This window comes from Aegilops tauschii, chromosome 4 (assembly GCF_002575655.3).
Source record: "Aegilops tauschii subsp. strangulata cultivar AL8/78 chromosome 4, Aet v6.0, whole genome shotgun sequence".
Classification (NCBI taxonomy): domain Eukaryota; kingdom Viridiplantae; phylum Streptophyta; class Magnoliopsida; order Poales; family Poaceae; genus Aegilops; species Aegilops tauschii.
In genome coordinates this window covers 6,197,692-6,269,780 of record NC_053038.3, presented here as the reverse complement: position 1 = coordinate 6,269,780, position 72,089 = coordinate 6,197,692, and the positions used below count along the sequence as shown (strand labels likewise).

The following is a 72,089-nucleotide window of genomic DNA, read 5'->3' as shown; positions in this document are numbered from 1 at the left end:
AACCGAGTGTGGCTACGCCCGGTCCTTGAGAAGGTTAAAACATCACTAACTTGACGAACTATCATTGTGGTTTTGTTGCGTAGGTAAGAACGGTTCTTGCTAAAGGCCCGTAGCAGCCACGTAAAACTTGCAACAACAAAGTAGAGGACGTCTAACTTATTTTTGCAGGGCATGTTGTGATGTGATATGGTCAAGACGTGATGAGATATAAGTTGTTGTATGAGATGATCATGTTTTGTTGAAGTTATCGGCAACTGGCAGAAGCCTTATGGTTGTCTCTTTATTGCATAAGATGCAAGCGCCAAATAATTGCTTTATTTATCGCTATGCGATAGCAATAGTTGCAAGAGCAATAGTTGGCGAGACGACCATGTAACGACACATTGATATAGATCAAGATGATGGAGATCATGGTATCATGCCGGTGATGATGGAGATCATGACGATGCTTTGGAGATGGAGATCAAAGGCACAAGATGATGATGGCCATATCATGTCACATATTATGATTGCATGTGATGTTTATCTTTTATACATCTTATTTTGCTTAGTTCGGCGGTAGCTTTATAAGATGATCTCTCACTAAATTTCAAGGTATAAGTGTTCTCCCTGAGTATGCACCGTTGCGAAAGTTCTTCGTGCTGAGACACCACGTGATGATCGGGTGTGATAAGCTCTACGTTCAAATACAACGGGTGCAAAACAGTTGCACACGCGGAATACTCAGGTTAACTTGACGAGCGTAGCATATGCAGATATGGCCTCGAAACACTGGAGACCGAAAGGTCAAGCGTGAATCATATAGTAGATATGATCAACATAGTGATGTTCACCATTGAAAACTACTCCATCTCACTTGATGATCGGACATGGTTTAGTTGATATGGATCACGTGATCACTTAGATGATTAGAGGGATGTCTATCTAAGTGGGAGTTCTTAAGTAATATGATTGATTGAACTTTAATTTATCATGAACTTAGTCCTGATAGTATTTGCATTACTATGTTGTAGATCAATAGCTCGCGATGTTGCTCCCCGTTTATTTTATATATGTTCCTAGAGAAAACTAAGTTGAAAGATGATAGTAGCAATGATGCGGACTGGGTCCATGATCTGAGATTTATCCTAATTGCTGCACAGAAGAATTATGTCCTTGATGCACCGCTAGGTGACAGACCTATTGCAGGAGCAGATGCAGACGTTATCAACGTTTGGCTAGCTCAATATGATGACTACTTGATAGTTTAGTGCACCATGCTTAACGGCTTAGAATCGGGACTTCAAAGACGTTTTGAACGTCATGGACCATATGAGATGTTCCAGGAGTTGAAGTTAATATTTCAAGCAAATACCCGAGTTGAGAGATATGAAGTCTCCAACAAGTTCTATAGCTAAAAGATGGAGGAGAATAGCTCAAGCAGTGAGCATGTGCTCAGATTGTCTGGGTACTACAATCCCTTGAATCAAGTGGGAGTTAATCTTCCAGATAAGATAGTGATTGACAGAATTCTCTAGTCACCATCACCAAGTTAGTAGAACTTCGTGATGAACTATAGTATGCAAGGGATGACGAAAACGATTCCTGAGTTTTTCATGATGATGAAATCGATGAAGGTAGAAATCAAGAAAGAGCATCAAGTGTTGATGATTAACAAGACCACTAGTTTCAAGAAAAGGGCAAAGGGAAAGAAGGGGAACTTCAAGAAGAACGGCAAGCAAGTTGCTGCTCAAGTGAAAAGCCCAAGTCTGGACCTAAGCCTGAAACTGAGTGCTTCTACTACAAAGGGACTGGTCACTGGAAGCGGAACTGCCCCAAGTATTTGGTGGATAAGAAGGATGGCAAAGTGAACAAAGCTATATTTGATATACATGTTATTGATGTGTACTTTACTAGCGTTTATAGCAACCCCTCAGTATTTGATACTGGTTAAGTTGCTAAGAGTAGTAACTCGAAACGGGAGTTGCAGAATGAACAGAGACTAGTTAAGGGTGAAGTGACGATGTGTATTAGAAGTGGTTCCAAGATTGATATGATCATCATCGCACACTCCCTATACTTTCGGGATTAGTGTTGAACCTAAAATAAATGCTATTTAGTGTTTGCGTTGAGTATGAATATGATTGGATCATGTTTATTGCAATACGGTTATTCATCTAAGCTAGAGAATAATTGTTGTTCTGTTTGCATGAATAAAACCTTCTATGATCATACACCCAATGAAAATGGTTTGTTGGATCTTGATCGTGGTGATACACATTTTCATAATATTGAATCCAAAAGATGCAAAGTTAATAATGATCGTGCAACTTATTTGTGGCACTGCCGTTTAGGTCATATTGGTGTAAAACGCATGAAGAAACTCCATGCTAATGAACTTTTGGAATCACTTGATTATGAATCACTTGATGCTTGCGAACCATGCCTCATGGGCAAGATGACTAAGACTCCGTTCTCCGGAACAATGGAGCGAGCAACAGATTTGTTGGAAATCATACATACTGATGTATGTGGTCCGATGAATATTAAGGCTCGCGGCGGGTATAATAAGGTCATAGATGATTTGAGCAGATATGGGTATATCTACTTGATGAAACACAAGTCTGAAACATTTGAAAAGTTTAAAGAATTTCAGAGTGAAGTGGAGAATCATCGTAACAAAAATATAAGTTTCTACGATATGATCGCAGAGGTAAAATATTTGAGTTACGAGTTTGGCCTTCAGTTAAAACAATGTGAAATAGTTTCACTACTCACGCCACCTGGAACACCACAGTGTAATGGTGTGTCCGAACGTCATAACCGTACTTTATTAGATATGGTGCGATCTATGATGTCTCTTACCGATCTACCACAATCGTTTTGGGTTATGCATTAGAGACAGCTACATACATGTTAAATAAGGCACCATCTAAATACGTTGAGACGACACCATATGAACTATGGTTTGGCAAAAAACCTAAGCTGTAGTTTCTTAAAGTTTGAGGTTGCAATGCTTATGTGAAAGAAAATTCAACCTGATAAGCTCGAACCCAAATCGGATAAGTGCGTCTTCATAGGATACCCAAAAGAAAATGTTGGGTACACCTTCTATCACAGATCCGAAGGCAAGATATTCGTTGCTGAGAATGGATCCTTTCTAGAGAAGGAGTTTCTCTCGAAAGAAGTGAGTGGGAGGAAAGTAGAACTTGATGAGGTAACTGTACCTGCTCCCTTATTGAAAAGTAGTTCATCACAGAAATTGGTTCCTGTGACACCTACACCAATTAGTGAGGAAGCTAATGATGATGATCATGAAACTTCAGATCAAGTTACTACCGAACCTCGTAGGTCAACCAGAGTAAGATCCGCACCAGAGTGGTACGGTAATCCTGTTCTGGAGGTCATGTTACTTGACCATGACGAACCTACGAACTATGAGGAAGCGATGATGAGCCCAGATTCCGCAAAATGGCTTGAGGCCATGAAATCTGAGATGGGATCCATGTATGAAAACAAAGTATGGACTTTGATTGACTTGCCCAATGATCGGCGAATCATTGAGATTAAATGGATCTTCAAGAGGAAGACGGACGCTGATAGTAGTGTTACTATCTACAAAGCTAGAATTGTCACAAAAAATTTCGACAAGTTCAAGGTTTTGACTACGATGAGAGTTTCTCACTCGTATCTATGCTTAAGTCTGACTGAATCATGTTAGCAATTGCCACATTTTATGAAATCTGGCAAATGGATAAACAAAACTGCATTCGTTAATGGATTTATTAAAGAAGTGATGCAACCAGTAGGTTTTGTCAATCCTAAAGGTGTTAACAAAATATGCAAGCTCCAGCAATCCATCTATGGACTGGTGCAAGCATCTCGGAGTTGGAATATACGATTTGATAAGTTGATCAAAGCATATAGTTTTATAAAGACTTGCGGTGAAGCCTGTATTTACAAGAAAGTGAGTGGAATCACTACAGAATTTCTGATAAGTATATGTGAATGACATATTGTTGATCGGAAATAATGTAGAATTATTCTGCAAAGCATAAAGGAGTGTTTGAAAGGAGTTTTTCAAAGAATGACCTCGGTAAAGCTGCTTACATATTGAGCATCAAGATCTATAGAGATAGATCAAGACGCTTGATAAGTTTTTTCAATGAGTACATACCTTGACAAGATTTTGAAGTAGTTCAAAATGGAACAGTCAAAGAAAGAGTTCTTGCCTGTGTTACAAGGTGTGAAATTGAGTAAGACTTAAAGCCCGACCACGGCAGAAGATAGAAAGAGAATGAAAGTCATTCCCTATGCCTCAACCATAGGTTCTATAAAATATGCCATGCTGTGTACCAGATTTATTGTATACCTTACACTGATTTTGGTAAGGGAGTACAATAGTGATCTAGGAGTAGATCACTGGACAGCGGTCAAAATTATCCTTAGTGGAATAAGGATATGTTTCTCGATTATGGAGGTGACAAAAAAAGGTTCGTCATAAAGGGTTACGTCGATGCAAGTTTTGACACTGATCCAGATGACTCTAAGTCCCAATCTGGAGACATATTGAAAGAGGGAACAATTAGCTAGAGTAGCTCCGTGCAGAGCATTGTTGACATAGAAATTTGCAAAATACACGGATCTGAATGTGGCAGACCCGTTGACTAAACTTCTCTCACAAGCAAAACATGATCACACCTTAGTACTCTTTGGGTGTTAATCACATAGCGATGTGAACTGGATTATTGACTCTAGTAAACCCTTCGGGTGTTGGTCACATGATGATGTGAACTATGGGTGTTAATCACATGGTGATGTGAACTATTGGTGTTAAATCACATGGTGATGTGAACTAGATTATTGACTCTAGTGCAAGTGGGAGACTGAAGGAAATATGCCCTAGAGACAATAATAAAGTTATTATTTATTTCCTTATATCATGATAAATATTTATTATTCATGCTAGCATTGTATTAACCGGAAACTTAGTACATGTGTGAAAACATAGACAAACAGAGTGTCACTATTATGCCTCTACTTGACTAGCTCGTTGAATCAAAGGTGGTTAAGTTTCCTAGCCATAGACATGAGTTGTCATTTGATTAACGGGATCACATCATTAGAGAATGATGTGATTGACTTGACCCATTCCGTTAGCTTAGCACTTGATCGTTTAGTATGTTGCTATTGCTTTGTTCATGACTTATACATGTTCCTATGACTATGAGATTATGCAACTCCCGTTTACCGAAGCAACACTTTGTGTGCCACCAAACGTCACAACGTAACTGGGTGATTATAAAGGTGCTCTACAGGTGTCTCCAAAGGTACTTGTTGGGTTGGCGTATTTCGAGATTAGGATTTGTCACTCCGATTGTCGGAGAGGTATCTCTGGGCCCACTCGGTAATACACATCACTATAAGCCTTGCAAGCATTGTAACTAATGAGTTAGTTGCGGAATGACGTATTACGGAACGAGTAAAGAGACTTGCCGGTAACGAGATTGAACTAGGTATTAAGATACCGACGATCGAATCTCGGGCAAGTAACATACCGATGACAAAAGGAACAACATATGTTGTTATGCGGTTTGACCAATAAAGATCTTCGTAGAATATGTGGGAGCCAATATGAGCATGCAGGTTCCGCTATTGGTTATTGACCGGAGACGTGTCCCGGTCATGTCTACATAGTTCTCGAACCCGTAGGGTCCGCACGCTTAAAGTTCGGTGATGATCTATATTATGAGTTTATGTGATTTTATGTACCGAAGGTAGTTCGTTGTCCCGGATCAGATCGGGGACATGACGAGGAGTCTCGAAATGGTCGAGACGTAAAGATTGATATATTGGACGACTATATTCGGACATCGGAAAGGTTCCGAGTGATTCGGGTATTTTTCGGGGGTACCGGGGAGTTACGGGAATACGAGGAAGAAGTAATGGGCCTCATGGGCCAAGTGGTGGAAGAAAGGAGGCAAGGCGCGCGGCCCCCCTAGCCCAAACCGAATTGGACTAGGGGGCCGGCCCCCCTTTCCTCTTTTTCCTCCCTCTCCTTCCTTCTCCTTCTCCTCCTTCCTTTCCTCCTCCTAGTAGGAGTAGGAAAGGGGAGTCCTACTCGGGAGTCCTACTCCTACTAGGAGGAGGACTCCTCCTCCTGGCCCGCCCTAAAGGGGCCGGCCAGCCTCCCCCCTTGATCCTGTATATACGGGGGCAGGGGGGCACCCTAGAACGCACAAGTTGATCTGTTGATCTATTCCAGCTGTGTGCGGTGCCCCCCTCCATCATATCCCACCTCGGTCATATCGTAGCGGTGCTTAGGCGAAGCCCTGCGTCGGTAGCAACATCATCACCGTCACCACGCGGTCGTGCTGAAGGAACTCTCCCGTGAAGGTCTGCTGGATCGGAGTTCGCGGGACGTCATCGAGCTGAACGTGTGCTGAACTCGGAGGTGCCGTACGTTCGGTACTTGCATCGGTCGGATCGTGAAGACGTACGACTACATCAACCGCGTTGTGCTAACGCTTCCGCTTTCGGTCTACGAGGGTACGTGGATAACACTCTCCCCTCTTGTTGTTATGCATCACCATGATCCTGTGTGTGCGTAGGAACTTTTTTGAAATTACTACGTTCCCCAACAGTGGCATCCGAGCCAGGTTTTATGCGTAGATGATATATGCACGATTAGAACACAAGTGACTTGTGGGCGATACAAGTCATACTGCTTACCAGCATGGCATACTTTGGTTCGACGGGATTGTTGGATGAAGCGGCCCGGACCGACATTACGCGTACGCTTACGCGAGACTTGTTCTACCGACGTGTTTTGCACACAGGTGGGTGGCGGGTGTCAGTTTCTCCAACTTTAGTTGAACCGAGTGTGGCTACGCCCGGTCCTTGAGAAGGTTAAAACATCACTAACTTGACGAACTATCATTGTGGTTTTGTTGCGTAGGTAAGAACGGTTCTTGCTAAAGGCCCGTAGCAGCCACGTAAAACTTGCAACAACAAAGTAGAGGACGTCTAACTTATTTTTGCAGGGCATGTTGTGATGTGATATGGTCAAGACGTGATGAGATATAAGTTGTTGTATGAGATGATCATGTTTTGTTGAAGTTATCGGCAACTGGCAGAAGCCTTATGGTTGTCTCTTTATTGCATAAGATGCAAGCGCCAAATAATTGCTTTACTTTATCGCTATGCGATAGCAATAGTTGAAAGAGCAATAGTTGGCAAGACGACCATGTAACGACACATTGATATAGATCAAGATGATGGAGATCATGGTGTCATGCCGGTGACGATGGAGATCATGACGATGCTTTGGAGATGGAGATCAAAGGCACAAGATGATGATGGCCATATCATGTCACATATTATGATTGTATGTGATGTTTATCTTTTATATATCTTATTTTGCTTAGTTCGGCGGTAGCTTTATAAGATGATCTCTCACTAAATTTCAAGGTATAAGTGTTCTCCCTGAGCATGCACCGTTGCGAAATTTCTTCGTGCTGAGACACCACGTGATGATCGGGTGTGATAAGCTCTACGTTCAAATACAACGGGTGCAAAACAGTTGCACACGCGGAATACTCAGGTTAAACTTGACGAGCCTAGCATATGCAGATATGGCCTCGGAACACTGGAGACCGAAAGGTCGAGCGTGAATCATATAGTAGATATGATCAACATAGTGATGTTCACCATTGAAAACTACTCCATCTCACGTGATGATCGGACATGGTTTAGTTGATATGGATCACGTGATCACTTAGATGATTAGAGGGACAACACTCTCCCCTCTCGTTGCTATGCATCACCATGATCCTGTGTGTGCGTAGGAATTTTTTTGAAATTACTACGTTCCCCAACAAGGTCACGCCAAAGAATTGGCATCGATCCAAACGGTGCCCATGTACCCGGTCAACGCCAATATTTTGGCTTGGCAGCGCGGGGCGTCCATCCAAACAGCCTCTAAATGAGCAGTGTCGAGACAGGCCCTCGGAAATTAACCCACACAAAATATCTAATTTTGCCACTCAACTTTAGCAAAGTCTTAGCAAGTACAATAAGGTGACATAAACATGCTATAAGGACTAAAATATTATATTATTGCTTAGTTGAAAAAGAGAGAAAAAACGGGTTGTGGAATAAGAGCCGGCTATAACACGAGGCCCAAGACACTTTGTGAGAATGTATAATGGACCAGCTATTGATAAAATACTACATATTTAAATCTTTCTATTGTACAAGTCGGCTATTAAGTTGACTATAGATGACATGGCAATTTCTTATAGCCAACTGTTGGCTATATTATTAACTATGCTCTTGTAAGAGGTTGTTTGGATGCCCTCTACACCAATGCTATCAAGATTATCAGTGTGCCGTGCCATAAACCCTCGGTAGAGTAGGAGTAGTAGTACAACACAAAGCCTGATCGTACTTCTGCTGCATTTATACTCGTTGATCAGTAGGAGTACTAACCTTAGTTCATGGTACAACGTAAATGCAGATTTTGCGCTGGTATATACCTGCTTCCATCGAGCGAAGTAAATAATCAATGTTGATGCAGGCCCTCAGAAATTAACCCACACAAAATATCTAATTTTGCCACTCAACTTTAGCAAAGTCTAATGAGGGGTTGTTTGGATGCCCCCTACACCAAGGCTATCAAAACCCTATCCTCCTCCCTCCTCCCTCGCTTCACTCTGTATCCACCAGAGGATGTTAGCGGGCCTGGTTTTCTCCCGCCTATTGACTGGCACGGCTTGCGCAGGAATGCGGTGAATGATGGAGAGGCGGCCAACTATATGTATCGATCGAGTGCTGACGCTCCTCACTGATTGCGGTGGGAGAGCATGGTGGTCTGGCTGATAGTTCCAGGGCTGGCGATATCGGTAGTCGGACTCTTGATCCGATGGTTGACTTGTGCATTTGGGCATTGACACGGAGACGACTCAGCGGCGGTGGGGAGTGGGCAGTGACCTTCCCCAGTGGAGCTCTATTAGGATGTTGGGTTAGGGTTGCCCGAAGACGAGATGTCTTTATCAACGACCATCTCTCAGGTGTTGCACGGATTCTGGATTTCTGATCTGGTCGTAAACCTTCGCTCACCACCCCTCGCCCTCTCAGGTGTAGGAATTGAAAGTGGTGTGGCAGTGGCATGAGGCTACACGGCGAGGTCAACCTGAAGTAGCACCATGAGGCTACACATGCAATCCTTGTGCCCTGTCAATTTCGTGGCTACCAACACCGCGACATTCGGTATAGAGGTTGCTGACGGTTTCTGCAGAAACCCCATGATCTCACATCTTCGTCTAGGTCAGGCAATATTGGCGTGTGGTTGCGTGTTGTGGCCCTTGTTAAAGTTGTTGGCTCAAAACTTGGCTTCAGGAATGAAAATATCAAGTTCGGCCTTTGGTTGGACCCGTACACACTGGCGCGCGTGCGGCGATCATTTTTGAACGCATTGTTTACAAGTAGTCACAAATGGATGTTGACATGATTTCCAAAATTAATTGCCACTTTTTGTTGTAGTAATATATTTATTTAATCTTAGACTACAGTTGTGGTTTAGAGGTATCTAGCATATAAATAACTTGAAATCCATACTGAAATTTTGAAACTTTGACACCTTAGCTTGAAGGCTTCCAGTTCGCAGGAATTCAAAGTTCCTACCGCAGATTCCAAGGTTGCGCCGGCTCCTGGTGGGAGTGGAAGCGGCGGCCCGCCCTCAGCTCGCGGCGGTGTGCATGTGTGATCGGCTCCCCAGGAACCCGAATGTAATTTCCAGCTTCATTGGGGTGTGTTGCACGACTGTGTATCCTTAATAGATGAGATGTCTATTAGGGAAAAAAACGTCAGAGGTTACATTATATCATTTTAGGTTTTTTTGTGGTACATTTAGATGTGCCCTAATTATTACACATTTAAGTGACACAAATCAAGCATAAAAAAGAAAATCAAAGAAAAAAATATAGATATAAATCGTCACGTAAGATCAATGACATATGACTTAGATGTGCAATAGTTATGACACATCTAGATGCGCTGTACCAAAACTGTATCATTTTTATCTCTCAAAAATGAATTTTGAGCTGAGTTAGCGTGTGCAACGCAAGCGCTCGTCACCTGCACAGGTATAATACTAGTACTGATCAATGATTACGCCATGGGGAGGCATTAAAAGGGGAAGGCTACCGAACCAAACCAGTTCGGGGCATTCAATCTAGTGGAGTGTCTTTAAAGGATGCGAAATGAATGAGCGGATTGAATTCGTACCATCATGGTCACAGCAAAATTAATGGGCTACAACCTCGAGGGCCGGTTAACTAGACTAGAGCGACAGCAGATCGTCCCGCCCATTAATTTTGGACGACTGCGGCACCCCGTCGATCACCGTTAGTGCACCTTTTTATCAGAAAAATCCCCTAAAAATCCCAAAAAAAACGACCGAGCACATTCTAGTTTTCACTGCAGCACGGGTAATAACAGATCATCACATATATCCTAAAAAAATAGATCGTCACCTATTCATTCATATGTGGCATTAAAAAAAATCTATCAGAGCAACTCCAATGAGCCGACCCATTTCGTCCGCCGCCGTCCGTTTGGGTCAGCGCGGATAGAAAAGTCGGCCCAACGCGCCGACCCAAACGTACGCGCGTCCGCTTTCGTCCGCCTGCCTACCCATTCCCGGCCCATTTTTGAGCCGGATTTGCGTCGGCGCGGACACAAGACGGACGCTCGCGCGCTCGCCCTCTCTCCTCCTCGGGCCCACTGGTCGGTGGCACATTGGCCTCTCCACATCAAACAGCACACCCTCACTCGCCTGCTTCGTCGCCGACACCGCCGGCCATTTTTTTACGATAAAAAAGGATATGTAGATAGTTCTAGCGTACACAGATAAAAGAAAAGACCAACTACTCGTCGCTTTCCGATTCCGACTCGGTAATGTCCTCCTCCGACGTCTGAATGTAGGCGTCAGCATGCTGCTCGTCTTCGAAGTCCCACCCCGACGTTTCTCGCCGCTTCAGTTTCAATTGAGCGGCCTGCTTCCGCGCATGCTTGTCCTCCCGATAGGCGGCTCGCTCCGTCCTTCTCGCGTCCCTCTCCGTCCTCCTTTGCTTGTAGAACTGGCGCTCGTCGACGATGTCCTGCAGGAAGCGTTCGCGCCACACCACCATGGCTTCCACGTCCATCTCGGCGATGGCGAGGCGACGCTGCCGCCTCCGGTGGACACGATGATCCTCGTTGGTGAAAAGCCGCGGGAGAGGTGCGAGATCCTGCGCCCGCTGGCTCGACACGTCGGGAAAATTCATATTCGTGCGCGCGGGCCGCCTCCGTTGCGGTGTCGAAAGTGCCGAGGATGATGCGTTTCTCGCCAAACCAGATCTCGGAGGAGATGGCGCCGGAGCGGCGCTCGCGGACTCCGCAAAAATCCGAAGCGCCCAGGCGGCGCATCGACATGGTGGAGCAGAGGCAGCGAGGCTAGTGAGAGGAGGCGAGGCGAGTGGGCGGCGGACAGAGTGTGGAGGGAGCGCCTTCTTATAACGAGCGCCGGCCGCGGCGCGCGCGCAAACCTTTCCCGCGCATTGGAGCGCCAAAATCAGCGCGCGCTAGGCCGCTTTTCCCCGTGCGCGCGAACCTTTCCCGCGTGCTGGAGCGCCAAAACCAGGGCGACGGCATGGCCGCTGGCATGATCTAAAGCGCGCGCGGTCATGAAATGCTCGGCCCGTTGGGCGCACTGCCGACCCAAATCTAAAAAAGGGCGGACGGTGGGGGCCGGCCCGAACGGACAAAAGCGCCGTCCGTTTGGGTCGGTCCGTTGGAGTTGCTCCAAATATGTGGATAATCTATAAATATGTTTCCAATTATTTTCACTCCGCTGTCAGCAGCAGCTGAGCTTTGGTACCCTATCCTCTGGCTCCGGCCGGCCTCCTTTGGTGGGCTTGTTCGTCTTCTCGGTGAGGTCCAAAAGCATTGAAGGCTCGTCAAGATCTCTGACCAGTCAGCAGAGCACCGCTACAGCACTCCTGCAACCACCAAACACTGGTACGTAACGCAACGGCCGTAGTCACGTCGAAACCAACGAGTTAAGGCCTCCCGTAGTCTAATCAAAGCCATTAACGATGGTTGAGAATCCTCCGGCGAACGTCACCACGGGCCCACGTCACCAGTAATTTGAAAAGTCACACGCCCCGGCGGCTTAAATGGCGCATAGTGCCATGGAGTGACTTTGGGGAAGTGTAACAACGATGTGCAACGGCCGTGCCGTGCCATGCCCATGCGGATGTCCATGCGTACAAGAGAAGAGAAGAGAAGATGAGAGAAGGAGATGGCATTGGTGGGGGTACCATGGGATTGAGCGCCACCGTTCGTTCGTTGGTCCGTCCTGGACAACGGCCTACAGCCGACCGGGGAGGAAATGCCGTTTGGAGGCACGCACATCAATGGCGGAGATCACAAGTCAGGGGCGGCTCCGTACCGCCGCTGCGGCACAACATAACGTGAGAACAAAGCCCTTTCACTTCACTTCACTCAGTAATTAATTGCCGCTACCGCAGTACTACTACTAGTAGTTTCGTCGAATTAAGCACCGCTACGGCTTGCCTAGTTATGGGGTACTACGTACGCGCGTAGTTTTTACCCTTGTGAAAAACGGAAGCTGCAACTTCGCTCGTACTCCCTCCGTTCCACAATATAGTGCTTTTTCTATCTCCGTGCTTCAATTTTGACCGTAAATTTAACTACCAAGACCGATTGCGGCAGGAGCAAAAATTATATCAGTGAATTCGTATTCGAAAGAAGTTTTTAATTATGTAATTTTTTCACCCACCGCAGTCGGTCTCGTTCGATAAATTTATGGTCAAAGTTTGACCTCGGGAAACGCGGGTGCACTATATTTTGGAATGGAGGGAGTACTATGCGTGCTTGTCAAAACACGACCGAAGTATACTACTAGTAACAGTGTCCTTGCGATAAGAACTTATGGATTTACCCTGCTAGTATAAAAAAGAAAAGGAAAAAAACCGATGGATGACTGGTCCCGTGGTCGCCGGTGGAGGATGGGCACACGTCCCCCGTGCGCCGGTCGGTCGCACTCGCGCACATTGCTTCCCGGAGACGCGTGCGTCCCCCGGCCCGGCGGGCGCATTGAAAAGTCGGGAGCTGCATGCATGCATGCCCAGCGCTGCACCGAGACGACGACGACGACCGCAGCGGCGTCGGTCAGGGCATCAATATTTTTCCGTTTCCCCCGTGCCTCCGTCCGCCGGCTTCGGGAAGGCGGGCGAGGTCGACCGACCCGTGACCATCCGGCCACCTGCGCCACGCACGGAGCCACATACGATCTCATCAATTACTTACGTAAGTACGTACGTACGTGCTGCTACGTGTGTGAGTATGTGCGCTCGTCGCGTCAAGGTCTGGCCGTATTAATGCCGCCGTGCGGTGCGGTGCGTACTCCGCCGCGCCCATTCATTAAGACCTCGTCGCTGCGCCCAATCAATAAATTACCGCGGTCGGTGCGTGCGCAGGCGATCCACGCATTCAAGTGCTAGCTAGCTATACATACTCTGATAGGTGAACTGCTGAAGCGATGGTTGCCTTTCAGAATTGATTGGTTTGGTTCGGTTCCTACTCCTTCTTCACTCCCTCGCGAATCTATTCATTGGTTCTCGCTGTGCGCAGTGAAATGGTTAACCTGGTTCCACAGTCCTTTTTTACGACTGAGGGGACTGGTTCGACAGTCCAAATCGGTTGGACGTGGGCACCAGCTAGGCTGTTACGCTCCCGCTAAGCAAATCACTCACACACACACCGATTCGCTCGCTAGCTAGGGTTTTTGAGAGAGACAGGGGAAGGGGATCGGGGTAGGTAGCCGCCGCCAGATTACTCAATCGCTACCTCTCGCAGGAGGGCTTGGCTTGCTTTTAACTCCGCCCGTGGTATCCCACACATGGGCCGGGAAGCGACTATTGGGCCTGGGCTGTCGGCGCGGTCGTTCCAGCCCAACAGGAGCTGGCGTGGCCTTGGTCGATGGAGCCACCTTGTTAGAGGGCGTAACATCCCCCCCCCCCCTCCATGAGACACAGCTTGTCCCCAAGCTGGCGCCGCCGGAAAGTGATGCTGGAGCTCGGTGCGGTCTTCCCATGTGGCCAGCTCAGGTGGTTGATCAGTCCAGCGAACCAGGACCTGCGACACCTGACCGCCACCACGTCGCACTTGCCGGTCTTGCAAGATCTCCTCTGGCACGGGACTTGAAGCAGCCGCTGCTGGTAGTTGAACTTGCGCCTGTTCCGTGGGAGGGAGTGCTTGCCGCAGTTGGGAGACGTGGAAGACTAGGTGAACGGTGCTGGGTTCCGGAAGACGGAGCTTGTACGCGACGGCGCCAATGCGCTGGATCACTTGATAGGGGCCAAAGTAGCGGAACGCCAGCTTTTGGTTGGCGCGGGTGGCCACCGAACGCTGGACGTAGGGCTGCAGTTTGAGGAAGACCCAGTCGTCGACGGCGAAGACGCGGTCGGAGCGGCACTTGTCGGCTGAGTCCTTCATTTGCTGCCGCGCACGCAACAGGTGCTGGTGGATGAGCGTCGTCATCTGCGCCCTGTCCTGAAGCCAATCAACAGGAGCAGGTCGGTCAGCGGGCGACTGGTGATTGCAAAACCTCGGACGAACTTGCGGTAATAACCAGCCAAGCCGAGGAATCCGCGGACCTCCTTGACATTTGTAGGCATGGGCCATTGCTGCACTGCAATGATGTTCTTGTTGTCGGTGCGAATGCCATCGCCACTGATCTCATGCCCCAGATATCTGAGTTGTCGACGGGCAAAGAAACACTTGCTGCGTTTCACCTTCAAGCCATGTTCTTGCAGACACTGGAAAACTTGCCGAAGAAGCTGTATGTGAGTGTCCATATCGCGGCTGTGCACTAGTATATCGTCGATGAAGACCAGCACTCCATGGCGAACCAGTGGGTGTAACACTATGTGCATGCCTCCCTGGAAGGTTGCCGGCCCCCCCGTGACGCCGTACGGCATGACCTTGAACTCGAAGTGCCCATGGTGGGTTTTGAACGGTATTTTATGCTCATCCTCTGGCCGCATACGAATCTGATGATATCCTGCCCGCAGATCCAAACTGGTAAAGAGCTGCGATCCGGCCAGCTCATCGAGAAGCTCTTCTATCACTGGCAACGGGTAGCGATTCTTGATCGTAACTGCATTGAGATGCCGATAGTCCACACAAAAACGCCAGGTGAGATCCTTCTTTTGGACTAGCAGAACTGGCGACACGAAGGGGCTGGAGCTGGGTTGGATAATCCCTTGAGCGAGCATCTCAGCGACCTGACGTTCCACTTCGTCCTTCTGAGCTGGGCTGTGCCTGTACGGTCTGAGGTTGACTGGCCACGCTCCGGGAACCAGCGGAATAGTGTGGTCGAACGAGCGTTGAGGCGGCAGTCCACTGGGTTCTTCAAAAGTACCGCATACTGCTCCAAAAGTCCAGCCACTTCTGCCAGAATGGGCGGTGTTTCCATATCGTCAGCCAAGGTGCAGAGCTACACCACTCTGGTCACAGCCTTTTGATCCAGCAGCTCTCGCAGTTCATGACCTGCAATCTGCTGACAGTGGGTGACATCAGCCCGCGCTCCACTGAGGTGAACTTGCTTGCCTCCATATTCGAAGTCCATAGTCTTCTGCAGCCAATGCACCTTCATGGGGCTATGACAAGCGAGCCAGTCGATGCCTAGAATCACGTCATAGCACCCCAACGGCAACACCTTGAGATCTGTGGAAAACTGAACACCTTGTGATTGCCAGGAACAGGCCGGTATTTCCTGCTCACAGCGAAGCACTCCTCCATTGGCGACTCGGACTGACAGAGGCTGACGGGCTGGCCGAACACCTTGCAACTGTGACGCCAAGTCAGAACTGACAAAACTGTGCGATGATCTCGAGTCGACGAGCATGAGAACTTCTCGTTGCTGAACCCAGTCATGGAGCCGCATGGTTGTGGCAGATTCTGCACCTTCCACGGCTTCTTTGGACAGCACACAACAGTCAGCATCGACGGCTGCAGACTCCTCCGGTGTAGTTTCTGCAGATTGGCCTTGAAACATCTCCAGGAGCTCCTCAACCACATGAAGTTGTACTGTGGGTGCACAACGATGATCGCGCCCCCACCTTTCGCCACACGTGAAGCAGAGGCCCTTAGCACGCCGATAGGCACGCAGGGCAGCCAGCTTGTCGTCGCTAGTAGCTGGCCTATTGTTGTCGGTGACGCGGCGATCCTCTTGGCGCGCCTCTGGCGGAGGCGCACTTGGGCGTGACGGGGGCGGTGGCAAGGGAAGAGCCGTGCGGGGCACCATGCGACCACTCCCCGGCAGCGCGGGTGGGAAGGAATGCCGCATGTCCTCCCGCATGAATGTCTCCACCACCTCCTCCTGCAAACATGCGAGATCCACAGCAGTATCCAGCGTTTTGGGGCGATGTAAAACGACGGCTGCGCAAATGTCGCGCTGTAGCCCATTGATAAACTAAGTAACAAAGAAAGCAGGATCCCAAGATGTGTGGTGAGCCAAAAGTTGGTGCATAATTTGCGTGAATTGCTCAGCATATTCAGCCACCGTTCCGGTTTGCTTAAGCCTATTGAAGTGCCGAAGAAGATTTTGAAATTCTTCCCGGCCAAATTGGGTGCAAATTGCCGTGGCGAAATCGCCCCAGTCTGGGTAGTGCAGGTGTGCTTGCGATGATTGGAGCCAAGTAAGCGCCCCTTCTGTGAAATACATGGCCGCACAGCTGACCCATGCATCTGGACTAATCGTGCACACCCGAAAGTAGGCCTCGCATTTGAGACCCAAGCCTTCGGGCTAGTCCCATCGAACAGAGGAAAATCAAAACGCGGTGGTGGTGGTAGGCGATGATATCCCCGGTCCCATGAGAACGAGTGCTCCCGTGATGGTAGGAGTCGTACGTACCAGTGGCCGGAGGCAATCGCGGGGTATGAGTTTCCCCCGACGATTTACCCCGAAGATCTGTTGCGACGCCGTGGCTCTGTGGCCCGTGATCTGGAACGGCTCCGCGTTGTGGCAGCGGCGCGTCCACCAGGAGAGGAAGCAGGGGCGGCAGATCCGAGAGGCGGATCTGGGGCGGCGCCTCCTCCGTGTCCTTGTCCCACATGGGCGCCTTGGCGGCGAGCTGGGTACGGAGGCTGCCGACCTCCTGTCGCAGCTCCTCCATGGATCGCTCGACGACAGGCTTCCAGCCTTGCAGCTCGAGCACCACCGGCTGGAGGGCGTCGATCTTGGTCGTGAGCGCGGTGATGGCCATGGTGAGGTCCGCCAACGACTTGGTGTGGTCCTCCATGGCGGTCGCCTTCCCCCGGCGAGTCTGGATGATAGAGGGAAAACACCCTGCCAGATTTGGGAACGGAGAAAAAATTTGAGCGGATCGGAATGGCTTTGATGCCAATTGTTACGCTCCTGCTAAGCAAATCACTCACAAACACGATCCGATACACCGATTCGCTCGCTAGCTAGGGTTCTTGAGAGAGACAGGGGAAGGGGATTGGGGTAGGTAGCCACCGCCAGATTACAGTACTCAATCGCTGCCTCTTGCAGGAGGGCTTGGCTTGCTTTTAACTCCGCCCGTGGTATCCCACACATGGGCCGGGAAGCGACTGTTGGGCCTGGGCTGTCGGCGCGGTCGTTCCAGCCCAACAGGAGCCGGTGTGGCCTTGGTCGATGGAGCCACCTTGTTAGAGGGCGTAACATAGGCTCGATCCGGTCCGGGCAGTCGCATCTCGTACACGTGTCTTCAACTGTCAAGATAATCACGAACTGAGCCTAGCTTCGCTGGTTAGGTTTCTTACGGTTCAATTACCCCATCTGGTTTCAAGTTTTAGACTTGCTCGCATTTTCTGGAATTTATTCCAGGCTTTCCACGATGTTTGTTCAAAGAAAGAAGACGTGCTCGTCAACTAAGAGACGCCTGCGGTGACGTCGTCAATATCAAGATGTGATGCCGACTCGGTATCTTTAAGGTAACACACTCCGGCGACACTACAAGCATCATCGGGAGATGGAGAGAATCTCATTCCACTCTCAAGGAGACGCCGCCTCCTCGTCTTTCTGAGCACGGCAGGATCCCTACCAACACTAAAAGAAACACCTAAAAACAGAGACCTCCCGCTCGCCGCCGTCTTTCTAAGCAAGACAAAAGCCCTACAAGCACTAAAAGAAGCACAAAAAACACAGAGTCCTCCCCATCGCAACACTAAAAAACAACTAAAAATAGAGTCCACTCCCCTCGCTCGCCCCCTTGTCTTTCTGAGCAGGACACAAGCCCTACCAAAACTAAAAGAAACACAAAAAACAAACCCCTTCAGAGTGCCGCTTCGTCTTTTTGAGCAGGACACAAGCCCTGCCAACACTAAAAGAAACACCTATAAACAGAGCCCTCCCACTCGCCACCTCATCTTTCTCAGTAGGACACAAGCCCTACCAAAATTAAAAGAAACATCTAAAAACAGAGCCCTCCCGCTCGCCGCCTCGTCTTTCTGAGTAGAACACGAACCCTAACAAAAGTAAAAGAAATACCTAAAAATTTAGGACCCCCCCTCGCCGCCTTGTCTTTCTGAGCAAGACAAAAGCCCTACAAGCACTAAAAGAAGCACACAAAAACAGAGCCCTCCCCCTCGCCGCCTCGACTTTCTGAGTAGGACACAAGCAACCCTAAAAACAACTAAAAATTGAGTCCCCCTCCCCCCGCTCGCCCCCTCGTCTTTCTAAGCAGGACACAAGCCCTACCAAAACTAAAAGAAACACCAAAAACAAAGCCATCCCGATTGCCGTTGTTGGAAATATGCCCTAGAGGCAATAATAAATAGGTTATTATTATATTTCCTTGTTCATGATAATCGTTTATTATCCATGCTAGAATTGTATTGATAGGAAACTCAGATACATGTGTGGATACATAGACAACACCATGTCCCTAGTAAGCCTCTAGGAGACTAGCTCGTTGATCAATAGATGGTTACGGTTTCCTGACCATGGACATTGGATGTCGTTGATAACGGGATCACATCATTAGGAGAATGATGTGATGGACAAGACCCAATCCTAAGCCTAGCACAAGATCGTGTAGTTCGTTTGCTCAGAGCTTTTCTAATGTCAAGTATCACTTCCTTAGACCATGAGATTGTGCAACTCCCGGATACCGTAGGAATGCTTTGGGTGTGCCAAACGTCACAACGTAACTGGGTGGCTATAAAGGTGCACTACGGGTATCTCCGAAAGTGTCTGTTGGGTTGGCACGAATCGAGACTGGGATTTGTCACTCCGTGTAAACGGAGAGGTATCTCTGGGCCCACTCGGTAGGACATCATCATTATGTGCACAATGTGACCAAGGAGTTGATCACGGGATGATGTGAGTTACGGAACGAGTAAAGAGACTTGCCGGTAACGAGATTGAACAAGGTATAGGGATACCGACGATCGAATCTCGGGCAAGTAACATACCGATAGACAAAGGGAATTGAATACGGGATTGATTGAATCCCCGACATCGTGGTTCATCCGATGAGATCATCGTGGAACATGTGGGAGCCAACATGGGTATCCAGATCCCGCTGTTGGTTATTGACCGGAGAACGTCTCGGTCATGTCTGCATGGTTCCCGAACCCGTAGGGTCTACACGCTTAAGGTTCGATGACGCTAGGGTTATAGGGAAAGCATGTACGTGGTTACCGAATGTTGTTCGGAGTCCCGGATGAGATCCCGGACGTCACGAGGAGTTCCGGAATGGTCCGGAGGTAAAGATTTATATATGGGAAGTCCTGTTTTGGTCACCGGAAAAGTTTCGGGTGAAATCGGTAATGTACCGGGACCACCGGGAGGGTCCCGGGGGTCCACCAAGTGGGGCCACCAGCCCCAGAAGGCTGCGTGGGCCAAGTGTGGGAGGGGACCAGCCCCAGGTGGGCTGGTGCGCCCCCCCACCAAGGCCCAAGGCGCATGGGAGAGTGGGAGGGGGCAAACCCTAGGTCCAGATGGGCCTTAGGGCCCATCTAGTGGGGCGCCTCCCCCTCTCCTCCCCTTGGCCGCCCCCCTTGATGGGATCTAGGGCTGGCCGCCTCCTCTTGGGGGTGGAAACCCTAAGGGGGGCGCAGCCCCCTTCCCCCCTATATATACTTGAGGTTTGGGCTGCCATACACACACGAGAAAGTCTCCTTTTGGTGATGCCCTACCCCTCTCCCTCCTCCTCCTCTCCCGCGGTGCTTGGCGAAGCCCTGCGGGATTGCCACGCTCCTCCACCACCACCATGCCGTCGTGTTGCTGCTGGATGGAGTCTTCCCCAACCTCTCCCTCTCTCCTTGCTGGATCAAGGCGTGGGAGACGTCACCGGGCTGCACGTGTGTTGAATGCGGAGGCACCGTACTTTCGGTGCTTAGATCGGAATCAACCGCGATCTGAATCGCTACGAGTACGACTCCCTCATCCGCGTTCTTGCAACGCTTCCGCATCGCGATCTACAAGGGTATGTAGATTCACTCCCCTTCCCCTCGTTGCTAGATTACTCCATAGATTGATCTTGGTGATGCATAGAAAATTTTGAATTTCTGCTACGTTACCCAACAGTGGCATCATGAGCTAGGTCTATGCGTAGTTTCTATGCACGAGTAGAACACAAAGTAGTTGTGGGCGTCGATGTTGTCAATTCTTCTTGCTGCTACTAGTCTTATCTTGTTTCGGCGGCATTGTGGGATGAAGCGGCCCGGACCGACCTTACACGTACGCTTACGTGAGACAGGTTCCACCGACTGACATGCACTAGTTGCATAAGGTGGCTAGCGGGTGTCTGTCTCTCCCACTTTAGTCGGAACGGATTCGATGAAAAGGGTCCTTATGAAGGGTAAATGGAAATTGGCAAATCACGTTGTGGTCATACGTAGGTAAGAAACGTTCTTGCTAGAAACCTACAAACCACGTAAAAACTTGCAACAACAATTAGAGGACGTCTAACTTGTTTTTGCAGCATGTGCCTTGTGATGTGATATGGCCAGAAGATGTGATGAATGATATATGTGATGTATGAGATTGATCATATTCTTGTAATAAGAATCACGACTTGCATGTCGATGAGAATGACAACCGGCAGGAGCCATAGGAGTTGTCTTTATTATTTTGTATGACCTGCGTGTCATTGAATAACGCCATGTAAGTTACTTTACTTTATTGCTAAGCGCGTTAGCCATAGAAGTAGAAGTAACCATTGGCATGACAACTTCAAGAAGACACAATGATGGAGATCATGATGATGGAGATCATGGTGTCATGCCGGTGACAAAGATGATCATGGTGCCCCGAAGATGGAGATCAAAGGAGCATAATGATATTGGCCATATCATGTCACTATTTGATTGCATGTGATGTTTATCATGTTTTTGCATCTTATTTGCTTAGAACGACGGTAGCAAGTAGGATGATCCCTTATAATAATTTCAAGAAAGTGTTCACCCTAACTGTGCACCGTTGCGAAGGTTCGTCGTTTCGAAGCACCACGTGATGATCGGGTGTGATAGATTCTTACGTTCGAATACAACGGGTGTTGACGAGCCTAGCATGTACAGACATGGCCTCGGCACACACGCAATACACTTAGGTTGACTTGACGAGCCTAGCATGTACAGACATGGCCTCGGAACACGGAGGACCGAAAGGTCGAGCATGAGTCGTATAGAAGATACGATCAACATGGAGATGTTCACCGATCTTGACTAGTCCGTCTCACGTGATGATCGGACACGGCCTAGTTGAACTCGGATCATGTTTCACTTAGATGACTAGAGGGATGTCTATCTGAGTGGGAGTTCATAATCAGATGAACTTCATTATCATGAACATAGTCAAAAAGGTATTTGCAAATTATGTCATAGCTTGCGCTTTAAGTTCTACTGGTTTAGATATGTTCCTAGAGAAAAATTTAGTTGAAAGTTGGTAGTAGCAATTATGCGGACTGGGTCCGTAAACTGAGGATTGTCCTCATTGCTGCACAGAAGGCTTATGTCCTTAATGCACCGCTCGGTGTGCTGAACCTCAGCGTCGTCTGTAGATGTTGCGGAACATCTGACATACACGTTTTGATAACTACGTGATAGTTCAGTGCGTAATGCTAACGGTTTAGAATTGTGGCACCAAAGACGTTTTGAAACGTCGCAGAACATATGAGATGTTCCGAAGACTGAAATTGGGATTTCAGACTAGTGCCCACGTCAAGAGGTATGAGACCTCTGACAAGTTTCTTAAGCCTGAAGACTAAGGGAGAAAAGCTCAATCGTTGAGCATGTGCTCAGATTGTCTGAGTGCCACAATCGCTTGAATCGAGTGGGAGTTTATCTTCCAGATGAGATAGTGATGGTTCTCCATAGTCACTGCCACCAAGCTATTAGAGCTTCGTGATGAACTATAACATATCAAGGATAGATGATGATCCTTGAGCAACTCGCGATGTTTGACACCGCGAAAGTAGAAATCAAGAAGGAGCATCAATTGTTGATGGTTAATAAAACCACTAGTTTAAGAAGGGCAAGGGAAAAAGGGATACTTCATGAAACAACAAGTCGTTTGCTGCTCTAGTGAAGAATCCCAAGGTTGAACCCAAACCCGAGACTAAGTGCTTCTGTAATAAGAGGAACGGTCACTGAAGCAGTACTACCCTAGATACTTGGTAGATGAGAAGGCAGGCAAGGTCGACAGAAGTATATTGGATATACGTTAGATGAATGTGTACTTTACTAGTACTCCTAGTAGCACCAGGGTATTAGATACTGGTTCGGTTGCTAAGTGTTAGTAACTCGAAATAAAAGCTGTGGAATAAATGGAGACTAGCTAAAGGTGAGATGACGATATGTGTTGGAAATGTTTCCAAGGTTGATGTGATCAAGCATCGCATGCTCCCTCTACCATCGAGATTTGGTGTTTGCGTTGAGCATGATTGGATTATGTTTATCGCAATACGGTTATTCATTTAAGGAGAATAATGGTTACTCTGCTTATTTGAATAATACTTTCAATGGTCTTGCACCTAAAATGAATCTCGATTGTAGTGATACACATGTTCGTGCCAAAAGATGTAAAATAGTAATGATAGTTCCAGATACTTATGGCACTGCAATTTGAGTCATATTGGTATAGAACGCATGAAGAAGCTCCATGTAGATGGATCTTTGGACTCAATCATTTTTGAAAAGATTGAGACATGCGAACCATGTCTATTGGTATATATGCATGAAGAAACTCCATGCAGATGGATCGCTTGGACTCACTTGATTTCGAATCACTTGAGACATGCAAATCATACCACATGGGCGAGATGACTGAAAGTCCTCGTTTTCAGTAAGATGGAACAAGAGAGCAACTTATTGGAAGTAATACATTTTGATGTATGGAGTCCAATGAGTTCTGAGGCATGCAGTGGATATCATTATGTTCTTACTTCACAGATGATTTGAGTAGATGCTGAGAATATTTACTTGATGAAACACAAGTCTGAATTATTGAAAGGTTCAAGTAATTTCAGAGTGATGTCGAAGATTGTCGTGACAAGAGGATAAAATGTCTATGATATGATCATAGAGATATCTGAGTTACGAGTTTGGCACACAATTAAGACATTGTGGAAAGTGTTTCACAATTAATACCGCCTGGAACACCATAGTGTGATGGTGTGTCCGAACATCATAACTGCACCCTATTGGATATGGTGCATACCATGATGTTTCTTATCAAATTACCACTATCGTTTATGGGTTAGGCATTAGAGACAACCGCATTCACTTTAAAAGGGGCACCACGCAATTCCGTTGAGACGACACCGTTTAGAGAAACCTAAGTTGTCGTTTCTTAAAAGTTTGGGGCTGCGCAGCTTATGTGAAAAAGTTTCAAGCTGATAAGCTCGAACCCAAAGCGGATAAATACATCTTCATAGAAAACCCAAAACAGTTGGGTGTACCTCCTATTTCAGATCTGGAAGCAAAAGTAATTGTTTCTAGAAATGAGTCCTTTCTCGAGGAAAAGTTTCTCTCAAAAGAATTGAGTGGGAGGATGGTGGAGACTTGATAAGGTTATTGAACCGTCACTTCAACTAGTGTGTAGCAGGGCACAGGAAGTTGTTCCTGTGGCACCTACACCAATTGAAGTGGAAGCTTATGATGGTGATCATGAAACTTCGGATCAAGTCACTACCAAACCTCGTAGGACGACGAGGATGCGTAATACTTCAGAGTAGTACGTGATCCTGTCTTGGAAGTCATGTTGTTGGACAACGATGAACCTATGAGCTATGGAGAAGCGATGGTGGGCCCATATTCCGACAAATGGTTAGAAGCCATGAAATCCGAGATAAATGGAACTTTGAGAAGAAGACGGACGTGGACGGTAATGTTACCGTCTATGAAGCTCGACTTGTGGCAAAGAGTATTTCCACAAGTTCAAGGAGTTGACTACGATGAGATTTGCTCATCCGCAGCGATGCTTAGGTCCGTCGGAATCATGTAGGCATTAGCTGCATTTATGAAATCTGGCAGATGGATGTCAAAACAAGTTTCCTTACCAGTTTTCGTAAGGAAAGGTTGTATGTGATACAATCAGAAAGGTTTTGTCGATCCTAAGGATGCTAAAAGGTATGCTAGCTCCAGCGATCCTTCTAAGGACTGGAGTAAGCATCTCGGAGTTGGAATGTACGCTTTGATGAGATGATCAAAGATTTTGGATTTATACAAAGTTTATGAGAAATTTGTATTTCCAATAAAGTGAGTGGGAGCGCTACAACATTTCTGATAAGTATATGTGAATGACATATTGTTGATCCGAAATGATGTAAAATTTCTGGAAAGCATAAAGGGTTGTTTGAAAGGAGTTTTTCAAAGGAAGACCTGGATAAAAGCTACTTACATATTGGGCATCAAGATCTATAGAGATAGATCAAGACGCCCGATGATACTTTCAAAGAACGCACACCTTGACATGATTTTAAAAGAGTTCAAAATAGATCAGCAAAGAAGGAGTTCTTGGCTGTGTTACAAGGTGTGAGTATTGAGTAAGACTCAAGATCTGACCACAGCAGAAGAGAGAGAAAGGACGAAGGTCGTCCCCTATGCTTTAGACGTAGGCTCTACAGTATGCTATGCTGTGTACCACACATGAAGTGTGCCTTGCCATGACTTGGTCAAGGGGTACAATAGTGATCCGGGAATGGATCACATGACAGCGGTCGAACATATCCTTAGTACCTAGTGGACTAAGGAATTTTCTCGATTATGGAGGTGGAAAGGAGTTCGTCGTAAAGGGTTACGTCGATGCGAACTTTGACACTAATCCGGATGACTCTGAGTAGTAAACCGGATTCATATAGTAGAGCAATTATTTGAAATGGCTCCAAATAGCGCGTGGTAGCATCCACAAAGATGACATAGATATTCGTAAAGCACACACGGATCTGAAAGGTTCAGACCCGTTGACTAAATAACCTCTCTCACAAGCATAACATGATCAAACCAGAACTCATTGAGTGTTAATCACATAGAGATGTGAACTAGATTGTTGACTCTAGTAAACTCTTGGGTGTTGGTCACATGGTGATGTGACCTGTCAGTGTTAATCACATGGTGATGTGAACTAGATTATTGACTCTAGTGCAAGTGGGAGACTGTTGGAAATATGCCCTAGAGGCAATAATAAATAGGTTATTATTATATTTCCTTGTTCATGATAATCGTTTATTATCCATGCTAGAATTGTATTGATAGGAAACTCAGATACATGTGTGGATACATAGACAACACCATGTCCCTAGTAAGCCTCTAGGAGACTAGCTCGTTGATCAATAGATGGTTACGGTTTCCTGACCATGGACATTGGATGTCGTTGATAACGGGATCACATCATTAGGAGAATGATGTGATGGACAAGACCCAATCCTAAGCCTAGCACAAGATCGTGTAGTTCGTTTGCTCAGAGCTTTTCTAATGTCAAGTATCACTTCCTTAGACCATGAGATTGTGCAACTCCCGGATACCGTAGGAATGCTTTGGGTGTGCCAAACGTCACAACGTAACTGGGTGGCTATAAAGGTGCACTACGGGTATCTCCGAAAGTGTCTGTTGGGTTGGCACGAATCGAGACTGGGATTTGTCACTCCGTGTAAACGGAGAGGTATCTCTGGGCCCACTCGGTAGGACATCATCATTATGTGCACAATGTGACCAAGGAGTTGATCACGGGATGATGTGAGTTACGGAACGAGTAAAGAGACTTGCCGGTAACGAGATTGAACAAGGTATAGGGATACCGACGATCGAATCTCGGGCAAGTAACATACCGATAGACAAAGGGAATTGAATACGGGATTGATTGAATCCCCGACATCGTGGTTCATCCGATGAGATCATCGTGGAACATGTGGGAGCCAACATGGGTATCCAGATCCCGCTGTTGGTTATTGACCGGAGAACGTCTCGGTCATGTCTGCATGGTTCCCGAACCCGTAGGGTCTACACGCTTAAGGTTCGATGACGCTAGGGTTATAGGGAAAGCATGTACGTGGTTACCGAATGTTGTTCAGAGTCCCGGATGAGATCCCGGACGTCACGAGGAGTTCCGGAATGGTCCGGAGGTAAAGATTTATATATGGGAAGTCCTGTTTTGGTCACCGGAAAAGTTTCGGGTGAAATCGGTAATGTACCGGGACCACCGGGAGGGTCCCGGGGGTCCACCAAGTGGGGCCACCAGACCCAGAAGGCTGCGTGGGCCAAGTGTGGGAGGGGACCAGCCCCAGGTGGGCTGGTGCGCCCCCCACCAAGGCCCAAGCGCATGGGAGAGTGGGAGGGGGCAAACCCTAGGTCCAGATGGGCCTTGAGGCCCACCCTAGTGGCGCCCCCCCTCTCCTCCCCTTGGCCGCCCCCCTTGGATGGGATCTAGGGCTGGCCGCCTCCTCTTGGGGTGGGAACCCTAGAGGGGGGCGCAGCCCCCTCCCCCCTATATATAGTTGAGGTTTGGGCTGCCCAAGACACATGATAACGTCTCTCTTTCGGCGCAGCCATACCCCTTGCCCTCCTCCTCTTCTCCCGCGGTGCTTGGCGAAGCCCTGCGGGATTGCCACGCTCCTCCATCACCACCATGCCGTCGTGCTGCTGCTGGATGGAGTCTTCCCCAACCTCTCCCTCTCTCCTTGCTGGATCAAGGCGTGGGAGACGTCACCGGGCTGCACGTGTGTTGAACGCGGAGGCACCGTACTTTCGGTGCTTAGATCGGAATCAACCGCGATCTGAATCGCTACGAGTACGACTCCCTCATCCGCGTTCTTGCAACGCTTCCGCATCGCGATCTACAAGGGTATGTAGATTCACTCCCCTTCCCCTCGTTGCTAGATTACTCCATAGATTGATCTTGGTGATGCGTAGAAAATTTTGAATTTCTGCTACGTTACCCAACAGCCGCTTCGTCTTTTTGAGCAGGACACAAGCCCTACCAACACTAAAAGAAACACGTATAAACAGAGCCTTCACGCTCGCCACCTTGTTTATTTGAGTAGGACACTGATACGTCTCCAACATATATATAATTTTTGATTGTTCCATGCTATTATATTATCTGTTTTGGATGTCTTATATGCATTAATATGTTATTTTACATTATTTTTTAGACTACCCTACTAACCTAGAGCCCAGTGCCACTTTCTTTTTTTCCCTTATTTTTGAGTTTTACAGAAAAGGAATATCAAAAGGAGTCCAAACGAAATAAAACTTTCGCGATGATTTTTCTTGGACCAGAAGACATCTAGAGGACTTGGAGAGGGAACCAGAAGGTTTCCGAGGAGGCCACAAGCCTGCCAGGCGCGCCCTAGGGGGGCGCCCTGAGGGCTTGTGGGCCCCTCAGAGGTCTTCCAACCCTAATCTTTGCACTATGAATTTTCAAATATTCCCAAACCATTAGAAGCATCCACGAAAATACTTTTCTGCCGTTGCAAGCCTGTGTTCCTGTGAGATCCCATTTTGGAGCCTTTTCTGACGATATGTCTGTTGGGAATCGTAGCATAATTTAAAAAAAAATTCCTACGCTCACCAAGATGCATCTATGGAGTATACTAGCAACGAGGGGAAGGGAGTGCATCTACATACCCTTGTAGATCGCGAGCGGAAGCGTTCCAATGAACGTGGATGACGGAGTCGTACTCGCCGTGATCCAAATCACCGATGACCGAGTGCCGAACGGACGGCACCTCCGCGTTCAACACACGTACGGTGCAGCGACGTCTCCTCCTTCTTGATCCGGCAAGGGGGAAGGAGAGGTTGATGGAGATCCAGCAGCACGACGGCGTGGTGGTGGATGTAGCGGGTCTCCGGCAGGGCTTCGCCGAGCTTCTGCGAGAGAGAGAGAGGTGTTGCAGGGGAGGAGGGAGGCGCCCAAGGCTGTAGGTTGCTGCCCTCCCTCCCCCCCTTTATATAGGCCCCCTGGGGGGCGCCGGCGCAGGGAGATGGGATCTCCAAGGGGGGGCGCCGGCCAAAGGGGGGAAAGGGGTGCCTTGCCCCCCAAGGCAAGGGGGAAGCTCCCCCCCTTAGGGTTCCCAACCCTAGGCGCATGGGGGGAGGCCCAAGGGGGGCGCCCCAGCCCACTAAGGGCTGGTTCCCTTCCACTTTCAGCCCACGGGGCCCTCCGGGATAGGTGGCCCCACCCGGTGGACCCCCGGGACCCTTCCGGTGGTCCCGGTACAATACCGGTAACCCCCGAAACTTTCCCGGTGGCCGAAACTGGACTTCCTATATATAATTCTTCACCTCCGGACCATTCCGGAACCTCTCGTGACGTCCGGGATCTCATCCGGGACTCCGAACAACTTTCGGGTTTCCGCATATATATATCTCTACAACCCTAGCGTCACCGAACCTTAAGTGTGTAGACCCTACGGGTTCGGGAGACATGCAGACATGACCGAGACGCCTCTCCGGTCAATAACCAACAGCGGGATCTGGATACCCATGTTGGCTCCCACATGTTCCACGATGATCTCATCGGATGAACCACGGTGTCGAGGATTCAATCAATCCCGTATGCAATTCCCTTTGTCAATCGGTATGTTACTTGCCCGAGATTCGATCGTCGGTATCCCAATACCTTGTTCAATCTCGTTACCGGCAAGTCTCTTTACTCGTACCGCAATGCATGATCCCGTGACTAACGCCTTAATGACATTGAGCTCATTATGATGATGCATTACCGAGTGGGCCCAGAGATACCTCTCCGTCACACGGAGTGACAAATCCCAGTCTCGATCCGTGCCAACCCAACAGACACTTTCGGAGATACCCGTAGTGCACCTTTATAGTCACCCAGTTACGTTGTGACGTTTGGCACACCCAAAGCACTCCTACGGTATCCAGGAGTTGCACGATCTCATGGTCTAAGGAAAAGATACTTGACATTGGAAAAGCTCTAGCAAACGAAACTACACGATCTTTTATGCTATGCTTAGGATTGGGTCTTGTCCATCACATCATTCTCCTAATGATGTGATCCCGTTATCAATGACATCCAATGTCCATAGTCAGGAAACCATGACTATCTGTTGATCAACGAGCTAGTCAACTAGAGGCTTACTAGGGACACGTTGTGGTCTATGTATTCACACATGTATTACGATTTCCGGACAATACAATTATAGCATGAACAATAGACAATTACCATGAACAAAGAAATATAATAATAACCGTTTATTATTGCCTCTAGGGCATATTTCCAACAGTCTCCCACTTGCACTAGAGTCAATAATCTAGTTACATTGTGATGAATCGAACACCCATTGCGTCTTGGTGTTGATCATGTTTTGCCCTAGGGAGAGGTTTAGTCAACGGATCTGCTACATTCAGGTCCGTATGTACTTTACAAATATCTATGTCTCCATTTTGAACACTTTCACGAATGGAGTTGAAGCGACGCTTGATATGGCTGGTCTTCCTGTGAAACCTGGGCTCCTTCGCAAGGGCAATAGCTCCAGTGTTGTCACAGAAGAGAGTCATCGGGCCCGACGCATTGGGAATCACCCCTAGGTTGGTAATGAACTCCTTCATCCAGACTGCTTCCTGTGCTGCCTCCGAGGCTGCCATGTACTCCGCTTCACATGTAGATCCCGCCACGACGCTTTTCTTGCAACTGCACCAGCTTACTGCTCCTCCATTCAAAATATACACGTATCCGGTTTGTGACTTCGAGTCATCCAGATCTGTGTCGAAGCTAGCGTCGACGTAACCCTTTACGACGAGCTCTTCGTCACCTCCATAAACGAGAAACATATCCTTAGTCCACTTGAGGTACTTCAGGATATTCTTGACCGTTGTCCAGTGTTCCTTGCCGGGATTACTTTGGTACCTTCCTACCAAACTTACGGCAAGGTTTACATCAGGTCTGGTACACAGCATGGCATACATAATAGACCCTATGGCCGAGGCATAGGGGATGACACTCATCTCTTCTATATCTTCTGCCGTGGTGGGGCATTGAGCCGTGCTCAATTGCACACCTTGCAATACAGGCAAGAACCCCTTCTTGGACTGATCCATACTGAACTTCTTCAATATCTTGTCAAGGTATGTACTCTGTGAAAGACCAATGAGGCGTCTTGATCTATCTCTATAGATCTTGATGCCTAATATATAAGCAGCTTCTCCAAGGTCCTTCATTGAAAAACACTTATTCAAATAGGCCTTAATACTTTCCAAGAATTCTATATCATTTCCCATCAATAGTATGTCATCCACATATAATATGAGAAATGCTACAGAGCTCCCACTCACTTTCTTGTAAACACAGGCTTCTCCATAAGTCTGTGTAAACCCAAACGCTTTGATCATCTCATCAAAGCGAATGTTCCAACTCCGAGATGCTTGCACCAGCCCATAGATTGAGCGCTGGAGCTTGCATACTTTGTTAGCATTCTTAGGATCGACAAAACCTTCCGGCTGCATCATATACAACTCTTCCTTAAGGAAGCCGTTAAGGAATGCCGTTTTGACGTCCATCTGCCATATCTCATAATCATAGTATGCGGCAATTGCTAACATGATTCGGACGGACTTCAGCTTCGCTACGGGTGAGAAAGTCTCATCGTAGTCAACCCCTTGAACTTGTCGATAACCCTTAGCGACAAGTCGAGCTTTGTAGATGGTCACATTACCATCCGCGTCCGTCTTCTTCTTAAAGATCCATTTGTTTTCTATGGCTCGCCGCTCATCAAGCAAGTCAGTCAAAGTCCATACTTTGTTTTCATATATGGATTCTATCTCGGATTTCATGGCTTCTAGCCATTTGTCGGAATCCGGGCCCGCCATCGCTTCTTCATAGTTCGAAGGTTCACCGTTGTCTAACAACATGATTTCCAGGACAGGGTTGCCATACCACTCTGGTGCGGAACGTTTCCTTGTGGACCTACAAAGTTCAGTAACTTGATCTGAAGCTTCATGATCATCATCATTAACTTCCTCCCCAGTCGGTGTAGGCACCACAGGAACATTTTCCCGCGCTGCGCTACTTTCCGGTTCGGAAGGGGTGACTATCACCTCATCAAGTTCCACTTTCCTCCCACTCAATTCTTTCGAGAGAAACTCCTTCTCCAGAAAGGACCCGTTCTTGGCAACGAAGATCTTGCCTTCGGATCTGAGGTAGAAGGTATACCCAATGGTTTCCTTAGGGTATCCTATGAAGACGCATTTTTCCGATTTGGGTTCGAGCTTTTCAGGTTGAAGTTTCTTGACATAAGCATCGCATCCCCAAACTTTTAGAAACGATAGCTTAGGTTTCTTCCCAAACCATAATTCATACGGTGTCGTCTCAACGGATTTAGACGGAGCCCTATTTAAAGTGAATGCGGAAGTCTCTAAAGCATAACCCCAAAATGAGAGCGGTAAATCGGTAAGAGACATCATAGATCGCACCATATCCAATAGAGTGCGATTACGACGTTCGGACACACCATTTCTCTGAGGTGTTCCAGGCGGCGTGAGTTGTGAAACTATTCCACATTTCCTTAAGTGTGCACCAAACTCGTGACTTAAATATTCTCCACCACGATCTGATCGTAAGAATTTTATTTTCCTGTCACGTTGATTCTCAACTTCACTCTGAAATTCCTTGAACTTTTCAAAGGTTTCAGACTTGTGTTTCATTAGGTAGACATACCCATATCTACTTAAATCATCAGTGAGAGTGAGAACATAACGATATCCTCGGCGAGCCTCAACACTCATTGGACCGCACACATCGGTATGTATGATTTCCAATAAGTTGGTTGCTCGCTCCATTGTTCCGGAGAACGGAGTCTTGGTCATCTTACCCATGAGGCATGGTTCGCACGTGTCAAATGATTCGTAATCAAGAGACTCCAAAAGTCCATCTGCATGGAGCTTCTTCATGCGCTTGACACCAATGTGACCAAGGCGGCAGTGCCACAAGTATGTGGGACTATCGTTATCAACTTTACATCTTTTGGTATTCACACTATGAACATGTGTAACATCACGTTCGAGATTCATCAAAAATAAACCATTGACCAGCGGGGCATGACCATAAAACATATCTCTCAAATAAATAGAACAACCATTATTCTCGGATTTAAATGAGTAGCCATCTCGAATTAAACGAGATCCAGATACAATGTTCATGCTCAAAGCTGGCACTAAATAACAATTATTGAGGTTTAAAACTAATCCCGTGGGTAGATGCAGAGGTAGCGTGCCGACGGCGATCACATCGACCTTGGAACCATTCCCGACGCGCATCGTCACCTCATCCTTCGCCAGTCTCCGTTTATTCCGTAGTTCCTGTTTTGAGTTACAAATATGAGCAACCGCACCGGTATCAAATACCCAGGAGCTACTACGAGTACTGGTAAGGTACACATCAATTACATGTATATCACATATACCTTTGGTGTTGCCGGCCTTCTTCTTGTCCGCTAAGTATTTGGGGCAGTTCCGCTTCCAGTGACCACCTCCCTTGCAATAAAAGCACTCAGTCTCGGGCTTGGGTCCATTCTTTGACTTCTTCCCAGTAACTGGTTTACCGGGCGCGGCAACTCCCTTGCCGTCCTTCTTGAAGTTCTTCTTACCCTTGCCCTTCTTGAACTTAGTGGTTTTATTCACCATCAACACTTGATGTTCTTTTCTGATCTCCCCTTCCGCTGATTTCAGCATTGAATATACCTCGGGAATGGTCTTTTCCATCCCCTGCATATTGTAGTTCATCACAAAGCTCTTGTAGCTTGGTGGAAGCGACTGGAGGATTCTGTCAATGACCGCGTCATCCGGGAGATTAACTCCCAGCTGAGACAAGCGGTTGTGCAACCCAGACATTCTGAGTATGTGCTCACTAACAGAACTGTTCTCCTCCATTTTACAGCTGAAAAACTTGTCGGATACATCATATCTCTGGACCCGGGCATGAGCTTGAAAAACCAGTTTCAGCTCCTCGAACATCTCATATGCTCCATGTTTCTCAAAACGCTTTTGGAGACCCGGTTCTAAGCTGTAAAGCATGCCGCACTGAACGAGGGAGTAATCATCAGCACGTGATTGCCAAGCGTTCATAACGTCTTGGTTCTGTGGGATTGGTGCATCACCTAGCGGTGCTTCTAAGACATAATCTTTCTTGGCTACTATGAGGATGAGCCTCAGGTTCCGGACCCAGTCCGTATAGTTGCTGCCATCATCTTTCAGCTTGGTTTTCTCTAGGAATGCGTTGAAATTGAGGACAACGTTGGCCATTTGATCTACAATACATAGTGTAAAGATTTTAGACTAAGTTCATGATAATTCAGTTCATCTAATCAAATTATATAATGAACTCCCACTCAGATAGACATCCCTCTAGTCATCTAAGTGAAACATGATCCGAGTTTAACTAGGCCGTGTCCGATCATCACGTGAGACGGACTAGTCAAGATCGGTGAACATCTCCATGTTGATCGTATCTTCTATACGACTCATGCTCGACCTTTCGGTCCTCCGTGTTCCGAGGCCATGTCTATACATGCTAGGCTCGTCAAGTCAACCTAAGTGTATTGCGTGTGTTCCGAGGCCATGTCTGTACATGCTAGGCTCGTCAACACCCGTTGTATTCGAACGTTAGAATCTATCACACCCGATCATCACGTGGTGCTTCGAAACAACGAACCTTCGCAACGGTGCACAGTTAGGGTGAACACTTTCTTGAAATTATTATAAGGGATCATCCTACTTGCTACCGTCGTTCTAAGCAAATAAGATGCAAAAACATGATAAACATCACATGCAATCAAATAGTGACATGATATGGCCAATATCATTATGCTCCTTTGATCTCCATCTTCGGGGCACCATGATCATCTTCGTCACCGGCATGACACCATGATCTCCATCATTGTGTCTTCATGAAGTCGTCACGCCAACGATTACTTCTACTTCTATGGCTAACGCGTTAAGCAACAAAGTAAAGTAATTTACATGGCGTTATTCAATGACACGCAGGTCATGCAAAATAATAAAGACAACTCTTATGGCTCCTGCCGGTTGTCATACTCATCGACATGCAAGTCGTGATTCCTATTACAAGAATATGATCAATCTCATACATCACATATATCATTCATCACATCTTCTGGCCATATCACATCACATAGCATTTGCTGCAAAAACAAGTTAGACGTCCTCTAATTGTTGTTGCAAGTTTTTACGTGGTTTGTAGGTTTCTAGCAAGAACGTTTTCTTACCAACGTATGACCACAACGTGATTTGCCAATTTCTATTTACCCTTCATAAGGACCCTTTTCATCGAATCCGTTCCGACTAAAGTAGGAGAGACAGACACCCGCTAGCCACCTTATGCAACTAGTGCATGTCAATCGGTGGAACCTGTCTCACGTAAGTGTACGTGTAAGGTCGGTCCGGGCCGCTTCATCCTACAATGCCGCCGAAACAAGAAAAGACTAGTAGCGGCAAGAAGAATTGGCAAACTCAACGCCCACAACTGCTTTGTGTTCTACTCGTGCATAGTAACTACGCATAGGCCTGGCTCATGATGCCACTGTTGGGAATCGTAGCATAATTTAAAAAAAAAAATCCTACGCTCACCAAGATGCATCTATGGAGTATACTAGCAACGAGGGGAAGGGAGTGCATCTACATACCCTTGTAGATCGCGAGCGGAAGCGTTCCAATGAACGTGGATGACGGAGTCGTACTCGCCGTGATCCAAATCACCGATGACCGAGTGCCGAACGGACGGCACCTCCGCGTTAAACACACGTACGGTGCAGCGACGTCTCCTCCTTCTTGATCGAGCAAGGGGGAAGGAGAGGTTGATGGAGATCCAGCAGCACGACGGCGTGGTGGTGGATGTAGCGGGTCTCCGGCAGGGCTTCGCCGAGCTTCTGCGAGAGAGAGAGAGGTGTTGCAGGGGAGGAGGGAGGCGCCCAAGGCTGTAGGTTGCTGCCCTCCCTCCCCCCTTTATATAGGCCCCCTGGGGGGGCGCCGGCCCAGGGAGATGGGATCTCCAAGGGGGGGCGCCGGCCAAAGGGGGGAAAGGGGTGCCTTGCCCCCCAAGGCAAGGGGGAAGCTCCCCCCTTAGGGTTCCCAACCCTAGGCGCATGGGGGGAGGCCCAAGGGGGGCGCCCCAGCCCACTAAGGGCTGGTTCCCTTCCACTTTCAGCCCACGGGGCCCTCCGGGATAGGTGGCCCCACCCGGTGGACCCCCGGGACCCTTCCGGTGGTCCCGGTACAATACCGGTAACCCCCGAAACTTTCCCGGTGGCCGAAACTGGACTTCCTATATATAATTCTTCACCTCCGGACCATTCCGGAACCTCTCGTGACGTCCGGGATCTCATCCGGGACTCCGAACAACTTTCGGGTTTCCGCATACATATATCTCTACAACCCTAGCGTCACCGAACCTTAAGTGTGTAGACCCTACGGGTTCGGGAGACATGCAGACATGACCGAGACGCCTCTCCGGTCAATAACCAACAGCGGGATCTGGATACCCATGTTGGCTCCCACATGTTCCACGATGATCTCATCGGATGAACCACGGTGTCGAGGATTCAATCAATCCCGTATGCAATTCCCTTTGTCAATCGGTATGTTACTTGCCCGAGATTCGATCGTCGGTATCCCAATACCTTGTTCAATCTCGTTACCGGCAAGTCTCTTTACTCGTACCGCAATGCATGATCCCGTGAATAACGCCTTAGTGACATTGAGCTCATTATGATGATGCATTACCGAGTGGGCCCAGAGATACCTCTCCGTCACACGGAGTGACAAATCCCAGTCTCGATCCGTGCCAACCCAACAGACACTTTCGGAGATACCCGTAGTGCACCTTTATAGTCACCCAGTTACGTTGTGACGTTTGGCACACCCAAAGCAGTCCTACGGTATCCGGGAGTTGCACGATCTCATGGTCTAAGGAATAGATACTTGACATTGGAAAAGCTCTAGCAAACGAAACTACACGATCTTTTATGCTATGCTTAGGATTGGGTCTTGTCCATCACATCATTCTCCTAATGATGTGATCCCGTTATCAATGACATCCAATGTCCATAGTCAGGAAACCATGACTATCTGTTGATCAACGAGCTAGTCAACTAGAGGCTTACTAGGGACACGTTGTGGTCTATGTATTCACACATGTATTACGATTTTCGGACAATACAATTATAGCATGAACAATAGACAATTACCATGAACAAAGAAATATAATAATAACCATTTATTATTGCCTCTAGGGCATATTTCCAACAATGTCGGAGGGGGATTCTATCACGGATGTCCTCTACATCAACCTTGCTGCCCTTCTGATGATGCGTGAGTAGTTTACCACGGACCTACGGGTCCATAGCTAGTAGCTAGATGGCTTCTTCTCTCTCTTTGATCTTCAATACAATGTTCTCCTCGATGTTCTTGGAGATCTATTCGATGTAATACTTTTTTGCGATGCGTTTGTTGAGATCCGATGAATTGTGGATTTATGATCAGATTATCTATGAATATTATTTGAGTCTTCTATAAACTCTTTTATGCATGATTAAGATATCTTTATATTTATCTTTGAACTATCGGTTTGGTTTGGCCAACTAGATTGGTTTTTCTTGCAATGGGAGAGGTGCTTAGTTTTGGGTGCGATCTTGCGGTGTCCTCACCCAGTGACATAGTAGGGGTAGCGAGGCACGTATTGTATTGTTGCCAGCAAGGATAAAAAGATGGGGTTTATATCATATTGCTTGAGTTTTTTTTTGGGAATATTGCTTGAGTTTATCCCTCTACATCATGTCATATTACTTAAGGCGTTACTCTGTTCTTATGAACTTAATACTCTAGATGCATGCTGGATAGCGGTCGATGTGTGGAGTAATAGTAGTAGACGCAGAATCGTTTCGGTTAACTTGACACAGACGCGATGGCTATATTCATGATCATTGCCTTAGATATCGTCATAACTTTGGGCTTTTCTATCAATTGCTCAACAGTAATTTGTTCACACACTGTATGCTATCTTCAAAAGAGAAGTCTCTAATGAAAGCTATGGCTCCCGGGTCTATTTTTCATCATATATTTTCAGATCTATAAACCAAAAAACCCAAAAATACCTTGCCGCACTTTATTTATATTTACTTTAGTTTTCCGTTTTATTTATCTTTTATATCTATCTCTATTAAATCTCACTCTTATTCGAGACCATGAAGGATTGACAACCTCTTTTTCACGTCCAGTGCAAGTGTTTATTAGTTTGTGCAGGTGCACAGATTTGAGACTTGCTTATGCCTCCTACTGGATTGATACCTTGGTTCTTAACCGAGGGAAATACTTATCTCTACTTTGCTGCATCACCCTTTCCTCTTCAAGGGAAAAATCAACGCAAGTTCAAGAAGTAGCAGACACAAGTCCTACCAAAATTAAAAGAAATATCTAAAAACAGAGCCCTCCTGCTCGCCACCTCGTCTTTCTGAGTAGAACACAAACCCTACCAAAAATAAAAGAAATACGTAAAAATTTAGGATCCCCCGCTCGCCGCCTCGTCTGTCTGAGTAGAACACAAACCGTTCCAAAATGTAAAAGAAATACCTAAAAATTGAGCCCCTGCTTGCCGCCTCGCCTTTCTGAGTAGAACACAAGCTCTACCAAAACTAAAAGAAACACCTAAAAACATAGACCTCCCGCTGGCAAGGATCGGGATCCACCTCGCCTCCAATGCGATAAGGCCACATGAGACGAGGTAGCCCGACAAGTGCGTGACTATAGGCAGTGGAAAACTTAGGTTGGGTGGAACTAAGGTGTACGAGTCTCCGTGCGCGTTGGGAGCGAAGGGGAACTAAGGTGTACACAAGCCCTACCTACACTAAAAGAAACACCTTAAAACAGAGACCTCCTGCTCACCGCCTCGTCTTTTTTGAGCAGGATGCATGCCCTATCAAAACTAAAAGAAACACCTAAAAATAAAGCGCTCCCGCTCGCTGCCTTGTCTTTCTGAGTAGGACACGAACCTACCAAAAGTAAAAGAAATACCTAGGAACCGAACCCTCCCGTTCGCCACCTAGTCTTTCTAAGCAGGGCACAAGTCCTACAAAAACTAAAAGAAGCACCTTAAAGCAAAGCCCTCCCGCTAGCAAGGATCGGAATCCACCACGCCTCCATTGTCCTAAGGCCACATAAGACAAGGTAACCCGACAGTTGCGCGGCAGGAGGCAGCGGAAAATTTAGGTTTTGTGGAACGAAGGTGTAAGAGTCTCCCTGTGCGTTAGGAGCGAAGGGGTACAATTCATGCACGTGTCTCTTACTTAATTTGCATCCCATTTCTCCTTTTTTATTTTTGCATCCCATTTTGCGATCACGGTGCATTTCAATTTATAGTCAGTGGGAGATGGTACCATTAAAATCTTTGTTCACTAGCAAATGAGGTCTAGGATCTTCAACAAGCGATAAAAAGCAACAAGAAAAAGCAATCGATTTTAAACTTAAACCTTAAAAAAGCCATTCGTCCTTCAATTTTAGAAAATTCTTGGTCAATCTAGCATTAACATTTGCCGTCCCCCCCCCCCCCCCCCCCCCCCCTTAGACATAAGTATTCTATAGTCGGCAGTTTCACAAGAAAAAAAAAAGGTTGTGCTACGCGCGGGAGACCAATCTGATGCTGTAGATAAAATGGAAAACCCTGACCATATCAAATACCACAAGTCTTTATCTTGAGCGGGCACAAGGATTGACACCAGACGGCAGTGGTCCGCGATTGTTGCCTTTCATCACAAACAAAAGAAGTCTAAATTAGTCTAGACATCATCATAATCCTAATAAATGGTACCATTAAGCTACCAGGCAACTAGTGTTAAATAGTAGGGGTACTATGTAGCACTGTAGTGGTATAAATAGTAGGAGTAGGAGTATTTTCTTTGGACTGTTGTAGCTGAGCAAATTTCGCAAACCCTGTTTTTTTTTAGCGGCTTATAGTCGTAGGGATTGTGTCACGGCCGTGTGGCTCGATCAAAGACCCTCATGTATCAAATCTCTTTCGCTTCTTGCTTCTTGATCGTAACACTGTAATTTTAAAATACAACCCGCTTCTCTCTGAAAAAGAAAGATGGCAAACAAACAATGGATCCTCCTTAAAAAAACAATGGATCCATCGATGAGTAGTAGTTTAATGGAGGATTTTTGAGGGTTCATCACGGGGTCTCCACTTGTTAAGCAATCCCGAGGTTGATACCTTGGAGCACGGGCCCACCGAATCCCCACACGAGCCCGTGCTTCTACTCCACCTCCACTTGATCTTCTATTTATGTTTACGCCACCACGCGGGGTACATAAATACATACTCTTAATATAATCCTCACACCCACTCTTGAAGGGAGATGAGAGAAATAATTAGAGAGAAGCTTGATGAGTGAGTTAGAGAGGCCATGAATCAATGGTGAGCAGTGGCGTAGGCTGGTCCATCCCCATCGGCCCGGTCCGTCCGTCTCACTCAGACTCAGACTCGCTCATCACACACGCACCGGGAGGGAGCGGGAGGCCATCAATGCACGCATTGAATGCACATCTTGTCCTCATGCCTTCCCTTTCCAACACCCCAATTAATGGTGCCCATACGTGCCTCCAAAACTCCCCCTGTTTCCCTTCCCCTTCCCCCTCCATTTATCTACCTCCTCCCAACCCCGCGTCTCCCTCCCTCCCTCACAACCTCCATTGCTGCGTGCTCCCTTCCTCCTCTCTAACCAAGCACCTCCTCTTGCGCTGCGGGTGCTGGCTACCTAGAGGTGGCGTGCTGGATGGTCGCTGAGGCGGTCGGGTTCATGATGTCCCGCGCGGCGGACGGCGGCACCATGGCGCCGGAGCTCGTCACCCGGGACTTCCTCGGCGGCTGCCAGGCGCCCGCCCCCGGCGATGACCCCAGGCACGACGCGGCCGCCCGGCACGACTCCGTCATGGTACGCACCGCTCCCCCACCCACGCTCTGCTCTGCTTTCCGTCTAGCGCGTGTTCGCTTTCGCTTCTTCTTCTTTCTCTCCCGTGCTCAATTGGGTTGGACCGTACGTGCTCTAGTGGTTAATTAAGACTTTTCAATTTGTCAGTCAATGGGTCGATTAGTGTCCTTCTTAATATCCATTCGCGCCATTAGTTTGGTCAGCAAATTTGACCGCGGACTGGTTAGTGGTTCGTTGCCATTTGTGGGCTTGGTCATACAAGACGGCGAGGTGAGCTTTGAGCTTGAGGCTACGCAATCCTCATGTGGAGGAGCGTTTTCCAACCTGGGTCTTTCTTTACCGGGGGAGGGCTTTGCATGAATTGTTGATCAAAATAGACTACTACAACAACATTTTTATATCTAGGTGGAGTATCTGGAGTACAGTGAGTGGCAATTGTTCTCTAGGTGGAGTAGATTATTCGCAGCTCATTTATCTTCATCTGTCTGCCATGTTCCACCGGCAACTTTAATTATTCTGATGCGCGCCCAATAATGCGTCCTCAGTTAAGGCTTCACCATATGGCCATTGAAATCTCAGCCATGCAAATAGGAGTGGTAGTACTCTCCGCAATAACAGCTGAGTGGTCGTACTCCTACAAGTAGTATTAACAATCTCTTACTTACTGCGGTGATTTCTTTGCGTGCAGCCCGGCAAGCCACCGCTGCAGAAGCACCGGAGCCCGCCGCCGTCGGCCAGGGGGGACCTCAACCTCTTCCCCGCCTCCGGCGCCGCCATGGCGCCACTGCCGACGATGGCGCCGGCGGCGGACTGCGCCGCCACCACCACGTACCACAGCGTGTGCACGATCGAGAAGGTCAAGACCGCGCTGGAGCGGTTCGAGCGCGGGAAGCAGGGGCAGGGGCAGCACCACCACCAGCAGCAGCACAGCGGCGCGGGCGCGACCGCGGGCGCCTCCCCGTCCTCCTCCTCGGTCACCACGTCCTCCGTCAAGCGCCGCGGGGACGCCGGCGCCGTGGAGCAGGGCGACGGCTGCGACTCCCCGTCCGCGGGCGGGGGCATGGTGGCCGCCGCATGCCCGCGCTGCTTCCTCTACGTGCTCATCGCCCGGAGCGACCCCCGCTGCCCGCGCTGCGAGTCGCACGTGCCGCCACCCCCGGCCCCGGCGCCCAAGAAGAAGCCGCGGATCGACCTCAACGTCGGCTTCCTCGGAACCTAGCCATGCCAAGCCAAGAAGAAGTAGGTCAAGATGGTTGTCGTCCGTCCTCGTCCTCGTCCTCGTCCTCGGCGCGTTAGGTAGGCAGCAGGCCTCCGGTGCTCGGATTGGCCACGACGACGCCATTGTTTTTCTGATGCCACCGACGGATTCCGGTACATAGGGGAGGCGCTCCAGATTTTTGCTTGTCCATTTCCAAGTATGGCCGGCCGTCCGTCCGTCCGTCCCCGATTCTGTCATGTCAGATCAATCAAACACTCGACAGAACATGAATGAATGAAACTACTATTCCTACTGGTAGAACCGAACTCCATCCATAATTGCTCAAAGCGTCCGCCTGCGTGCCAATTGTTCGTCCGTTGCTTCCATGTGCGTGCAGCTTCAGTTATTGCCACCAGCGGTGCCGCGCATGGCACATCATCTCGGCATCCCATTCATTCATGGCGGACGACGCGACCAGTTCGCTCTTAATTAGGGCAGGGGGGTGTCACGGGCTTCTTCGCCTCCCTTTTAATGCCGGAGACGACGATGATGATGAGTTTGACGTCGCAGCTGCTGTAGCCGTGATGAATGAGCAGCAGTGCAGTGCAGTTTGTGATCTAGTGCTAGCCCGGCATGAATGAATGCCGGTTAATGGCCGATGTGATGGTTGTCCGTGCCCGGTTGTCTTTTGGTAGGGGATGACAGGGAAAGCCAAGCTGCTGGCCGAGCAAGCCGCCTGCCGGCCTGTGGGGTTTTAATGGGTCGCAGAGGCCGCAGGTAACATGTCATGCAGGGGTGGGCCGTACCCCGCCCGTGCCTACCATTTAACGGCCATGAATGGTGCCTGCTCCCAAATCTAAAATGTACTCTACCATCGTCAAATCAGTTGTAGTGCTGGCCAGGTATACATAGATCATGACAGGTAGGTTGTGAAAATACAGTTTGTCTAATTCACATCTAGATGTTTTTTAAGGATGTCACTTCTAACCTCCCACAAACAAGGCAGCAACAAAGAACGAAAAAAAAGCTGAGACAAAAAAAAATAGACCACAAACATAATGAAGATCAGTCACATCTAGATGTGTCCTAGACAGACCCATGAAAAATATCCGGTGATACGAAACACTCACATGCTCCCATGCTGCCAACTTGAAAAATTCAAATGGGGGGTGGGGGTCAGCGGAATTTTCTCGCGTGGCCCAGAACCAACACCCCCCCCCCCCCCCCCCCCCCAAATCCCCGTTGTCCCATTTGGTACGCAGGGTTTTCACGGCCCAATCACTCCGAACCCCTCCTTTCCACGCGACTCTCAGCTCTCGAGGGAGAACTCGAGTATTTGGAGGAGATGACGCTGCCGTCACGCGGCTCCTCCTCGAGACGCCGTCGCCCGACTCCTCAACACGCCGCCGACCGACGCCTCGACGCCGGCGTACCTCCTCCGCCATACTGGCCTTTTCCCCGGTGGTAAGCCCTCGCCTCGCGTCCCCTCCTTTCCCCTCGTCGTCTAGGTTTCTTCCATCTGTCTGGCCATGGCTGCCGGCTCGTCCTCCCCGGCGAGCTCGCCAAGCACGCCGTCTCTGAGGGCACCAAGGCCGTCATTAAGTTCACCTCCTCTTAGATCTCCTGCCGCCGCCGAGTCTCTTATGAGTTGGTTCCATTTGTTCGTGTGTCAAAAATCGCAGGTTGGTAGGTTCCCCTACAGAAACAGTGTAAAATGAGTCGGATTATCTGAATCAACGAATCATCCAGTGGTTGTTTCAATCGTGATGTGCTTCAGTTTTATGACGATGGCAGTTGTTCTTTTGTTTTAAACTCTTGTGATGTGCTCGAGCAATTTGCTTGCCCTGAACCTTCTACATCTCACTGATCATCCATGGATGAGTAAATTGTTGGCATAGGTCTTCATTATTTCTGCAGGGTAAGATTTTTATTTCATCTAATTTGTTGTATGGCTCGCAATGAAACATTGCCGCTGAAAACAAAATTCAGTGGAACTTTCGACGTAGGTGTTGATCCAATTCCATCGGCATGCTGTACAAATTCTTTCGATTAGATGATTGGCTGCCAACTGAAGTCAGGAGATGTACCAGCTACGGATTGTTGTACCAAAGGAAAGTTTTTATTTGATCAGACTTGTTAAGTTTTTACTGAATTTTGATCAGATTGTTGTAACAGCGCCTTCTGTTCTTGCTATGATCGTGTTTGTGCTGATTTGTCTTGATTCGATCTGTTGCGCAAGCTCACGTTTCTCTGTAAATCTCTGCAGACAACGACTGTGAACCGGCTGAGATGTTTCTCTCTTGGACTATGACTCTCCTTTTAATGCCAATCAATGTTTGTTGTTCCATATCAGTGTTCCTGTACACTAGACTGTATAGGAACACGGCAGGCTTAGTGCAGCGTTCATATTCTGTTAGATTACTTTATTCTTGTGTAATTTGGCCCTAAGGATGGTAGGTTTTTGAATGTGGTTAGTTTTGTGTCTGTCATGCTGGCCGCTGATACACATAATTGTATTTTTGTCTTTGATTGTTGCTTTCTCAAGTTCTTAGTGCTAGAAGCATTGTTGTTCTTTACTTTTAGCTGTATTGATCATGACACTATTTTTATCTGCCTTGTATTCTACATAAACATCCTTTGTCCTAACAAAAGGTTGTTCGTGAAAAAAGATTAACAATTCCTGCCATAATATCACTTTTGTTCAGCTATTTGCTGTAACGGTTTTTCTGAAGGCACTCTAATATTCATCTCTTTTTGTTTCATTAGGTTCTCAAGCACCAAAAGAAGCCACAATAAACAAGTCGGACAGATAAATTTCTCTCAGGTTCTCAATGCTAGATGACCATGACACCAAAATATGGATACATTTGTCTGCATTATCTTTGTTGGAAAATGATGTTGTGGCTGTGATGAACTGTTTGCTGCGAAAGATTATGTTGTTATGATAAATTATGAATTATGGGATTTGGGATTCAAAGTCATGCTTCTATGATAAATTATGTTGTTGCGGTGATGAGATATTGATTTCAAGTCATGCAAAATTATGTTGCTGTTGGGAAAACTGCTGCTAAATTATGAGATATTGATTAAAGTCATTTTTATTAGGTGACGTTTATAAGGGGAGTTAGTTACATTGTAAAGATTGGATTTTTAAATGTTCTATACCATATTATGTCAACATGACAAACCTTTTCTACCAAATAGAAATTTTAAACAAAGAGGATTGTGAAAGGGAAGGGTTTTGAGGATTCAAGGGGTTTTCAGGGGATTGGGTGGAAGAGGGGGACTCACCAAATCCCCTGAAATCCCCCCTCCCAAAACCTCTACAATCCCTTCATATCAAACGAGGCCTTAGGAGTACGATCTCGAGGTGCTGTGATGGATATCCTAGGGTTTCGTCTTGTGGGAGCCGCTATATATATATCACCTTCAATGGGCTGGAGCCAGCTTCGACGCCGTCGTGGGTTGGCCCCACTAAAAAGTTAGTAGAACAGTTGTATCATGATAGCGCTTGCTCACTACAAGTGCTCTTTTTCGGTGAGCAAGCGCTGCCTTTTTTAACATTAGTCTTCTTCCATCATTTATGTTTCAAAAATCCGATCACAAGCTCATCTTCTGCCGTATGAACAGCAAATTCAAATAAATAGCATTTTTATGTTTTTTTAATTAATGATGACCAAGTTTTCTATTTTCGTGCAAAATATTATGGCAATTCGACATTGAGGGAGCTCTGGGCAGGAAAAACAATTTCACTATCGTAAAGGCAATTGTACAGTACTACCTCCGTCTCAAAATATAAGACATTTTTTTAGAGATGGCGGTAGTATTAGGTAGATATACATGGATCTCAAGATAGGTAGGTTAATTAAGGAGTTTGTCGATTTAGAGCTGATATTTGGGCCATTCAGGGTTTCGTCTGGTGTGGTACGATCATAAAGTTTGGGTCTCTAGTCTATCTTACTCTTTTGGACGACAAAGGACACAAGTGCCAACTGGACTGGGATCAGGTGACTTGCCCACTAACAGTCACGCTGTAACATGCGGCCACCAATCAAGGGTTGATTTTACATTCAATGGAGGGGATTGATCTAAGGGAAAACAAGCCAGCACTTAGCAGTTTTTAGCATAGAAACGCCCATACTTGTAGGTTTATGTACATGCAACAAGCTATGCACTAAGTGATCTTCATATTGCAAATACATTTAGAATAATTACTAGTAGTAATTAAAATAGAGCACGAATGCCCTATTTTTAACTAGTTCTATATGTTATAATGCAAGGTTGTTTATATTACATTCAATAGGGGCGGTTTTAACTGGTCCGACATTGCACGTTGCACCAGTCTCCCCGACCCCGCGCTTGCTCCGCTACCACCCCGTCGGCAGCCGCGCTGCGTGAGTCGGAGTCGCCGCCGTCATCACCGAGGTAGTGAAGGAGGCGCTTTGTGCGGGTGCTGAGCAGCGGGGAGGGTGGCTATTTTTAACAAGTTCTATATGTTACATTCAAATCAGATGATTTTTAAGAATTTAAACTATTTTTTAATACAAAAACTAGGCGAGGTACCAGACGGATCTCCTGTCGTGCAAATTCAAATGAGAAGTACAAAATATGGGTCTCCGACGATTGCCGCGCGTTCATGCCAATCTTCCCGCTCCAGAGCGGATACTCCTCAACCGTCTAGGGTGTTCAAACACCCAAGAGTAACAAGATCCGCAAGGGATTAGTGAGGGGAATCAAATTTCTCTTGGTGGAAGTGTAGATCGGGGCCTTCTCAACCAATCCCTAGAAAATCAACAAGTTTGATTGGCTAGAGAGAGAGATCGGGCAAAAATGAGCTTTGGAGCAACAATGAAATTAAGACCCTCTTTTATAGTGGGGGACACAATCCAATCATTATCCCCGTGCTCAGCCCGCAGCGCGCGGTACTACCGCTCGAAGGAGTGGTACTACCGCTTGCCGCAACGGTACTGCCGCTTGGCCCAGCGGTACTACCGCTGGGACCGCGCACAGCAACTTCCGAGAGCACAAGGGGAGGGATAGAACGGAGAAAGCCACGAGCGGTACTAGCAACGGTGGTAGGTGCGGTACTACCGCTCCTACTGCCGCTGCTACTGCCGTTGCTCGATTGGGCCTTGATGGGGTCAGTGGTAGTAAGCGGGACTACCGCTGAACCCGACACGAGAAACCCGAGGGCCGAATCGAGGCGGTAGTACAGCGGTATTGGAGCGGTACTACTGCCGCTGGCTACAACTGGAGCCACTCCAGCACAAAGGAAGGACACTCCAAAGGCGCGGGAAAGAGCTAGGGGTGCAAGGGAGTTATGTACGTGTTGATTCCACCTAAACCTTTCCGATACGGACCCTCTCTTGATAGTATGGCATATCCTACGACTCAAGTCCACCGAAAATAAAATGAAGGAAAAACACCGTCTTCTCTTTTAAACACCGAGGGGTAGAAATCGTCTCGTGCCAAACGAAGGAATATCTGAAATGCTCAATTCACACGATTAGACCGCAAAGACATTGTCATCAATCACCAAAACCACTTAGGAAGAAATATGCCTTAACACACGTAAAACTACAAGTGTGGTCGTTCCAAAAACGGCGATGGACGCTCGATGGATCACCAAAACTGCAAAGTGTTGGATGGTTTCTCATGGATCAATCCCCTTAATTGGATGTTGAATGGACGCTCGATGGATGGCTTGCATGTACACGTAAAGTGTGGGCGTTCTCAATGCCAAATGTTTGCCTGGTTTCTCAAGGATCAATCCTCTCCATTGGATGTTGAATGGACACTGAATCCAGTGGGCAAGTCACCTGATCCCAGTCCGACACCACAACTACACAATGTCAATTTTGCAGTCGGCAGTGGCGCCATGGCGGCGCCGGAGGCGGGGAAGAGGTTGAGATCCCCACTGGCCGACGGCGGCGGGCTCGGGTGCTTCTGCAGCGGTGGCTTGCCGGGCTGCACGCATAGAAATCACCACAGTAAGTATTATTCGAAGATTTTAATATCAGTACTCGCCGTTATTGCAGAGAGTACTACCACTCCTATTTGCATGGCTGAGATTTCAATGGCCATATCGTGACGTCTTAACTGAGGCATTATTGGGCGCGCATCACAATAATCAAACTTGCCAGTGGAACATGGCAGACAGATGAAGATGAATTAACTGCGAATAATCTACTCCATCCACCTAGAGAACAATTGCGCGCATGATTAAAAGGAGACTAATCCACCCATTGACTGAACAATCTAGCGCAAGTTTTGTGACTCCCGGTGATATTACCTCAACCGGAAAGGAGGGAGTAACATGGAGTAGTAACATGCTCATGTTACTACTCTATATTATACCTCTATAGTGCGGAGTAACATATTTGTGGTAACATGCAATACTTCATTTATTATGCTATAGACTCATCTTGCCTTGATATGTTTGATATTACTCATAATAATAGTAACTAGCTATATTACTACATGCCTCTTTTTCTTCATTTATAGCTTGCCACATCATCTATTTTATCTAGATATGTGTGATGTTACTACCTATGTTACTCCCACCGTGGGTAGTCTAAACATACAAGATCAAGTGGAAGTGGTTAACAACGAACTCTAAAGAATAGTCGATTAAACTACTAGTGCAAAGGTAAACTGTACTGATTGAATGATCTAATGTTTTTGCAAGGAGGAACAATTGTTTGTTTGCCATTTTTTCGAGAGAAAAGGGAGTCTTATTTTTAAAACTACAGTGTTACAATCAAGGAGCAAGAAGCAAAAGAGGGTTACATACATGAGGGTCCTTGATTGAGCCGCACAGCCGTGACGCCATCTTACGACTATGAGCCACTAAACAAGATTTGTGTGAAACTTGCTAAGCTACAATAGTCTAGAGAAAACACTCCTACTATTCAGAGTACCACTGTGCTACATAGTACTCCTGCTATTTAACACTAATTGCCTGGTAGCTTAGTGCTACCATTTATTAGGATTATTATGATGATGTCTAGACTAAGGCCCTTCCCAGTGCTGCATGGTGTACAGATGCTAAGAGTGCCACATAGGCAGAAAAATGATGTGGCAAAGCAATTAAAGAGGAGAGAGAGCATTATGGTGACCTCAATAAGAACCAACGCTAAGCACGTGGACCTAGGCAAAAAGACTACTAACCAATACATGAAGGAGTTCTATTACTAAACAATTAAATAGAGGAGGCTTAGCTACATGACCTAAGCACCCATGCATTGAGGACATTAGTTGCTAAGCATTTTAATGCATTTAGCACCCCACTTTAGCACCAATGCATTGGGAGAGGTCTAATTTAGACTTCTTTTGTTTATGAAAATAAAAGGCAACAATCGCGGACCACTGCCATCTTGTGTCAATCCTTGTGCCCGCTCAAGATAAAGATTTGTGGTGTTTGATCTGGTCAGGGTTTACCATTTTATCTACAACATCAGATTGGTCTCGAGCGCATAGCATACCCTTTTTTTCTTGTGAAACCACCGAATATAGAATACTAATGTCCAAAGGGGAAAAATCGGGAAATGTTAATGCTAGATTGACCAAGAATTTTCCAAATTGAATGACAAATGGCTTTTTTAAGGTTTACGTTTAAAATTGATTGAATTTTCTTGTTGCTTTTTATCGCTTGTTGAAGATCCTAGACCTCATTTGCTACTGAACTGAGATTTTAATGGTACCATCTCCCATTGATTATAAATCAAAATGCACCCAGATCACAAAATGGGATGCAAAAAAAAAAAAAAAACAGGGGAAACGGCATGCAAATTAAGTTAGAGACATGTGTCTGAGTCGTACACCTTCGCTCCTAGTAACGCATAGGGACACTAGTACACCTTCGTTCCACCCAACCTAAGCCGGTGCCAGATGAGACAGCCCGGACCGGATCGAGCCTAGCCGGTGCCCACGCCCAACCGATTTGGACTGTCGAACCAGTCCCCTGAATCCAAAGAAAATGGGGACTGCCGAACCAGCTTCACCATTTCAGTGCGCACATCGAGAAGCAATGAATAGATTCGCGAGGGAGGGAAGAGGAAGAAAGAGTAGGAACCAGACCAATCAATTCTGAAAGGCAACCATCGCTTCAGCAGTTCACCTATCGGACTAGCTAGCACTTGAATGCGTGGATCGCCTGCGCACGCACCGACCGCGGTGATTTATTGATTGAGCCCGATTAAAACCGGCGCAGGCAGCGACGAGGCCTTGAATGGGCGCGGTGGAGTACGCACCACACCGCACCGCACGGCGGCATCAATACGGCCAGACCCTTGACGCGACGAGCGCACATACGCACACACGCACGTAGCAATACGTACGTACTTACGCAAGTAATTGATGAAGGTAGCGTACGTGGCTGCGTGCGTGGTGCAGGTGGCCGGATGAGATGGGGGTGGTCACGGGTCGCCTTCCTTCCCGTAACCAGCGGACGGAGGCGCGGGGGAAACGAACGGTAAATTATTGATGCTTGATGCCGCTGCAGTCGTCGTCTCGTCCCGGTGCACCGCAGCGGTGGCCATGCATGCATGCGGCTCCCGACTTTTCAATGCGCCCGCCACGCACGCGTCTCCGGGAAGCAATGCGTGCGAGTGCGACCGACCGCCGCACGGGGGACGTGTGCCCACCCGGCCATCCTACTCCCACCGGCGACCACGGGACCAGTCAAATCCATGAGTTTTTCTTTTCTTTTCTTTTTGTTAGTTAGGGTATAAATCCATGAGTTCTTACCGCGGAGACACTGTTAGTATTTCCTTTTGACAAGCACGCATGCATACGAGCGAAAATGCAACATCCATTTTTAACAAGGGTAAAAAGTACGTACGTGCCCCATAACTAGGCAAGCCGTAGCGGTACTTGATTCGAGGAAAAATACTGAGTGAAGTGAAGTGAAACGAAAGAGCTTTTTTCTCACGTTATATCTTGTGCCGCAGCAGTGGTAGGGAAAGCCACCCCTGACTTGTGATCTCTGCCATTTCCTCCTCGGTCGGCTGTAAGCCGTTGTCCAGGACGGACCAACCAACGAACGGCGGCGCTCAATCCCATGGCACCCCCACCAATGCCATCTCTCCTCTTGTGTACGTACTCAGGCTTAGGATTTAGGCAAATTTGACAATTTTAACCTGTGAATGAAATCATTTCACAGAATGAACTGTCTCTAAAATTTTTTTACTCAACTCATCTTTTTTAGTGGCGTCTGACATGAAGGCGCCACACTGCACTGTGCAGCGCCTCACAGATAGGCGCTACATGTCTGGCCAGCGTCGCACCCGTGTGATCCGAAAATTACTAAGTCAATGTGCAGCGCCTGAGAGCTAGGCGCCACACTATACAGTGTATCGCCTAGCCTCTAGGCGTTGCACTAATGGTTGCTTCATTTGGTAGGCAACCACTAGTGCAAAGCCTAGAGGCTAGGCGCTGCACACTGACTTAATGGCTTTGATTAAATGGACTACGGGAGGCTTAACTCGTTGGTTTTGACGTGACTACGGCCGTTACGTGACGTTACGGTACGGTACGTTACTAGTGCTTGGGAGTGGTTGTAGAGTGCTGTAGCGGTGCTCTGCTGACTGGTCAGAGATCTTGACGAGCTTTCAATGTTTTTTGGACCTCACCGAGGAGACGTACGAGCCCACCACAGCCAGAGGATAGGGTACGAAAGCTCAGCTGCTGCTGACAGCGGAGTGAAAAAATATTGGAAACGGACGCCCGAGATTATCCACATATTTACAGATTTCTGTTTATATCCCACATAGTACAAATCAAAGATGTGATGGTCTATGAACAACATAGATTGTAATTTCGTGTTATGTGAGTAATACAGGTTTTATCTAAAAAGAAAAGAAAAAAGAAAGCATGCTGCAACTGCAATGAAAACTACCCCGTCAGAATGCTGCAGTTAAAAAGGTGCAATGACGGTGATGGGGGTGCCGCAGTCGTCCAAAATTAATGGGCGGAGCGATCTGCTGTCGCTCTAGTCTAGCGAGCCGGCCCTCGAGGTTGTAGCACATTAATTTCGCTGTGACCATGAGGGTACGAATTCAATCCGCTCATTCATTTCGCATCCTTTAAAGACACTCCACTACAGTACTAGATTGAATGCCCCGAACTGGTCAGGTTCGGTAGCCTTCCCCTTTTAATGCCTCTCCATGGCGTAATCATTGATCAGTACTCCCTCCGTTTCTTTTTAGTCCCCATATAAGGTTTGATCAAAGTCAATCTTTGTAGAGTTTGACTAACTTTCTATTAAAAAATATAAACATTCACAATATGAAATCAATATTATCAGATGCACCATGAAACGTATGTTCATACTATATAGTTTTAGTATTGTAGATGTTCATATTTTTTTTCTATAAATTTGGTCAAACTTTGTGCAGTTTGACTTTGACCAAATTTCATATGCGGAGTAAAAAGAAACAGAGGGAGTACTGGTATTATGCATGTGCAGGTGCCGAGTGCTTGCATTGCACACGCAACTCAGCTGAAAATTCATCTTTGGGAGATAAAAATGATACATATAATCTAACGTTCGACGTTTTTCTTCTCCTTCTTCCGTATAGGACACCTGATCTATTAAGGATGGACTGTAGTGCAACGCACCCCAACGAACCCAGAAATTACATTCGGGTTCTTGCCCGCGAGCTGAGGGTGCGCCCCCACATCTGCTCCCGCCAGGAGCTGGCGTGACCTTGGAATATGCAGTTGGAACTTGGAATTCCTGTGAGCGGGAAGTCTTCGAGCTAAGGTACTTGTTCTGGGCCGTCAAAGTTTCAAAATTTTAGTATGAATTTCAAGTCATTTATATGATGGATACTTGAAAAACACAAGTCATTTATATAAACATATTACTACAATAAAAAGTGGCAATTAATTTTGGAAATCAATGTCAACATCCATTTTGTGACTACTTGTAAACAAAGAGTTTAGAAATGATGGTCGCACGCGCGCCAATGTGTACGGGTCCAACCAAAGGCCGAACTTGATATTTTCATCCCTGAAGCCAAGTTTCGAGCCAACAACTTTAACAAGGGCCACAACACACAACCACGTGCCAATATTGCCTGACCTGGACGAAGATGTGAGATCATGGGGTTTTTGTAGAACTCCACCGGGGAAGGTCATTGCCCGCCCCCAACCGCCGTTGAGCCGTCCGTATCAATGCCCAAATGTGCAAGTCGACTATCGGATCAAGAGTCCGACTTCCATTGTTGCGAGCCCTGGAACTACCCGCCACACCCACCATGCTCTCCCACCGCAATCGGTGACGAGCGTCGGTACACAATAGTTGCATGTAGTTGGCCGCCTCTCCATCATTCACCGCGTTCTCGCACAAAGCCGTGCTGGTGAATAAGCGGGAGAAAACCAGGCCCGCCAACATCCTCCGGTGGTGGATACGAGGGGAGGGAAGCCAGGGAGGAGGGAGGGGGATAGGGTTTTAAAAATAACATTGGTGTAGAGGGCAAAAAGACAAACCCCATATTAGACTTTGCTAAATTTGAGTGGCAAAATTAGATATTTTGCATGGGTTAATTTCCGAGGGCCTTCATCGACGTTGCTCATTTACTTCGCTCGGCGGGAGCAGATTATACCAGCAGGAGTACAAAATCTGCATTTACGTCGTACCATGAACTAACATTAGCATATGTTTAGCATATGCCCCACCCCCAGCGCCGTCGAGTAATTTAGCATATGTTTTATATTTACTATTCATCCGGAAGCATATGCTCCGAGAGCCAAAACAGTCCGGTCATTTTGCGTGGGTTAATTTCCGAGGGCCGGCATCGACATTGCTCATTTACTTCGCTCGGTGGAAGCAGATTATACCAGCAGGAGTACAAAATCTGCATTTACGTCGTACCATGAACTAACGTTCGTACTCCCACTACTGATCAAGAGTATAAATGCAGCAGCAGTACGATCAGTCTTTGCGTTGTACTACTCCTCCTAGCTCTAACTCTAACCGAGGGTTTATGGCGCGGCACACTGATGATTCTAATGCAGCAACGTCCCATCTGCGCCGGACCGCACTGGTTTCGACGGTTAACCCGTCCGGCCGGCCGACCGGCCGGGGCGCGAAATAAGCCGGGAATTGAAGATGCCGCCTGCCCTGCCGGTTCGAGTTGGGCGAAACCATGCATGGCAGCGCATTGATCGCCAGCACGAACGCAGTAAAACCTCGAGGCCGCACGAGCCGTGCGAGAAGAAGCCAGAGCCATTTACCACGAGCACTTACATAGGTACTACGTACGTACCCGTCATCACGCGTAACTCGTGATGGCTAGCAGAGCAGGGTAGAGTCTGGCCGTGCGACGCAGGACGGCCACCTATCTATTTATAGTGTCAAAAATATTCTTATATTATGAAACGAGGGGAGTATCTATTTATCACACTCCCCAGGGCAGGAGTAATAGGTGGCAAACAGTACCAGGATGGCCATTCACTGCTCTGCCCGCGTACGCCCGGGGGCCGCCGAGTAATGGGCGTGCAGTGCCGGCACTGACTGCACGCACAAAGTGTGCATGCGATCTCGCAAATGCTGAACAGTGCCTTCTTTTCTCGTGGTTGCAATGGTGAATAGTCGTGTGAGACCACCGGGGCTTGCTTGCACTGATGTGATGTACACACACTGCCCGGTTGGTTGGTTACCGGTCGCCGGTGGGGTTCGGCGTGGACCGCGGTCGCTGTCTTTGCGAGGCCGCATTGGATCGGACCGTGTTGCACGAGCGAGCGAGCGAGCGAGGGAGGAAAAGGAAAAAGTCCAAAACAAACCTTTAATTTGTAGGCGATAGCTAAATCAAACCCTGAACTTTCAATCCCTGAAATGAGCACACCAAACTCTCTAATCCCGGTCTATTTTAAACCTTGACAGGACGTAGTCAGGATTTGCTGAATTGGGCCGTCCCAGTAGCGCAGTTACTCACGCACGCGCACTAATCTGTTTTTTTTTTAGTTTCTTTCTTTTTCGTTTTCGTTTCTTTTTTCATTTTTATCTAAATTTTCTCAGTATCCAATGTACATTTTTAACGCACAGAAAAAAATATTTTTGGATAAACTTTTAATATTTTCAAATACAGTATGTACATTTTAAAATTAAATGTTTTAAAAACTTTTTGAACACATGGTAATATTTTTCCAAATACATGTTTTACAATTTCTTAATGACAATAAACATTTTATAAAACAACACAGACACTCTTTTACATGGTTCAACATTTTTTTATTTGCATACACTTTTTTCAAGGACATGCCACATATATTCTGTTAAGGTCATGACACATTTTTTTTACATCACGCAAACATATTTTTACATTGCACACACATTTTTTGAAAATGCCACAAACAAATTTTTTGAAACTCGTCATTCTTGAAATGTTACATTCTTTTGAATGTACAAAACATTTTTTGAATTACAGGAATATTTCAAAAAGTGTTGCACTTTACAATTTTGTTAAGGTTGCAAAAAAATGTTTATAAAGGTGTTCGCTTTTTCCAAGTTGTTGGTTTTTTAAAAGTATTCGCATTTTTCAAAAAGGGTTCGCTTGGAATTATTACGTCGCCCGTTAAGAAAAAGAAAGAAAGAATTTTTACGTCCCATGTTAAGGAAAAAAAATTCGCTGCATGTCTGGTGGGCTGGCCCAGTTGAGTCCACTGCCAACAATCTGAAACATTTTTTAAATACATTATTTATGAAATAATTTACGAAACTCAAAAAACATTATTAAAAAAATGTGACACAATTTTGAAAATACGAAGAAAAAATTAAAGCATGTGAAAAACTGTTGGAATTCTGAACAGTTTTTGACAAATGTGATTTTTTTGAAATCGTGAACAGTTTTTTAAAATGCTAACATTTTTAAAATGCTAATAGAGTTTCAAAATTCCAAACAGTTTTAAAAAAACAAAAATAATATAATTTGTGCGGAAAATAGAAAACAGGAATATTTTTAACATCTGAACAATTTTAGAAATGTGCGGACATTTTTTAAACCTCACGATTTCTTGTTTTGTTATAGTGGGCTGGCCCAAATTCTTGTCCGTGAGAGTAGCTGGTAATCCCGGCCTTGATTGTAATATTCCCGGTGTGCCAAACAGGTATGGGGTCCAATATAGATCGGGATTGCACGTTCAGAGTGCCAATTTCCGGGATTCAAAGTTCAGGGTTTGATTTAGCTTTTATCTACAACTTCAAGGTTTATTTTGGACCTTTTCCGGAGAAAAACTTCCAGGGGAAACGTAAAACCGCTGTGACACCGGTGCCTAACGAAACACCCTTCGCGCTCTCTTTATGGATTGCCCACTCTTTGGACTAACAGCGAAGAACAGAAAATTCGCAATTGCTACATATCGCTCACGCGGTCAATTCGCAATTGTTTCCCTCTTTCCTTTTATTTCTCTTGGTTCTTAAATCATTTTTTATATTATAGTTTTTGCGTGGAGAATCGTATTTTGTATTTGTTTAGCAACTGCAAAGAATCGTATTTTGTATTTGTTGAGTCAAAAAGAAGAAAATTGTAAGGAGAGAGAGGAAAAGAAGGGAAGGAAGAATGAAAAAGATGAACACATCAGGAACCAAAGAAGACGGGTGTGAGGCAACAGCATCATAGCCATCATTGGACTGAACGCAAGTGAGCAATTGCCTCAATCTTCCCATGCCTATGTGTTTGATGGAGCACATGTCTTTTTTTCGCATCCATAGTTCATGCCCTTAGATGGGGTTTCTGACATTTCCACCCAGTTTTGGAAAGGTCCAACAGATTATTATTTTCCTGTTATTTCCACCCGGTTTTCTTCAACCGGCGGCGACCATGCTACAACGGCGGCGAGCGGGAGTGGCAGCCGGTGGTGACCGAGGATGACCGCAGGCTGCCACCGGGTGCTGCAACCGACAAGCAATTTTGCTGGAACCACGGCAACAAGTGTGGCAGATCCGGCGAGGTTCTTTTTTGCTGGAAGCAGCCCCAAATTTTGCTACCATTGTCTTTTTTTTTGCTGGAACCAGTCATTTTTTGCCACCACGGTTGTGTTTTGCTGGAACCAGCGTACCAATTTGCTACCATCATATTTGATTTTTGCTGGAACCAACCCCAAATTTTGCTACCATGTTTTTGTTTGGTAGAAGTAGGACCAGAGTACCAATTTTGCTACAACCATCTTCGGTTTTTGCTGGAACCAATCAAATTTTTTTGCTACCATGTCTTTTTGTTTGATGGAACCAATGTACCAGTTTTTGCTACCACCGTCTTGAGTTTTGCTACTATCAGCATGGTTAATTGGTACATCCTTTTTCACGACGCGCTGAGACCCACGACTATGTGTTTGTGCTGTAACCATTCTTGTTTTTGCTACTACGGTGTTCAGGATTGATGCTTATGTTGACTGTTTTTGCTACTACCATGGATGAACAAGGGAAGGCCATGGAGTTGATTTGCTGGGACGGTGGACGGCGGTGGTGGCGGAGCTGCAACGGTGGTTGGTGGTGGGGATGCGATCGTGTGCCCCCGTGCTGCAACCACGGGGCGGTTGGGAGTTCCAACGATGACCTCGGGCATGACGGCGGTGACCTCGCACGCGACGACGGCGACGACGACGACGGCGATGAACATTTCTAAAATTTGCGTTTTCTTTTCAAATCCCAAACATTTTTTAAAAGATGGAACAATATTTTCAGTTTTTTTATATTTTTGTCAAGTCATTGAACATTTCAAATTTAGAAACACTTAACATATTCAGGGATAAGTTTAAGCTCTCAATTTGAAAAAAAATCTCTAAAGTTTTTTAGAACTTGTTATCATTTTTAAATCCATGACCATCTTTAAGTATCACATTTTCTTTGAAATTGCTGAATTTTTTGTAATTAGAAATATAGGCACATTACAATTTCTTATAATTTAGCGTGTGTTATCATTAGTTTGTAGACGCATGGACTAAAAACTAAACAAATATAAAAAATGATTTATAACTAAGAAAAATAAACTAAAAAAGGGAAACACGGTGGGGCTAACCTGGGCACATTGTACACTATAGTACTCTACTCTAGTCTATGAGAAATATGAGCATCACATATTTGAATAAACGTCATGCGCATACCTGTACTAATATTTCATAAATTATAGATGTAAAGAGTTGTCAGATACATACCAAATAACTTACTAAATGCTAGCCATACAACCATTTTTTTAGACGTCTCGACGATAAAAGTCCAACCCATAATGTTATGTTGCATACCTTATTCACAGTCCACAAAGAATGCACAATTTAGAAAAATAAATTGATGTATTATATAGTTAGCATTGAAATATAAACACACATGGGATTCACCATGGGCAACCGTGTGCAAGAGCCGGAGGACAATTCCCGCCCATCGGAGTCGCGGCCTGACTGCTGCCCTGACCAGACGACCGACTCTCCGGGAGCTATCTCTCCTGCCCATCAGCAGTGGTCTAGTCTCGGTGCTAGCTAAGGCATGGCCGCTTGTTTTCTCAGTTCGACCAGTCTTTTTTTAGGGGTTGATTCGACAACAGTCATACAGGCAAGCCAGCACACAATCAATTCGTGTCTCCCTTCACGAGTTGTGCATGCCTGGCTGGTAGTGAAAAAATTGGATGATTATTTCATATGGAGTACATGTTGTATGATTGGTGGCTGCCGTAGATGGAGATTAAAATGTGTATTTTGGTAGTACAAGTTGTATGATTGAAATAGTTGGATGATTATTATGTATGAACTATGAAGTAAAATTGTATGCTTGATAGCTACTGTAGATGGAATATAAAGTTGTATGATTTGAAACGACCAAGTGTTAAGAATTATGTGCACAGTTCCAGCCTAGGGGTACTACACACATATCAGCATAGAACTCATACAACAAGCTCATACTAGAATCGCAGAAGAGAGCTGGACAGTTGATTATGTGGGCAGTTTCCCAGAATCGTATTGTGAAGAATCATGAGCCGAAAAGAATTGGCCCATGGAGAAGGGTAGGAAAGTAATGGCACAATTTGACCTGCTGGTTGCTGCGTATTAGGCCCAACAAGCCAGGAAACAGCCTAGTTGGCCCAGTTAATGATTCTTTTGTATTTTTTTCTCGGGGTGTTAGCCTGGCTTAATATGGATGATAGACTACTCATATCAATCAAGAATTCTTTTCCATCGGAAGCCCATTCGGAAAGAACTCCAAAATTAAGCACGCTCAGCTTGGAGCAATTTCTGGATGGATGGCCGGCTGGAAAGTTGGTCCCAGGTGCTCACGAGTGAGGACAGTTTTGAAGAAAAGACTAGTGTTGGCATGTCTAGATCCTGCTAGGAGTAACGGCCAGTAACCGGCGGGTGTGTCGGGAGCGTAGCATCCGACAGTTTTGACTGCAGGGGTGCCCAACCCACGCACGTGCCAATGGCGACCATACGGTAAAATCGTCCCCGTGACATAAAAAAAAATAGATGGTATGAGAAACAAAAAAGGCAAAAAGAATCACCTCTGGCTGGACCGGATCGAACGCACTACACCTAACCTAATAAATAATTCAGTGCTAGCTTGGCTTGGGCCATGTGAAGGGCGCGAAGACGACAATGTTGAAGGTACCTGCACGGGGAGATACTCTTCTCTCGTGCATGTGCCTTCGAGATTGTTCATTTGCCTTGGAAGCCAATTTTTTTTCGAAACCAAGGCAAAAGCTTTACCTCATCGATTAATTAAGAAGAAGAGAATTGCCCAGTTAATTAATAAAAACCGGGCGAAAACCAATACAAACTTAGCACGGATTAACTACTCACGTGACAAGAAATCCACAACCGCACAGGCGACTCCTGCCAGACTCTTTGATTACACAACATCCACAAACCACGACAATTGTTACTACGCCATGTGAACCCCGACAAGAACACCTCGACAGAAGACATCAAACACCTTCCAACCCACAACGACAACCCAATCCAAAAGGACGGGCCAAGAGACTGAAGATCATCCATCAAGCAGCCAGAGACAATTCGAGATATCAGCATTTTCACAGGTCCTTGTCAAGCTGCAGCAGAATCAGATTCGAGTATAGGCATACATCAGGCGATTCATAGCCAATTTTGCAGGAAGAATCCAACCTTTTACAAGACGTTACTATGGATCAAGCATTATTACAGGAATCTCGGGCGAACCAGAAGGGACATCGTTCGAGCTTTAGTTAAGCGACTCATAAGAGGATCAATGGCCCTTGGTAGAGCGAATCTTTGAACCCAACACAAGCAACTCTCCCGGTTTAGCGATATTGATGGGTTCCAGCCTCATTCCACTAGCCCTAAAAGCATTCTAAATATATAAAAGAGGGGGAATGGATTCTACAAAAAAAGGCGGGCAAAGGCACCTGGCGAATCTTTCACTCTACCTCCTCTGACTAAGACTATAGAATGTTCCTGCGAATTATGACCTTCGCCTGGAATGTGAGCAAATATATCATGTCGATTGCTCAACCGTACTTTAAATCTTTGGTATGCCTTTTCCTGGTCAAAAGGTTTGTTTGGGAAAGCTTCTAAATCTAGGGTTCAATGTCTCCGAAAAACCCCCTGGGGCAGGATAGTAAAGAGCTGATTCTAGGGAAAGCTAGGATTTCACTTTTCTCTCAGCCATCGAGTTGGAGTAGTTAACCTTCTATATGCCGTGGAAGAATACGCATAAGGAGGGGGAATCCATCAAGCTTGATCAACCATTAACAAGCAATCCTAATGTGGGAGGTTTTGGTCAGGGGGACGCAGAAATCGTGCTTCTGGATCCATTACGTGTCCAAGGCCTTTCAGTATTTGGCTTGCTTTCTTCATTTTCCTTGCGTAGGGACCAAATAGGATCGTCCAGTTCCTACAGAACCTATCACTAAAATACCCTATTTCGTGAGCTGAGCTATTTATACCGATATATACTATTGAGTGAGATGGAGAAAGACAATGAATCTTGTTGACCCTACTCGCTTACTCCTATTTTCCTTATTTCTTTTTCTACATAATTAATTAGAACTTTCTTGAAAGAATGGGGTTCTCTCTGGGGGGGCGCACCCTCTCTTCCTTTTTGAGAAAGATGGGCTTGTTTTTTTTTGCTTGGATGAAAAAATGTCATAAGGGGGACTCGTTTCACTTGATTCGTTCCGTCGATCAGGAAGTGTTTTCACACCATCGACCGACATCGATTCATCTCAATCTTGAAGGAAGAGATCGACGATTCCAAGTTCTTTTACCCCACTCAGAAAAAGTTTTCCGCCGGACGACTCGTAGGGGGTGAGAAGGGAGTCACCTGAGCTATGCGAAGGGAAGGAAGTCGTGGGCTGAGCCGGAGGTCACTTTTCCCGATCCATCCCGAAGGATTTTTTCCCTCTCTCGCCCCATCATCGTACCCAGTCCTGCTATCGGCTCAGCCCTTGCCTATGGCGCTACTCTTGCCTTTGCCCCCCTTCTTTTGTTTCCCTCTTATTGGTGTCCCAGTCAGGAGGCAAGCAATCGACCTGCCCAAACCAGGTCTAGCAACATCCACACTAGCGAGCAAGTCACAAAGTTCTTTTGCGAAGAGAGCATCTGGACTTGGAGTGGGTGGAACCACACTTGGCTCAATGGTCATGCCACTCACAGGCATCACCTGCTCGATGGTCGCAGGCGAGGGAAGGGCACCACCATCTAAAACTCCGCGCTCCAAGACACCGGGAGGTAGGGTGGCTGGCGCCTGACACCCAATGGACTTAGGTGAGCGAGAGATTGCAACATCCAAATCATCAAACCCCTCGGCATCAAGTATCTGGCTAGACTCCAGGGGTGATGATGGCGGTAAAGCCACAATCGAGATCTCAGGAGGGTCTACCTTCGGTTGTTCGACAGATAGAGGCAGAACCGAGCCCCCACACAACTCCCGCAACTCAGGCATGATCTGCAGCACCGGAGTAACAACCACATCATTGTCCAGTCCCTCAGAGGCTGATACCGGCAAACATGCTCTAGCACGAGGGGAGAAACGACCATGAAGCTCGGCTCCCTTCTCGACCTAAAAGTTGTCATCAGGCACAACCAAAGGGCACAATACGTGAACAGTCTGCAACACAGGCGGCGCCATGGAGAGCTCAAAGAAGGCTTGTCTCTATCCATGCAGTGGATCCAACTCCCAATATATATCGAGAACGATTGTCTTGAAGCGGTTAACCTTTTGATAAAAGAAGGTATGGATAGATCAAGCTTTGGATTCCTTGTGCATGATATCAAATTGCTCATGGCACAACGAAATACTTGTATTGCTCATATTCGACGGAATCAATAATTTTAGTCATACTTTGGCTAATTATAGTAGAAGTAGTGTCCGGATGGCTATGTGGCTTGTTCTGGAGTTGAAAACGTTGTCGAATTATGTAAGTCTGAAGTAGCTATGCTATATGAGTAATACACGTTATTTTTCTCCAAAAACATACCTTTGATTTTGCAATTTTTGTGAGTCAATGAATAATTTTTGAATTCAAGAACATTTTGAATCGATGAACATTTTTGTTGTTCACATTTTTTTTTCAAATTTTAGTATTCAATAAATTTTCTTATGCCTCGACATTTTTCAAATTCCTGAAAAATTTCCGAATTCTGAAATAATTTCAAATTCATGGATATTTTGGAATTCACACACCTTTTCTAATTCGTGATTTTTTTTGAATTCATGAATATTTTTTAAATTAGTAGATTTTTTTCAAAGTTATATTTTTTTAACTCATGCAATCTACCTACGCTACATCTTTTTTTTGAGCAAAAGTCTACCTATTACCGATCGGAAGTAAATGGGCCGGCAACTTGACCGATCTGTGCGGGGCGTGTGCCCTTGTATGCTACAGGCAATACACATCCCGAAATCACTAGTTGAGGAGTACTCGTTACAAAGATGACTCCAACTCCCCAGATTGCGACAAGTGGTGCACATGCAGCGCGCCACTTGTCGCAACCTGAAAGTTTTTCCTTTTTTCGTAAATCCGTTTATTCAAAACGTTTTATCTCTCAAACCATATGTCCAAATCTCAAACCGTTCTCACCGTTGGATTCCTCGCGTCGAGATTTTCAAAACTAGATCTCATGTTGATAGGTTTTGACGAACTTTTTTTCACAAAAAAGGACGAAAAAACCGAATCGGGAGCACGGGTTTTTTCCCTTTCTGAAAGAGGCACGCCCGTGCCTCTCACGAAATCACAACCGTGCTTTTCACGGAAGCAAAACCGTGACTCTCGCGGAAGGAAGAAAGAAGAGAAAACGCGTTTTTTTCGTTTCCGAGGAGGCACGGCCGTGACTCTCGCGAAAGCACACCTATGCCTCTCGCGGAAGCAAAACCGTGATTCTCGCGAAAGGAAAAAAAAACAGAAAACGCGTTTTTCTCCATTTCCGAGAGGCACGGCCGTGACTCTAGTGAAAGCACACCCGTGCCTCTTGCGGAAGCAAAACCGTGACTCTCGGGAAAGGAGAAAAAAACAAAAAATGCGTTTTTTTCGTTTTTGAGAGGCACGGCCGTGACTCTCGCGAAAGCAAAATCGTGCATCTCGCGGAAGCAAACCAGTGACTCTCGCGAAATGGGGAAAAAATAAAACGTGTTCTTCGCGCAAAAAATTTTTTTTTGAAATTTTTTTGGTCGAAAAGCTAAGGAAGACCGGTGGAAAACCAAAGCGTCGAAAAAATCATAAAAAACCGTTTAAATAGCCGAAAACGCGTGCGGAAAAATAAGAAGACAAAATCCGGAGGGAGCGCCCAGAGTGCGACGCGTGGCGAATGGCTGAGAGCGCGCCAAGTGGCGCTGATCGTTGCGAGGCTCCCGAAGGAGCGCTCGTTAACTAGTGGCTCCCTACACATCCCCAACGGTTTTTGCCTGAAAAAGAAAGCATTCCCACTGGTTTGGAAATGTTCTAGAACTCTCCCTAAACACTTTTTTGTTTTTTCTTCTGTGTTTTTCTTTCCTTTTCTTTTTATACGTTATTTTTGTTTTTTTCCCTTCTGTCTGTTTTTTCTTTCTTTTTTATTTTTCCTTCCTTTGTTCCTTTTCCTTTTAGTTTTTGCAGCCATCATTTATATTTGCAAACATATTTTCCCAAATTGTAATAAAAAATCATGAATATTTCTGGAACCCGTGAACATTATTTTCAAATTAGCGAACACTCTTCACAAATTCCCGAACAATAATTGAAATCATGAACATTTTTTTGAATCAACGAACATTATTTACAAATTTGTGACTTTTTTTAACATTTGTAAACAATTTTTTGAGTTTTTTAATCAATGAACATTTTTGTAAAAAACTAAAAGATTTGTTGAAAATTTCAAAGTTTTTTTTTTGAAAATTGGTCAAAACAAATTCTAAGATGACCATTTTCAAAGAATGTAACACCTTTTGAGTTTGTTGAAAAACTTGAACATTTGCAAAAAGGGTACATTTTGGAAAATTGATATTTTTTTAACTTGTTAAAAAATGAAAATGAAAAATGGAAAAACCTAGAAAAGAAACCGAACGGTAGCGGCAACCTTATCGAACATTCCGTACGGTTTCGTTTGGTGTGGGAGCTGCTATATATATCGCCTCTAGCGATCTGGAGCCAGCATCATCGCCATGGTGGGCTGCCCCCCTACAAGTTGGAGCGGTTGAAGCTAGAGAGAAATTGCTCACTAACAGCGTTCTTCTTATAGTGGGGAAGAGCTGGCTTTTTTAACATTAGTTTTTTCCTCCATTTATGTTTCAAAAATCCATAAAATCCATAGATGATCACGAGCTCATCTTTTCCCAGATAAACAGTACATTCAAATAAATAGCTATTTTTTGTACATTAAGGATGAACAAGTTTTCTATTTCTGTGCAAATTTTTTATGCCAATATGATATTCTAGGAGCCCAGGGCTTAAAAAATAATTTGAGACAACGCCCGAATCCTATTTCGCACCTTCTGCGCCATTTAACATGCATTTTGTTAACTGGCACTGAAGGCCTTCCTAGTTGGGCCGGCTCATCTAAGGGGTGCACCGGGAGAGAGCTTTTCATGGTTTTGGGAAGCCTCTCTAGAAGCTTCCGAGTCTTTTTTTCTGGACCGGTTTTGTTTGTTTTTTTCTTAGCTTTCCTTCGATTTAAATTTATTTTATTATTTTAAAAATTCACAAATAGATGAAGAATTTTAATTTGTGAACTTTTTTCAAAATTGATGAATTTTGAAACTGGTGATTTTTTTATCGAAATCGACCATTTTTTAAAATCGCAGTTTTTTCAAATTCATTATTTTTTCCCGATTATGTGATCTTTTCTGAATTCGTGAAGTTTTTTGATTTTGTAAAAAAAATCAAAGTGAATGGTCAATGATTGATCGGTTAACCCCGACCGGTCGACGGCGACAAAAGAACAAGGGAAAGCTGGAGCTTTTTTTAGTGGAAAATCGAAGTTGCTCCATTGAACACTGGCCTCCATAATTGGCTGGCCCACGAGGCGTGCCCGTGAGCGCCGATTCCTCTCCCCGACATTTAAGGTCTCGAGATGAAGGTAGTACTAGGCAGATACTTCACGAGTGTCATGTGGGGGGGGGGGGGGGGGGGGGGGGGGGTGGAGTGTGTGTGTTTTTGTGGTGATGTTTGAACCACGCGGGGTTTCGTTTGGTGCAGTACGGTTTGTTAAGTGTCATGTGGGCCTTGTAGGCATCATACTCCCTTTTTGAAAGACAAGGCAAATGGCTTATCTGTTTTTTGGGGGTTTCAGGTCCGGCCTTTTGGAGGAAAGAGGAGAAAAGATATGCTTCTATCTTATGAAATCTCTAATTAAGTGATACCCGTTGCAAAGGTCACTCTCACCTTCTCAGACTTTGACAAGTCACACATTGCATGTGCGTCACTTGTCGCACCCTGGCAGTTTTTCCTAATTTTGTAGATTTTTTTCAAAACATTTTATTTCTTGAACCTTGCGTCTAAATCACTAACCGTTTTCTTCATTGGAAATCTCACATCGAGATCTTTGAAACTAGATCCCATGTTAATAGGTTTGATGATTTTTTTCATGAAAAAAAAAACCCGAAGGCGGACGCACATTTTTTTCCCACCTTTTCCCTTTTCGAGAAGCATAGATCTATGCCTTTGTGAGATGCAAATACGTGCTTCTAGTGGAAGCACACAAAAAACACGGGAAACAAAATCATGATTTTTCTCCTTTTTCTAAAGAAACATAGTTGTGCTTCTCGTGGGAGCAGATTTGTGCCTCCACGAGAAGCAAATCTGTGAGGAAACAATTGTACCATGCACGGAATGTCTCGTGCATAGATCAACCGCCGACTCGGTTTGAGATCAGGATGCACACAAACTTGCCAGTAGTATTTGTTATTACTCCCTCCGTTCCAAAATAGATGATTCAGTTTTGTACTAACTTTAGTACAAAGTTAGTACAAAGTTGAGTCATCTATTTTGAAACAGAGGGAGTACTTAAGTAATATAGTCATGTATTCTGACAATTCATCAATCAACTTTGTGTCTTCTCTCTACTATTTTTCCTCTCAGACCACATGCATGCAGAATTTTCGAAGTATTAGGATTACCATTTTTTAATCACCACAATTTTAATTACCATGAGTGCTTGACTCTAACTAAAACCATAATATTGATGTAGTATTTGCAAAACCAAACTATTTACTCTGTCTAAAAAAATGTCAGACCCCTTTATTTAAAACAGAGCAAGCGAAAAGAACGAGGCATCGCACACACGCGTTAGGGCATGTACGATGGTTGATAAGATTGTTTTATATTAAGCCTTGCATGTAATTTAGAGATGATAAAAAAAATGCATATCAACAATAAGTTATCTCTCAGTTTTATCTTTAATATGTAACTAGCAATTTCTAAAAACGTGGTGATTTCTCTCTCCTCCACCTTAGTATTTATCCTTCATGTCATTCCAAAGATAGCACTATTATACATGCCCTTATCTTCTTCCATGCTCCACCTGCCTCTCCGTTCCTGATGTCGGCCCTGCTCCGCATGGCTATGCTGTTTTCACCTTGCGCGTTGATTGACTCAGCCCTGATCGTGGCGACGGACAGATTGTCGTTGCTACCTGGAAGTCTTCTTCCATGGCGTGATACCACGAGGGGCACGGGGCGCACAACTAACTTAGAGACGGACTTGGCAAATCCGGCCACTCAAACGCCCGCGGACACGCCCAGGCACGTATGCGGGCACTCCTCAAATAACCCTCTCTGCATCCGAACACCTCATATACGAAATGTTAAAATCATACAGACCATGCGAAGAAAAGATCTACATACTACTACGTAGACCAACTAATCCTCGAATACGCTACTCGTTGTCATTGGTGATGTCCACTATCTCCATTCCGGGCTGCGATTACATGGCAGCAGACGCAACTCCGGCTTCTCCTCTGTCTCCGCCTCCATCTCCGCTTCCACCTCATTGAAGAGCGCGTCGGTCTCCACCTGTTCTTGTTGGAGGAAGCACCGGTTGGATTCCACGTACGCCCCATCCCGGATAGGCTTGCTCTAGCGACGCGGAGAGGGAGGAAGATGTTGTGGGTAGGGTTGGGCATGCCTACCGGCGTAAATAGCCAGACTTTGACCTTGGGCGGCGAGTCGAAGCGGCGCCATATATGCGGCGTTCACACCCGCACCGGAGGAGACTCCCGTCGGATTTTTGGGTTTTCGGGCGATTCCGCGAGGGACCTGGCCATCAATTCGATGAGGCAGACGCGTCCGATCGTGCCCGAGCCTCTCCATATCTGGTCCATATTTAGGCTGGATATGAGGGGTGCCAGTCAATCCGAAAGTTTGAAGCGCCCTGATGTATACTACGCAACCTTCTTCTTGTAGACTCGTGTTGGGCCTCCAAGTGCAGAGTTTAGTAAGACAGTAGCAAATTTCCCTCAAGTGGATGATCTAAGGTTTATCAATCCGTGGGAGGCGTAGGATGAAGATGGTCTCTCTCAAACAACCCTGCAATCAAATAACAAAGAGTCTCTTGTGTCCCCAACACACCCAATACAATGAAAAATTGTATAGGTGCACTAGTTCGGCGAAGAGATGGTGATACAAGTGTAATATGGATAGTAGATATAGGTTTTGTAATATGAAAATATAAAAACAGCAAGATAACTAGTAAAAAAAGTGAGCAAAAACGGTATTGCAATGCTTGAAAACATGGCCTAGGGTTCATACTTTCACTAGTGCAAATTCTCTCAACAATGATAACATATTTGGATCACATAATAATCCCTCAACATGCAACAAAGAGTCACTCCAAAGTTCCTACGCAGAGAACATAAGATGAAATTGCTTGTAGGGTACTGATACGTCTCCATCGTATCTACTTTTCCAAACACTTTTGCCCTTGTTTTGGACTCTAACTTGCATGATTTGAATGGAACTAACCCGGACTGACGCTGTTTTCAGCAGAATTGCCATGGTGTTATTTTTGTGCAGAAATAAAAGTTCTCGGAATTACCTGAAAATCAACGGAGAATTATTTTGGAATATATAAAAAATACTGGAAGAAGAATCCACGTCAGGGGGGCCTCCACCTGTCCACGAGGGTGGGGGCGCGCCTGCTCCCTACCTCGTGGGCCCCCTGACGCTCCACCGACCTCAACTCCAACTCCATATATTCGTGTTCGGGGAGAAAAAAACAGATAGAAAGATTCATCGCGTTTTACGATACGGAGCCGCCGCCAAGCCCTAAAACCTCTCGGGAGGGCTGATCTGTAGTCCGTTCGGGGCTCCGAGAGGGGAATCCGTCGCCATCGTCATCATCAACCATCCTCCATCACCAATTTCATGATGCTCACCGCCGTGCGTGAGTAATTCCATCGTAGGCTTGCTGGACGGTGATGGGTTGGATGAGATTTATCATGTAATCAAGTTAGTTTTGTTAGGGTTTGATCCCTAGTATCCACTATGTTCTGAGATTGATGTTGCTATGACTTTGCTATGCTTAATGCTTGTCACTAGAACCCGAGTGCCATGATTTCAGATCTGAACCTATTATGTTTTCATGAATATATGTGAGTTCTTGATCCTATCTTGCAAGTCTATAGTCATCTACTATGTGTTATGATCCGGCAACCCCGAAGTGACAATAATCGGGACCACTCCCGGTGATGACCATAGTTTGAGGAGTTCATGTATTCACTATGTGTTAATGCTTTGGTCCGGTACTCTATTAAAAGGAGGCCTTAATATCCCTTAGTTTCCACTAGGACCCCGCTGCCACGGGAGGGTAGGACAAAAGATGTCATGCAAGTTCTTTTCCATAAGCACGTATGACTATATTCGGAATACATGCCTACATTACATTGATGAACTGGAGCTAGTTCTGTGTCACCCTATGTTATGACTGTTACATGATGAACCGCATCCGGCATAATTCTCCATCACCGATCCAATGCCGATGAGATTTTCACATATTGTTCTCCGCTTATTTACTTTTCTGTTGCTACTATTACAATCACTACAAAACCCAGAAATATTACTTTGCTACCGTTACCGTTACTTCCATATTACTTTGCTACTAAATACTTTGCTGCAGATACTAAGTTATCCAGGTGTGGTTGAATTGACAACTCAACTGCTAATACTTGAGAATATTCTTTGGCTCCCCTTGTGTCGAATCAATAAATTTGGGTTGAATACTCTACCCTCGAAAACTGTTGCGATCCCCTATACTTGTGGGTTATCAAGACTATTTTCTGGCGCCGTTGACGGGGAGCATAGCTCTATTCTTTGAGTCACTTGGGATTTATATCTGCTGGTCACTATGAAGAACTTGAAAGACGAGAAAACAAAAATTTATCCCTCAACAACGAGGGGAGGTAAGGAACTGCCATCTAGCTCTGCACTTGATTCACCTTCTGTTTTGAGTAAGCTTGCGACACCTAAACCTGCTTCTGCTATTCATTCTGATATGTCGCATGTTATTGATGATGCCACTTCTGCTATGCATGATACTTATGATGAAACTACTTCTATGCTTGATACTACTGTGTCACTTGGTGAATTTCTCGACGGACAACTTGCTAGGGCTAGAGAGAATGAAATTATTGAAACTGATAATATCGATGATAGTGAGGATGAAGGCTCTCCTAATAAATATGAATTGCCTATTGTGCCTGAGGGCTATGTCATGGATGAAGAAACTAAAAGAGATTTTCTTGCTTGCAATGATAGAAGTGATCTTAAGAAATTATTAGCTAAGCTGAAACAAAAAACTCTGAATGCTAGAATGAAATATGATCCTGCTTATGCTACTTCACCTATCTTTGTTACTGATAAGGATTATGAATTCTCTATTGATCCTGATATAATTACTTTGGTTGAATCTGATCCTTTTTATGGCTATGAATCTGAAACTGTTGTGGCACATCTTACTAAATTAAATGATATAGCCACCCTGTTCACTAATGATGAGAGAACTCGCTACTTTTATATCCTTAAAATATTTCCGTTCTCATTAAAGGGTGATGCTAAGATATGGTTTAATTCTCTTGATCCTGGTTGTGTGCGTAGTCCCCAGGATATGATTTATTACTTCTCTGCTAAATATTTCCCTGCTCATAAGAAACAAGCTGCTTTAAGGGAAATATATAATTTTGTGCAAATTGAAGAAGAGAGTCTCCCACAAGCTTGGGGGAGGCTTCTCCAATTACTTAATGCTTTGCCTGATCATCCTCTTAAGAAAAATGAAATACTTGATATCTTTTATAATGGACTAACCGATGCTTCCAGAGATTACCTGGATAGTTGTGCTGGCTCTGTTTTCAGGGAAAGAACACCGGATGAAGCTGAAATTCTATTGAATAATATGTTGACAAATGAAAATAATTGGACACTTCCTGAGCCGGCTCCTGAGCCTATTCCTAAACCAACTCCGAAGAAAAGAGGTGTTCTATTTCTCAGTCCTGAAGATATGCAAGAGGCAAAGAAATCTATGAAAGAGAAAGGTATTAAAGTTGAAGATGTTATGAATTTACCTCCTATTGAAGAAATACATGGTCTTAATTTACCGTCTTGAAGAAATATATGATCTTAATCCATTACTTATTGAAGAAACTCATGGTCTTGATAACACGACACAGGTAGTAAAGGTAAATTTTCTCTATAGATATGATAAAGCTGAAATCCCTTCTACCAAGTTTGCTAGCCAATGTTTGGATGAGTTTGATAACTTTATGGTTAAGCAAGAAGATTTTAATGCTTATTTTGGTAGACAATTAAAAAAATGCTTATATGATTGAACACTTGAGTGATTATATGGCTAATGTTAAAGGTGAACTTAAACTCATTAGTAAACATGCTTCAATGGTTACCACTCAAGTAGAACAAGTACTTAAAGCTCAGAATGATTTGCTCAATGAATTGAATAATAAGAATAATGACTATGCTGTTAGAGTGGCTACTAGAACTGGTAGAATGACTCAGGAACCTTTGTATCCTGAAGGCCACCCTAAGAGAATTGAGCAAGATTCTCAGAGAAATAATATAGATGCACCTAGTCCTTCTAAAAAGAAGAAAAAGAAAAATGATAGGACTTTGCATGCTTCTAGTGAACCTATTGCCGAACCACCTGAGAATCCAAATGATATTTCTATTTCTGATGCTGAAACACAATCTGGTAATGAACATGAACCTAGTGATAATGTTAATGAAGATGTTCATGTTGATGCTCAACCTAGTAATGATAATGATGTGGAAATTGAACCTGCTGTTGATCTTGATAACCCACAATCAAAGAATCAACGTTATGATACAGAGACTTTGTTGCTAGGAAACATGGTAAAGAAAGAGAACCATGGGTTCAGAAACCCATTCCTTTTCCTCCCAAACCATCCAAGGAAAAGGATGATGAGGATTTTGAGCGCTTTGCTGAGATGATTAGACCTATCTTTTTGCGTATGCGATTAACTGATATGCTTAAAATGAATCCTTGTGCTAAATATATGAAGGGTATTGTTACAAATAAAAGAAAGATACCGGAAGCTGAAGTTTCCACCATGCTTGCTAATTATACTTTTAAGGGTGGAATACCAAAGAAACTTGGAGATCCAAGAGTACCCACTATACCATGCTCCATTAAAAAAATTATGTTAGAACTGCTTTATGTGATCTTGGAGCCGGTGTTAGTGTTATGCCTCTCTCTTTATATCATAGACTTGATTTGAATAAGTTGACACCTACTGAAATATCTTTGCAAATGGCTGATAAATCAACTGCTATACCTGTCGGTATTTGTGAGGATGTGCCTGTTGTGGTTGCAAACGTTACTATTTTAACGGACTTTGTTATACTTGATATTCCTGAGGACGATAGTATGTCTATTATTCTTGGAAGACCCTTTTTGAATACTGCAGGGGCCGTTATTGATTGCAACAAAGGCAAT

General features: G+C 45.9%; 1 protein-coding gene across 1 annotated transcript; it reads left to right on the top strand.

Moving 5' to 3' along the window:
- Positions 1-40,177: 40,177 nt before the first annotated feature.
- On the top strand, positions 40,178-42,012 carry LOC109767248 (uncharacterized). Its single transcript, XM_020326010.4, has 2 exons — positions 40,178-40,496; positions 41,182-42,012. Exons 1-2 carry the CDS (start codon positions 40,338-40,340, stop codon positions 41,710-41,712), a joined length of 690 nt encoding a protein of 229 aa, XP_020181599.1. The 5' UTR covers positions 40,178-40,337; the 3' UTR covers positions 41,713-42,012.
- Positions 42,013-72,089: the final 30,077 nt, after the last annotated feature.

What these genes read in the sequence shown, in the direction of transcription:
- LOC109767248 (XM_020326010.4), top strand. Translation starts at nt 40,338, where the DNA reads ATGGTCGCTGAGGCGGTCGGGTTCATGATGTCCCGCGCGGCGGACGGC. An exon ending in CCCGGCACGACTCCGTCATG is followed by an intron (nt 40,497 to 41,181) that starts GTACGCACCGCT and finishes CTTTGCGTGCAG; the next exon opens with CCCGGCAAGCCACCGCTGCA.